At 43.6% G+C, this 53784-nt stretch overlaps 1 protein-coding gene across 2 annotated transcripts; it reads right to left on the bottom strand.

Annotated features, from left to right (window-relative positions):
• Positions 1–16044: 16044 nt before the first annotated feature.
• Positions 16045–30182, bottom strand: ERRFI1 (ERBB receptor feedback inhibitor 1). 2 transcript variants are annotated; one of them, XM_027110300.1, is made up of 4 exons: positions 30030–30182; positions 19765–19962; positions 19582–19676; positions 16045–18720 (listed from the first exon to the last, which is right to left on the bottom strand). In XM_027110300.1, exons 2-4 carry the CDS (start codon positions 19884–19886, stop codon positions 17537–17539), a joined length of 1401 nt encoding a protein of 466 aa, XP_026966101.1. In that variant the 5' UTR covers positions 19887–19962; positions 30030–30182; the 3' UTR covers positions 16045–17536. The 2 variants fall into 2 exon arrangements, with proteins under 2 accessions (XP_026966101.1, XP_026966102.1); XM_027110301.1 differs by having other exon boundaries at positions 19582–19655; positions 30030–30181.
• Between the last annotated feature and the right edge of the window lie 23602 nt (positions 30183–53784).

Below are 53784 nucleotides of genomic sequence, written 5' to 3'. Positions count from 1 at the left end.
TGCCCCGGTCCAGGAAGATCTCACATGCCGCGGAGCGGCTGGGCCCGTGAGCCACAACTACTGAGCCTGCGCGTCCGGAGCCTGTGCTCTGCAACGGGAGAGGCCACAACAGTGAGAGGCCCGAGTACCGCAAAAAAATAAAAATAAAAATAAAGTCTCTTCTTGGGAAAGAATCTGAAAAAGTATATATATATATATTCTTAATAACTTTGCTGTACACCTGAAACATTGTAAATCAACTATACTTACTTCAGTAAAAAACTCTATTCTTTAGTTGCTGGGTGCAATGTTTATATATTCATTACATCAAGTGTGTTAACTGTGCTAGTCACATCTTCTCTGTCCGTACCTATTTCTTATATGCTTGATATGTCAGTTACTGAGAGAAGTGTGTTCAACTTTCCCACCGTAATGGTGGCTTTGTCAGTTTCTTCTCATAGATGCGTACATATTTGCTTTGTATATCTTGAGGCTATATTATTAGATACATATAAGTTCAGAATTGTTATCTCCTCCTGGTAAACTGGATTTAAAAAAAATCACTGTGTAGTAGTCCTCTTTATTGCTTTTTGCTTTAATGTCTATTTTGTCTGATTTTTTGGGATAATTTTCTGTTTCTGAATTAAGTTATTTACTTTTGCTATGTTGGGTCTTCGTTTCTGTGTGAGGGCTTTCTCTAGTTGTGGCAAGCGGGGGCCACTCTTCATCGCGGTGCGCAGGCCTCTCACTATGGCGGCCTCTCTTGTTGCGGAGCACAGGCTCCAACGCGCAGGCTCAGTAGTTGTGGCTCACGGACTCAGTTGCTCCGCGGCATCTGGGATCCTCCCAGACCAGGGCTCGAACCCGTGTCCCCTGCATTAGCAGGCAGATTCTCAACCACTGCGCCACCAGGGAAGCCCTTGTCTGATGTTTAATAAGCTATTTCAGCTTTCTCTTGGCCACTACTTCGTGGTTTACCTTTTTCTATATTTTCAAATTTTTAGTGTCCTTATGTTTTGGAAGCACCTCTTGTGAATAGCATAGAGAAGAATTATTTTTAAAAAAATCTGGCCCAACAGTGGTTTTTTTTTTGGCCACACCACGCGGCATGCAGGATCTGAGTTCCCCGAACACCCGCCCCCTGCAGTGGAAGTGCGGAGCCTCAACCACTAGACCACCAGGGAGGTCCCCAACAATGTTTTCTTTTAACTAGCATTTTTCTTCTGACTCCCATTGTTGCAGCTGAGAATTTAGTCATCTAATTGTTATTCCTTTGTAGGTGATTTTTTTTTTCTCCTGCTTTGGCTGCTTCTAAAACTTTTCCTTTCCTCTGGTGTTTTGCACTGCAAATCCATGATTTGTGGATTTATTTCCTTCCTTCCTTCCTTCTTTCCTTTTAATCTGCTGGGATTTATTAGAATTTCTGGATTTGAGCCTTGGTATGTTTCAACAATTCTGGCAAATTCTCATCCATTATCTTTTCAAATATTGCTTCTTCCTCATTCCCTCTTGTCTCTCCTTCCAGATAATGTAATTTACCTCCTTTTGTTATATGTTTCATATCTCTTGACCTCTCTTTTTCCATTTTTTTGTTTTGTTTTGTTTGTTTTTTTGCTTTTTTGGGTTTTTTTTTGCGGTACGCGGGCCTCTCACTGTTGTGGCCTCTCCCGTTGCAGAGCACAGGCTCCGGACGCGCAGGGTCAGAGGCCATGGCCCACGGCCCAGCCGCTCCGCGGCATGTGGGATCTTCCCGGACCGGGGCACGAACCTGCGTCCCCTGCATCGGCAGGCGGACTCTCAACCACTGCGCCACCAGGGAAGCCCTGTTACATATTAATTTTACTTTAAAGTGTTTTATTCTTTTTCAAATCTTTTTGTTGTATGCACATGTTTATTTATTTAAATATACCAAACATATGTGTTTTTTATGTTTTTTTTTAAATTTTTATTTTATATTGGAGTATAGTTGGTTAACAATGTTGTGTTAGTTTCAGGTGTACAGCAAAGTGATTCAGTTACACATATATATGTAACTATTCTTTTTCAAATTCTTTTCCCACTTAGGTTGTTACACAGTATTGAGCAGAGTTCCCTGTGCTATACAGTAGGTCCTCACTGGTTATCTATTTTAAATATAGCAATGTGTGTCTGATAATTCTCAAATCCAAAGTCTTTGCAGTTCTGTCTCTGCTGTCTGTGGTTCCTGCTGTTTTTGTTTATGGTGCTTTGTTTCCCTGTGTGGTTTTTGCTTGGGAAGTGTTCATTTTCCTTTATTTTATTGTTAATTCTATAGGATTCTTTGAGGTTCAGACTGAGTTTGAGCTCTTCCCAGAGAGGGTTTACACTACTTCTGAAAGTCACCTGAGGGGCCCTATCATTCTAAGACCTGAGTGGTTGTGTGTGTTACCAGTTTCAGAGTTCAGTGCAGGAAATAGAAACCACTCAGTGTATTTTAAGCAGAAAGGGGTTTAAAACAGGAAATTAGGTGCTTATAAAATCACTGGAAAAACTGGAGGTGTGCTAAATCAGGAAACCTCCCCTGGAACTATTGAGTTGAAGACCACATCAATGTAGTTTTGATTCAGGCATAAGGAAGCCAGGGTTAGGAGGCCACTGCTGCTGCGGCTGTTACCATAATGACCATATCTACCCACAAAGCTGCTGATAAAACCCTGAAATGCTGAGTCTGGCCACTGCCAATCTTTTACACTCCTCGTCATGACCTTGGTTGCCAGCGGAACAACAGTCTTGGCCTCAATTCCAGCTACCAAATCTCATGCAGGTCCATGCAGTTGGGAGAACCTAATTCATGTCTAGAGTCTAGCTGCAAAAGAGCACCAGAAATTAGGCTTTTACGTTCCAGCCTCTACAATACAGGAGTTGAAAAGCGAGCTGAGTCTGTTGATCATGACCTGCTCAGAGCTACTGGGTAGCTTCTCACCGCTCTGCAGCCTCTCAGTTCTTGTTACCCTTTTGTCAGCCTGTGCCTAGTGTATCTTTTCCATCCCTGTATTTTGAACCTGTGTGAGACACTATTCACTGGCTACGGAACATTCATTTCGAAATCCCTTATCTCTTGTCTGCCTTTACTAAATAAGCTGGGGTGACCTCCCCTCTTGCCAGCTGACAACAGTTTTTTGTTTTTTGTTTTTTTTGCGGTACACGGGTCTCTCACTGTTGTGGCCTCTCCCGCTGCAGAGCACAGGCTCCGGACGCGCAGGCTCATGGCTCACGGGCCTAGCCGCTCCGCGGCATGTGGGATCTTCCTGGACCGGGGCACGAACCCATGTCCCCTGCATCGGCAGGTGGACTCTCAACCACTGCGCCACCAGGGAAGCCCTGACCACAGTTTTGATTACTGAAACACCAGCAGAAGTCTGTTGAGAACTCTGGGAAGGTTTTTGCTTTTCCTGAAAGAGGAAGCCATGGGACCAGTGTTGTTTTTTTCCCATTCCTGCTTTCAGTGTGGATGTAATGCCTAAAGCCTTGGCAGCCATCCTGTGACCATGAAGAAAAGGCCAAGAGAACTGCTGAGATACCAGCCCTACGCTGACGAACCAACACCAGCAGCCACGTGCTTCCAGACTTCTACAAGAAAAACAAACCCACTGTGTTAGCCACTGTAGTTGGTGTTTCTGTTATTTGTATTCAAAAGCAGTTCCAGCTAACATATAACTTTCTTTTCACGTGTGTCTTCTGTGAATAACATATCAATTTGGTTGTCGTTAATCTGAAAGTCTCTATTTTTAATGTCACCTTCATCTTCTTTGCTGTCGTTTACATAAATTTTATTTTATTGAAGTATGGTTGGTTTACAATGTCCTATTAGTTTCAGGTGTACAGCACAGTGATTCAGTTATACATACATATATACATATATATTATTTTTCAGATTCTTTTCTCTTATAGGTTATTACAAAATATTGGGTAGAGTTCCCTGTCCTTGTTGGCTCTCTATTTTATATATAGTAGTGTGTATATGTTAATCCCAACCTCCTAATTTATCCCTACCCCCCTTTCCCCTTTGGTAACCATACATTTGTTTTTTATGTCTGTGGGTCTATTTCTGTTTTGTAAATAAGTTCATTTGTATCTTTTTTTTTTTTTTTAGATTCCACATATAAGCAATATCATATATTTGTCTTTGTCTGGCTTACTTCATTTTGTGTGATGATCTCTACGTCTATCCATGTTGCTGCAAATGGCACTATTTCATTCTTTTTTATGGCTGAATAATATTCCATTGTGTGTATGTATGTATGTATGTATGTGTGTGTGTGTGTGTGTGTGTGTGTGTGTATCTCACATCTTCTTTATCCATTCATCTGTCATCTGTCAGTGGACATTTAAGTTGCTTCCATGTCTTGGCTATTGTAAATAGTGCTGCAATGAACTTTGGGGTGCATGCATTTTTTCTAATTATAGTTTTCTTCAGATATATGCCCAGGAGTGGGATTGCTGGGTCATATGGTAGTTCTATTTTTAGTTTTTTAAGGAACCTCCATACTGTTCTCCATAGTGGCTGTACCAATTTATATTCCCACCGGCAGTGCAAGAGGGCTCCTTTTTCTCTACACCTTCTCCAGCATTTATTATTTGTAGACTTTTTGATGATGGCCATTCTGACCAGAGTGAGGTGATACCTCATTGTAGTTTTGATTTGCATTTCTCTAATTATTAGTGATGTTGAGCATTTTTTCATGTACCTGTTGGCTATCTGTGTGATTTCTTTTTTTTTTTCTTTTCTTTTTTTTTCTTTTTTTTGTGGTACACGGGCATCTCACTGTTGTGGCCTCTCCCGTTGCAGAGCACAGGCTCCGGACACGCAGGCTCAGCGGCCATGGCTCACGGGCCCAGCCGCTCCGCGGCATGTGGGATCTTCCTGGACTGGGGCACGAACCCGTGTCCCCTGCATCGGTAGGTGGACTCTCAACCACTGTGCCACCAGGGAAGCCCTATCTGTGTGATTTCTTTGGAGAAATGTCTGTTTAGGTCTTCTGCCCATTTTTTATTGGGTTGTTTTTTTGTTATTGAGCTGTATGAGCTCCTTGTATATTTTGGAAATTAATCCCTTGTTGGTTGAATCATTTGCAAATATTTTCTCCCATTCTGTAGGTTATCTTTTTGTTTTATTTATGGTTTCCTTTGCTGTGCAAAAGCTCAAATTTCCTTAGGTCCCATTTGTTTATTTTTGTTTTTATTTCCATTTCTCTAGGAGATGGATCTAAAAAGATATTGCTGCAATTTCTGCCAAAGAGTGTAAATGGGAATTTAATTCATACCCCTTGTGATTACTGGAATGTTTTGACTTATTCTTGCTATCTTATTTTATGTTTGCTTTTTACCATGATTTTTCATATTAAATTTCTCCTCTTACCATTTCTTGGATTGATCACTCTCTTAAAGTTTCATTTTCTTTTTCTTCAAGTGTTTTAGAAGGTGTACATCCAATTTCTACCATCCCACTTGGGACAAGTTTCCAATCGATTTTCTTTTTGTGCTGTAGTTTGAATACCTTCTACTTACCTGTTTTTATGTTCACATTACGATCCTTTCTTTTGCAGTATCCAATCTGCTTTCAATCTCCTAAAATTTTTTCTTTCAGATATAGCATTTTTCAGGTCTAAGATTTCCATTTGGCTCCTTTTTAGTGTTTCTATATTGCTCCTAAAAAGTCATCCCTATACCTTCACCCATTATATCCCTCTTTTCCTGTCAAATCTTTAACATATTTATAATAATTAGTTTTGAGTCTTCGCTAATTCTAGTGTCTGGCTCTTCTGTGGGTCTGCCTTTTTCTCTTGATTATGGGATGCAGTCTCCTGCTTCTTTGCGTGTCTCATAAATTCTGATCGTACGCTGAACATTATGGGTGATACATCATGACAGACACATAGTTTCTGTCAACTTCCTCTGAAAGGTGATGAACTTTGTTCTAGAAGGCCGTTAAATTACTGGCAGATAAACTTGGTCCTGTGGCAGCTTAGCTCTAGGCTTTGTTAGGGTATGTTTATTTCAGTTTTGCCCTCAGTGCCTTCATTTTGTGTGATGATCTCTACGTCTATCCATGTTGCTGCAGATGGCACTATTTCATTCTTTTTTATGGCTGAATAATATTCCATTGTGTGTATGTATGTGTGTGTGTGTGTGTGTGTGTGTGTGTGTGTGTGTATACGGGCCTCACTTCTAAAACATGGCCTTTCTGGGGTTTTAGTATAAAGCCCAAGGGGTTTACCAAACACCTTGAACTGGGGTGGACTTGAATTCCAAATTCTGAGTCTGCAGTCGGGCAGCTGCTGAAATCTCTGCTCAGTCCTCTGCCTCTCCGCTTGGCACTTTCAGCTGGGCTCCTTGGAGGCATGACCCATACATACCTGGTTCAGCAGTCAGCCCAGGCTTGAAGGGTGATTTGTACACAGATCTGGGAGCTTCCTCCTTTCAGGATCTGCCCTCCCTCAATTCCCAGCTACTCTGGCAGCCCTTAAATCCAGCTTCTGTCTTTTCAGCCCTGTAAGATGAGGTGGACCACCCCGAGATTCCTTCCGTCTAGGGCACTGTGTCTTCACCTAGTTATTTGTTATGTTTTTCCCGAGTTTCTAACTCTCAATAGCTTCTGTGCTATTACCTGAGGTGGAACTTACCCTCTAGATTTTTTTTTCTTTTGAGACTGGAACAGCAAGCTTTATTCAGTGGGCAAAGAATGGAGAAGCGGGAACCTACTTCAGACATCGTCTCCTATCCTCTAGATTTTTTTTTTAATTCCCATGCCACTCTCTATATTTTACAGCTTAATTTTTAATGGTTTCCTAGGGAGCCTGACACTTCTTATTTATTTATTTAGGCTGTGCCGGGTCTTAGTTGCGGCACACGGGATCCTGAAACAGTCTTTTAGTTGCGGAATGCGGACTTCTTAGTTGCGGCATGCGTGCGGGACCTAGTTCCCCGACCAGGGATCAAACCTGGGCCCCCTGCATTGGGAGAGTGGAGTCTTACCCACTGGACCTCCAGGGAAGCCCCTCCTCTAGATTTTTAAGGTACACTAATAGTATTCAATAATATCCAGAATTAATCAATTCTATCCTCTCCTCCCAAAAGACCAAAACCTGAGTCTGTTTTCACTTCCCTTCTCATTCTCCTTTTCCTTGAATTAATCCGGGATCTTAGTTCTCTATTATTATTCATTTTTTAGCTATGCATAAAAACTATTTAAACTTCACTATAAGCTGTAATGGCTGCTCTGTTGGCCACTGCCCATTGGATACCATAGCTACCTCCTTCTTGGATTCTTTGTGTCTCGCTATGTGGCAATCCTTGAGAAATTCCTTCAGGGAGCAAATCTGAGAGTGACAGACTTCCTGAGGTTTATATGCCCCAAGTATTTCGCTGTGACCTTTCACGTGAATGCTAATTTGGCTGAGTAAAGGACTCTGGGTTCAAAGTCATTTTTTCTTAGAACCTTGATGACAGTGCTCCATTTTCCACCAGCATCCTATGTTGCTGGGACTCATATAATTCTTACTTCTTTGAGGGTAATTTTCTGCTTATTTTCCTTTGGAAACGGTGTTGTTTTCTGTTTTTGTTTTTCTCTTGGTATTCTGAAGTTTTGGGAAATGTGTAAGGGTGTGTCTTATTTCCAAGTAAGTCATTTTGTCACCCGAGGGCCGTTTCCATGTGAAGACCTGTATCTTTCTTCAGATCTGGGAAATTTTCTTCCATTATGTTTTAATTATTTCTTTCATGCCACTCTCTATTCCTGTCTCCTCAGATTCTAAACGCCTCTTTACTTTTCTTCTCATTTGCTGTTCCTCGGACTTTTCCCATAATACCTTGGTTTTGTGTCTTGTAATATTGTGTCTGAGGATTATTTCCACACCTGTTTACTTTGTGAAATCTTTGCATGGGTGCTGGTCTCTGCTTATAGAGTTGTGTGCTCTTCGACATTCATTGGTTTTCAAATGTTTGGTGATTTTTAATCTTAGGCTCCTATTTGTGTTTGAAAACCCCCAGTTCTGCTGTCTGTGGATCCAGGCTCTGATCACATGTGCTTGGAAGAGGAGGGTCCGTGCTTCTGACAGGGTGTGCAGTGGGGATGGGTCCTCTTCATCAGGAAGGGCTTTCCGTCCCACCTAGAGACTTTCTGCTGCCTGGGGCCTTGCCTGTCTCTTGGACACTAACGTTCTAGCCTGGAGGCAGACACTCACTGGCACGGGTTTAGTACAGGGAAGGGAGTGGGAGCCGCTAGCCAGCGGATACTCCGAAAGTGGTTCCCCAGATAATCACCCTGACTACTGCCCCAGGGCTGCTTCCTGTTCCATTTCCATAAACACAGAACTTTCTCAGAACTCTTGGACTGCTTTCACAGAAGTCACTGCCTGTGAATATTTTAGGCTTCCTTTTCCTTTGATCCTATTTCTCCATCAAGCCACACCTATCTACTCTGTATCTTTCATGAATTCCTGAAACAGTCCGGTATGCCAATAGACATTTTGGGTTTTTACTTAAAGGTTTTTTTGTGGTTTTTTTCTGGCGGGGGGGCCTCGCCGCGTGGCTTGCGGGATCTTAGTTCCCCAACCATGGACTGAACCCAGGCCCACGGCAGTGGGAGCGCGGAGTCCTCACCACTGGACCGCCAGGGAGGTCCCAGGTTTATTCTTGACTTCAGGGGACTCCAGGATATGTTTACCAGGGAGGCAGGAGGCCCACCTGCGTTGGGCCATGGATGGGTCCCCACAGCTCGCCTGCATCACATTCCTGGTTATGGACCACAGGGTAGGGGCTCTGCACCCCTCCGAATAAGACAGTGTCTCTTGTCCTGGTTGAGGTTCAAACTTAAAGGAGAAAGACCTGCTGACGTCAGGATTTGCAACCGGGAGAGGGGTTGAAAGCATATCCTCAACATTAGGCTACAGAATTTCAGAAGAAAACCTTTCCATGAAATTCCCACCTAGAACCAGTTACGGGGAAGTGAGGTGATAAATGAGTCCAGAAAAATATACGAGGGCTTCTAAGTTAGCCACAGCTTGCGTCAGGACACAGTGATGTAGAAATAACACAGCAAAGTTTTACGTGCAACTCAGGGTGTGGCATGTATGTATGATTCAGAAAGACTAATATGAGTTTGTATAGCTGGAAATGGGCATTTGGGTGGGGATTAAGCAATGACAGAATTATAATGCACGCTGGGTGGGACGGTAACACCTCTTTTTGCCTGTAAGGCTGTTCAGAGAAAACTCTGTATCCAGAAATCTGTCTTTTTAGGATTACTGAATACATAGAACCATTAAGAATATGATTTAAGAAAAAAAAAAGACATGAATAGAAGATGTCTATAGACTGATGATACTCCAGGCTTTAGAGGAAAGCATTGAAAATGAGGATTTGGGGCTTCCCTGGGGGCGCAGTGGTTAAGAATCCACCTGTCAATGCAGGGCACACGGGTTCGAGCCCTGGTCCGGGAAAAGCCCACATGCTGCAGAGCAACGAAGCCCGCACGCCACAACTACTGAGCCTGCACTCTAAAGCCTGCAAGCCACAACTACTGAAGCCCGAGTGCCACAACTACTGAAGCCCATGCACCTAGAGCCTGTATTCTGCAACAAGAGAAGCCACTGCAATGAGAAGCCCGCAACAAAGAGTAGCCCCCACTCGCCGCAACTAGAGAAAGCCCACGCGCAGCAACAAAGACCCAATGCAGCCAAAAATAAATAAATTTAAAAAAAAAAAGAAAGAAAATGAGGATTTCAAGTGTACAGCAAAGTGAATCAGTTATACGTATACATATATCCACTCTTTTTTAGATTCTTTTCCCATATAGGTCATCACAGAGTATTGAGTAGAGTTCCCTGTGCTATACTAGAGGTTCTATTAGTTGTCTATTTTATATATAGTAGTGTATATGTGTCAATCCCAATCTTCCAATTTATCCCTCCCCCCCTTACCCACCGGTAACCATAAATTTATTTTCTACATCTGTAACTCTAATTCTGTTTTGTAGATAAATTCATTGGTAGCCTTTTGTTTTTAGATTCCACATATACGTGATATCATATGATACCTGTCTTAGTCTGTCTGACTTACTTCACTCAGTATGATAATCTCTAAGTCCATCCACGTTGCTGCAAATGGCATCATCTTGTTCTTTTTAATGGCTAATATTCCATTGTATATATGTACCACATCTAAATCAACTATAAAACATGACAATTTCAGTTTGGTAAATCAATTTCTTTATGAGATACTCATCAGTAACCAAATAAGTGCCAACCTATTAGCGTTAAAGTGTGCAGATTCTTGCAAAAGGAAAAAACTGCACTGATTCAGCATCCAGTAAGCTTGGAAGAAAAAAAAAAAAAACTAGCCTCGAAAACAAAAATAAATACAGATTTCTGGCTGCTGTCCACAAAATCCTCCCACACAGCTGACTGATGACAGGTTGAACACCTGTTGTGTTACCTGCTCCCACGGCACACCTTTCTTTCCTCAATGAGCCTCTGACGTGTGCCAAATCAGGATTTTGGTCCCAGTGACAGTGACTTTCTCGCGCGGCTCCGTACAAGTGTCTTTTTTCTTTTCTTCTTTTTTTTTTGGCCATACCACGCGGCATGCAGGATCCTAGTTCCCCAACCAGGGATCGAACCCGTCGCCCCACCCCCACCCCCCGCAGTGGAAGAACGGAGTCCCAACCACTGGACCGTCAGGGAAGTCCCAAGCATCTTTTCTTTTGAACCAGGTCGCTTGGTTGTAAGGCAGATGCTGGTAGCTTCACGCAAGATCTCCGTGTGCCCAGCACCGCCGCTGGCAAAGGGCACGTTTCTGATAACTGGTGACTGTTAACACGGTCAGGGAAATGCAGGAACAGGTTCAATCAGTCAAAGTGGCATCCGCGAGCCACCTCTCAGGCCAAAGCTACCTTGAGTGGGGGGAACACGGCTGCCTGGGGCCTCGATATTGTGCTTTTTTGCACTGACTCTGCCGCGATGCCCAGCTGTTTTCTGCTGTGCCAGTTAGGGGGCAGGTGGAAAGTTGAGCTGGAAAGACCAGAAAGGTAGAGCCTGAAACCTTGATGGGAGGATAAAATTGTGGCAGTGCTTGCAGAAGAGCCACCTGGGTAAATGGACTGTTGTCTTTGGAAGGCGGTTGTCATAATTCGTATTGAAATGACACACGGGGCCCGGAGAAGCCTCCCTGATCCGGCTGCCCAGGCAGTGAGAACCGTGCCCGCGCTATCTTCACAGTTCTGGGATCTTGTGAGCCGGGCCACCTGGGCTCCTGCGAGCCCCAGACGTGTAATTAGAGCCTCCCAGGCCGGGACGATACGCAGACAAGTCTTATCATGCGTGTGGGCTGCTGTGGGTGCGCTGAGCCGGGCTCCCAGGTCTCCCTGAACCTCAGGATCCGGCCCCGGCTTCTGCTTAGCCAAGAGCTGTGATCGGTTACTAGGTAGAAAACTGTGTACAGGACACTAGTGCCTGCAAGAACCTCAGCACGGCCGAGGAGCTGGCACAGGCAAAATACAGCTTCCTGTGTGCTGAGCCCAGGGCCACTCAGAGCTCAGGCCTGACAGACAGACTCATCCTGCCTTACACAAGAGGGGTGTGCACAGAAGTCACGCGGTCCCAGGGGAGGCGCTGGGCTAATCCCTCATAACTGCGAAATGAAGAAACATGCAAGAAGCATGTGATTCAGATGTTTATTTGACACGGATCCAAAGTTATTTCCAAGGAATGAAGGTGCTGCCTTTTCCCATCGGGGCACAGAGTTCAAGATGACGAATGCGCGTACGTTCCCAAGGACCAGTCCCTTGCTTATAACCCCTCGGTTCCCCCTCTTACTTTGGCTGGGGGAGGGAGGAAGAGAAGATTTACGTGCCATCATGGATGCTGTTTTAGAGAACTTGCTACGGGTGGGCTTGCTTTGGCTTCCAAGGCCATTTGATGGGATCGCAGGGTGAAGGATGACGGCATAGTGGAGGCACGTGTAAGCCCAATGGCCCGCCAGCAGCTCTCTTTCTAGGCAGGGAAAACCTTCCCAACCATCCCCAGCCCCCTCTCCATCCCAACCCCCCGTGCGGCCCTGCCAGGTGGCCACGGGCCTGAGAAGCAAAGGGCCGTCAAGGGCTGCTCTGATGTGAAAGCATTTCTGATTTCTGCAGGTGCTGGAAAACGTAAACACTATACCTACCTTTGCCACTGAATTCTGGGCAGATCACGTGAAAGCCGAGGTGAGCCTGTCTAAACACGCTCTAGTAACACATCTGGGCTGCTTAGGTAGAAGTATCTTGAAGTTTGATACATTCAAGTGAAAAGCAAGCATGAAAATTCACACCCTCAGATCGCATTAGACATGCTTCAGTTACACTGTTTCGCTTAGTACAATCAGACTAGCTGATTTCGGATGCACTTGAACCTTCTGCCCTATCCTCTCCTCTCTCTACTTTCCAAATAAAACACCAAAACTTCTCTTAAAAGGTGTATGATTCAAATGTGGAGAGGAAAAGGGTCAGAACGTTTGTCAAATGGTCTAGTCTGCAAAGCAAACCAGTCTCTGAGTGTATCTTAGTTGGACCTAAGCTTATTTTCTTAAAAACAAGAATCCATACCACCACCATGCCCCCCATTCCCAAGCTTTAGTACTGGATTGGAAACTCACAGTTTGCCTCCTGCTTTGTTACACGATTCAGATTCAAAGGTGTGGAACCTCAGTCTGTCTATCTGAAGGCCTTTAAAGGAAAAATCATTCAAGAATCCTCAAAGTTTGAAGTCATATCTTGACGAGAGCTAATGCAAAGTAATCTTGTGGAGAATCTTGGCAGGTCAGAACCAGCCTGAGTCAGTTTTATCTTCTCAGTTGCCGTTACCGTAATGTAGACATTTTTACACGGCAACATAGTTTTAAAGTTTTATTGGCTTTTCACAAAATGCCTAACAGAATGCTGAAATGAATTTCTAAGTTAATTTTAAAAAGTAGGCCCTAAGTCCATTTTGATAGTAACTATTGCTAAGTAAAATGCTGTATATACATATATACACACACATATAGATATATACATATATACACATATATACATATATACATATATACACATATATACATATATACATATATACACATATATACATGTGTTGTGGCAATGTCAATTTCCTGGCTTTGATTATGGACCATGATTATATGTTATCATTGGGGAAATCTGAGTAATGGGTACAGGGGACCTCTCTGTACTGTTCTGAAACTTTTGAATCTATAATTAATCTCAAAACGAAAAGTCAAAAACAAAAACAAAACTATGTATGAAATAACCATGCTAGGAGCTTATTTTAAGAAAATGTCTCCCTATACCCTGATATAATAAATTATATGATGAAATTAAGAACTAAAATAGAGGGACTTCCCTGGCGGTCCAGTGGTTAAGACTCCGTGTTTCCACTGCAGGGGACACGGGTTTCGATCCCCGGTTGGGGAACTAAGATCCCGCATGCCATGCAGTACAGCCAAAAAATAAAATGAATAAAATTTTTTAAAAAAGAACTAAAATAGAGAATAGCTTAATATATATTTTGATTCTTAAACCAGTAGGTGGATGTAGTTCTCTTTTCTCCGACTATGAATTGCTCTAGAAAAATCTATGGCTCTGTTGTTTTGACAAGGGCCCCTAGCATCGAAGAAACATCCTTTTAAAAGATCTTTGCATAACACAGTTAAGACATCCCTTGAGACCTAAAGAGAAATAAGCAACGCATAAACAAGATTAAACTTCCATTAGAATGTGGAATTTGGTAAGATCGGCAAGGCATACTCGATGACTGCAGCCTAGAGAGACTTGGAATTTAATATTATCCAGATTTGGGGTTGACTTAACAAAGGAGTCCTCTTGAACTTAGCTTCTGCTTTCTGCCATGAAACGGTCCCTAATAATAAATTCCTTCTGTTTGCATAGGGCTGGGCCCTGCTCTGCTGTGGTCTCCCATTGATGGGGAAGGGAAGCTCAGGGAATCCTTCCCGGAGGACGTGGGAGGTTGAGATGAGCCTGCACTTCCTGACTTTAGGCCAGAGCCTTGTTAACTAGGTAAGGCCCGTCTTTAAGTGAGGACTCAACAGTGCATTCAGTGGCAGCTGAGAGCCGGCTGTCTCCTCGCCCGTAACGGTCTTATCAACACTAAGAGAGCAGGCCCAGGGCTGCCCTAGGCCAGGGGAGCGCTTAGAATTCCATCTGCTCTGTGTGCTGGCCAAGGACTGAGTTGGCAAGCGGTGCTGTGGATAGCGTTCTGGTCACTAGTGGCCCTGGCCAGGAAGAAACAGGAAAAGATAATAGTCGCACAAAATCAAGGAACAACATGAAGGTGAGAGGGAAGCAAGTACGCAATGAATTAAAGACGGCCTTGACCACAGTACAAAGAAAAGGCAGTGGAGTGGGCAAAACAGGCAAAAACCACGAGCTGCAGATGGTGCGGCGTCAGTGCCGTGATCAGGAGCCCCCGGGGGACAGGCACAGTGGCCCGGGCCACACACCCGGGTCTGCCTCCCACCTGAGATCGCCACCTGCTATTTCTACCTCCAAGTATCTGCAAAGCCAGCGTTTCTCCGTCTCCACCGCCGGACCCTCGGATCTCAGTTCTGACAGCCTCTGTCCTGAAGTCTCCCCCTTTCCAATCCGTTCTGCATGCAACAGCCCTTGGTCTTCTTGAAACACATCCCATCCCATCCATCCCCTGCTTAGACCTTTGAGTGGCATCCGCTACCCTTCCCCGTTGTCGCTCTCGCTGGGTAACTTCCGGCCCCTGGCGAATGCCCAGCTTCCCTCCAGCCTTGCGGTCCCCGTCCTGGGCTTCCCAGTTCACTCTGCTTCCTTCGGCTCAGATTCCATCCCTTCAGATCTCATCACCTCAGAGAGGTGGGGGCCCTTTTGTCATTCTGTCACCACCGCTGTTCATTCCTTTCCAGCGTTTATCACAAATGGTCACTAGGTACTGCCTCAAATTCCATAAGGGCCTGGGTGTGTTTTCCGAGGGTCTAGCACTTGGTAGTTATTCAACAAACATCTGTTGAAGGAACTCCTCAAACCCATTTCTTCATCTGTCAATTGCCAGAAATAACGCCCAGCTTGTGGGGTGAGGATGAAATCAATCCACAGACAGGGCCCCCACTGTGTACCAGCTACTGGTTTATACGCAGTTGTCACAGATAATTCCCGATCGTAGTTGTAACCCTCTCCCCCAGTTTTACCAATGAGAAAACGGAGGTACAGAGATTTCGAAGAATCTGCCCAACACGTCATTAGAAAGAGCTGGAGTTGGACTTTCAGCCCAGATATTCCATTTCCGAGTCCTCACTCTTTACTCTGGAAGGAACCAAGCACAGGCAGGGGTGCAGTTAAAGTCATGGAGAGCTTTGCCGTCACCCAGGAAGCTGGGGAGTGTCGAGGGCCGGGGGCGGGGGACGGCAGGCAGCTGGATTTCAGCGACACGGCAGAGGAAAGGGAGGTGAACAGGCAAAGGACCAGGCGACACCGGACGGGCACCCTGCCCGACGGCATCCCAGCCTCCTCCCGCCTCCCAAACCTGTGACTCAATGAGAAGCCAGGGCAGGCTGGCCTTCCTTTGGTGGCCTTGCATCAGGCAAGAAGCAGCGCCTCCCCAAGGGCCCAGGGCAACCCAGACCTGGTCCTCAAACTCAAAGTGCGTCACATCAGGTCCGTGTCAGAGCTGGCTGCTTCCTGTTAGAGCCCCTCGGATGGGGACGCCCCTCCCCAGAAGGAACCTGTTTCCACAGCAACCAACCAGCATCAATTCAGATGCACCTTCTTAACTGTTATAGATAAATGCAGACAGCTCGTTTTCACTTCTGTATACTACTTAAATGTACGTTGCTTAAATCGTCTGTCATTTTAGGGAATGGTGGTAAATTTCAAGCCTATGTTAGACTGCTTAAAAATCTTCCCTTGTGCTTAAAAATGGTCATGTTGTCATATTACTGGAGACACAAATTTTTTTTTTACACCTCCCCTCCCCCTCCCTCGAGACACAAAACTTTATAAGAGTGTAGGCAAGAAACATTATTAACGGTGTCATAAATAAGTATTATAACTTTATTAAAATGAAAAGACAATATTCAAAATAATGCAACAAAAATGAATAAAATCCTTTGTCCAATACTGTACACATAAATGCAGAAATCAGTGCATTTTTCTAAAGCATGTTTTAACCTTCATTTAGTTCATACTAAAATATAAGCTTTAAATAACTCAAATAACATCACTCAGCAGTTTAAACTGTAAACAGCTTGTTTAACATGAAGAACGTCGCAGTAAGGTACTTCTGTCACTAAGCACCGTCTCCTTTGTGCGGCTCTACACAAGATAAATACAGCAAAGCTTGTGAAAATGGGAACGTGAGCTCTCCGAGCGGAGCAGCCGACTGTGAGAGTTTCCAAAGCAGTGCTGAGGTGACCTCTGCTCTTAAGACATACTGGGCTGTTGGTCAGAAGTGTTTTACTTAAAAAGCAAACAATCCCCAGGAAATACTGAAGAGGAACCAGCAACACAAGGCCAGCTTGTGTTGTATTCATTTATTTATACAGTCTAAAAAAGGGGAGGGAAAAAACCCAGGACAAAAAAACAAGAAACAAACAAAACAAAAAAACCCACGACACACGTCCCCACACAGATCCTCTCAACCGCATTGCTGTCTCATTATTGCTTCAACTGACATCCTCAACACTGGCGAAGAGTTTAATTTGCTTTCCCCCCCGAGCGCCCTGTGTTTCGGGGTGGGGTGGGGGTGGGGGGTAGAATACAGCAGGAATGGTAAGGAAAAATGACTGACTAATTCTGTTACCTTCCCATTTTTCAAGATGTGAGACACGGACAGGTGAGAATACGGTACCAAATATGTGGCCATCCCTCCCCTCAACAGACCAGAAAGCAAGACCTAAAGGATTTAGGTCTTGGGATGACTTGAACGAGGCAGGTTAAATCACGGAAAGAACGAATGCCCTGCCCTCCATGGAAAAACTGCCTGCAAAGATGAATAAGACAAAACAGAACAGGCCTCCGAGCCAGAAATCCTCCAACTTAGTAAGAAGAAATAGTTGTGTTTTTTTTTAATGATTTCGATCTAAACAATACTGTATTCTGTATTCTCTTCCATGTGCTCAGTCTTCAGTCTGCCAGGAGCCATCCTCCAGCTTTAGTTTTTATCATTCTAAATATATATTACTCTAAGATAGCAACTACTTGGTTAACTTGCAACTAGGATCTACGCCTTTACCACAAGTGTAGGTACGGGTGCATAACGTGAGCACGTACAGAAATGTCCCCATCCTTCCTTCCCGCATCACATCTTTAAATCACAGACTTGAGCAGACTTTTCTCCGCCACTAACACGGTCAGGGATGCTCAGCATGGCAGCACCTCACGACCCTCTAAACCCTTCTCTTTAAGACAGACAGTTCGACTCTCTGACCCTGCGACCTGCCCCGTCTTCCTGTGAACCGCCATCAGGCTGCAGAACTGCAGGAAAACCGCTGGCTGCTGCGGCACCTCTGCTGAGCCAGGACCCAGGGTCTAAGGGGAAACCACGTAGGAGAAATGTCTGCGCTTCACGTGGCCTGCCAGATCCACTCTTGGTTTCGAATCCAGCTTTTCTGGGGCCGAAAAGACACCGCCGTCGGCAGGGAGGGGCTGGATGGGAGTGCTCCTGTGTGTCTCTTCTGCTTCCCTAAAAAACTTTTCGTATTTGTCCAGGTAGGGCGGCCTCTCAGGGAGCAGGTAATAATGCGTTGAGCTCACTTTCTTCCCGTTTTCAATGATGGGCAGGATGCAGGGGACCTTACCGGCGGCCCCCTCGCTGTGCTGTCTCTGCAGGGCTTTGCTGCTCACATACTTGGGATCGGGGGCAAAGCTCTGCGTGGGGGGCATGACCCCGTTGAGGTAAGACGGGAGACTTTTGGGGCTCGGGGTGCGGGAGTTACTCCCGGACAAGGGTTCTCTCGGCGGGACTTTGGGGGGCCTGTCCTCGTCGCTGTAGGTGCTGGAAGTGACTTCGGCCGACCACCTTCTGTAGTCTGGCTTGGCCGGCCGGGGAGGGATGGGGACCCGGGGGGGCACCTCGGGCTTGTCGTCATCGGAGTTGGGAGAAGCCCTGTGCACGTAGCTGGAGATCCTGATGGCCGGCTTGTTAAAGGACCCTGCGGGGCCTGAGTGAGACCTCCTCAGTCTCCGGTGGGCCTGGGACAGAGGGGGGTTGGCACTCGTCCCCCCAGCAGCCTGGTCGTGCGCCTGGCTGAGATCCGCGGCCGAGACGGCCGGGGTATCGAAATACGCGTAGTTGATCTGTCCGCACCCTCGGAAGCTGCGCCTGCCAGGGCCGTCAGGTCTGAACTCGGAGATCGCGCAGTCTTCTAGAAGGAAGTCCGTGTCCGAGCTGGTCAGGAACTCGACCTCGCAGTCCGTCTCGTCCAGGGAGAGGTCCTCGGAGATGGGCAGGGGTGGCAGGGGCCTAGAGCCCCGCTCGCAGGGAGTCACGCCAGGGAAGAGGGACGGGGGCGTCTTGATGGGGGTGAGCGGGGGCGTGGAGGCACAGACCCCGTTCACTGCCAGCTTCTTCAATCCACACGCCACCCGACCCTCCTCCTGCTGCCCCCAGCCTTCACTCGGGGGGATGATGAGAGGGGGCAGGCGAGACTTGGCAGAGGGGCCGTGCTCCGGAAAGTGGCTGCCGTTCATCGGAGCAGACCTGGAAGCGCGCCCTGGAAGGAACCCGAGAGGTTACCCAAGATCGACCACGCTCGCCCTCAGCTGCCCGCGCTCCTGCCACCTTCTGCCGGGTCGCTCCTGGCCAAACCCCCAGCCGCTGGAACGCCAAGCACACCCAGGCAAGCCCCACGGGCGTAATTAGGGCCCGGAGGTTGGGAACGCACCTGATCTGGTTCAAAGAACAAACGACCTCTTCTATCTGCCTTGGACGCGTGCGCGGCGCATGCCCACACGCCCCAGACAGGTTCTGTGACGTGTGCAGAATCCACAGAAGGCCAGCAGCATGTAACTTACGCGAGTGCCAGCCTGCACCAACCTGGTCCTTTGAGAGGTGGACCACACAGCACACTCAGGGCGGCCCTGAGATAGGACAGAGCCTCACCAGGCCCCTTGCAATACCGCGAGCCAGAGACTCGCCTGCGATGGGACAAGCAGCCCTTGGCAAAAATCTAAGGAACACCAGGTTCACGTTAGAAGGACTAACATACACACACTCTTCTAAGTTTTTGTCAACACTTATACCGCTTTGTCACTTTCGAACAGGCATTCGAGGCTCATCAGGAAGAAGAGAGATCCTGTCCGGGGTTCCTGAGAGTTATTATGTCTCATCGCTGGGACGCCTTTAGAAGCTCACACCCCCACGGGGAGACCCAGTGACTCAGGCTGAGGTGCAAAGGCGGCTAAGAACACGCTTAGCTTCAGAATCTGTCGCCACTAGGGGACCGGCTCCTGTCGGAAACAGCTCAGGTCGTTCCCTCATTTAGAAAATAACTCTGGAGGCCAAGCTCACGCGAGGGGCTGCCACCACCCTCCTCCCCCAGTGCCAGGGGCGCTTGGGCTTTCAGGACACATACCTATGGATGTTAGGTGCTCCGCCGTCGAGTTCAGACTGTAGGCCATGGTTATGGGGTCGATGTTCAAAAAGCCGCTGAAAGGAAAGGACAGACACCTTGGTGACAAACAGGCAGCAATCGCGTCCCCGCCCTCACTCGGACGTCACACACTCAGGCTCCAGCGGCCCCACGTCCTGCACTTACTTCTCAAACTCGCCGCGGCCCCCCCAGCAGGCCTTCAGGCTCCCCAGGGCTTGGCCATCGTGCAGAAACCCAGTTTTTAACGGGACTCTGATCTCCTGAGCAGCGACTCCGGCCATGGACATTGTGCCTTATTCTGGGAAGTCTTAAAACTCATGAAGCCCAGGGAGGGATGTGTGGTCAGCCAGTGGCTTTCATTTCCTAGAGGGGATACAGAGGAGAGAGTAAAGGGAACAATCCCGAAACACGCGCAACTCGCCACGGTGAGAGAATTTCGGGGGCTGTGGAATAGAAACGTTCCACGACCGACTTCCACTCAGTTCTTCCATTTTTTTTTTTTTTTTTGCGGTACGCGGGTCTCTCACTGCTGTGGCCTATCCCGTTGCGGAGCACAGGCTCCGGACACGCAGGCTCCGCGGCACGCGGGATCTTCCCGGACCGGGGCACGAACCCGCGTCCCCTGCATCGGCAGGCGGACTCTCAACCACTGCGCCACCAGGGAAGCCCAGTTCTTCCATTTTTATGTTACCTAGCTCTTACTTTTCACGAGGGTACGTAAATGTAGACATTATAAGTCTTTTTGGGGGGGGCGGGGCTATGTACTAATCCAGGATGTGAGATGCTTTCAGCCAGTGGGAAACAGACCGTCGCCAGCCGAGGCAGAGGTCCTGCGCGCTGACAGCTGCACAACACAGCGGCCTCACCCGCCAGAGCACACACACGGACCTTCCAGCGTGTGGTTGTGTTGAGAGTGGAGCTCATCCCACCCCGACCCCCGAGCTACACAAGTAATTTCAGAAATTACTGGGTTCCAATCTGCAACACCAATATTCTCTAAGACCCAACGCTCAGATGAAGCAGGAGAGTCTATACTCGGCCCCTGATGACCAACCCCACAAGCCCAGCATTACTTGGATTCTGTATTTCGGAGTGGGCCCCGGGAAGACAAATTCTCCAGTTACTACTTTTGCGAGAAAAAAGAACTCGTTACATGTGAAGATACTCATTTCCATTCTCCCGTGGAAATCAAGTTCTGCACGGTGGCTTCGGCAGAGGCCTGGATAGCGTTCTCCTCCCTTTTAAAGGCAAACTGAAGACTGCATTCTCCACATTCTCCCCTGTGAAGTGCCTAGTAATTTACGTCTGTCCTGCCTAGCTGCGAGGCATGGATTACAGTTTTCTTAACCCAGCAGTTCCTCACCTTCAGACCCCTCCGCCCCCTTGTCAGATGTGTCTGGAGTCCCCAGTCCCCATTTTCCGTATTCATTACCGCGGTGTATTCGTTATTAGCATCCACGTCTGCCCTGTCTTCAGATACGCATGTTTGCTTAGAATAAGGTGAGGACGTCACTTGTCAAGTCTCCGTGTCACACTGGCCCCTTGTGCGACGTGTACATACACTTTCTAACGCTTTCTCATCCTCTTGGCAAGTATTTTCGCACAAACCGAGAGCTGGGTGCCGTGCTGAGGACTGTGGGTGACACAAGACGAGTGAGATGGGTGCTATGCTGGGGGAGGGGCACACAGGTCAGAGTTTTGTTTCAGGGTCAAATCCGTCACCCCCTACAAGACTGTGAGCTCAGGAAAGAGGCTGCACCCCAATCATTAATTATCACCACCTGAACGTTAGCAGGTGCTCAGTAAGTGAACGTTCGTACAACGCCATCTATTAGTATTGTCAGCAGCAACTGAATGTAAACAATATGTAAGGCACAGGGTTTATTTTTTGTTTTTTTTAAAGCTAAGGGTCTAAAAAAATACTCTGCAAATGTTTATGATTCATTTTTTTTCACGTAAAAAGGAATGCAGACAGTTAATGTTTCAGTGACAAAGGAGGACGGGGTCCGATCAGCCCTTCTCAGCTTTTTACTCTCCCGAAGTCAGCTGTTTTCATATACTAGGCAGAGATTTCAACAGGTTTAAAATATTATTTCTAATAGTCAAGCATTATCTTTCTTTCATCGGTCTCTAAAGATATGTGATTAAGAAGGGGGGGGAAACCCCCATCATTTCAGAAATCTAAGTTATTGGGAGGTCTTTTTTTGTTGTTTCTGAGGGTTGGTTTTTAAGATCAGGAACAAAGCAAATGTGTTTTTACTTCCCCTGAATGCAGTTAAGCTCTAAGAAAAATTTAAGATAAAATCTTTAGCAAAAAATTGCTAGACACACCCTCTGTGTCCCTGCCCGGTGGTCTAGGGTGCTGTTTCTGAGCAATCTGCAAGCACTGGCAGGACGACAGGGACAGTATCTGTGGCGATAGAAAACTGAAAGGCCAGATAGGAAGAAGAATATGGTATCTGACTGGTTTGAAAGCACACGTTTGAAGATCGCCCATCCAGATTACAGGAAAGTGCTGCAGGGGACGGTGAAGGCCCAGCCCTCACCTGTCTGCAGGCCAGCAAGAACTACCAGTAATTACTGTGGGTCGGCCTCCGAATGCCATCTAAATCTTCGCTTTCAACAGGGTGATTGTGTAACCATCGCCTCTGCTGAAATGACCTCGGAATTCTGGACTTCCATTTCAGTGGTCCCTTAACATTATGTACACGTTCTAGAAAAAGTTATTTTTCGGTCATTGTTTCCATCACCTCCTTGTTAGCTTTCTTAAGAAAAAAAAATTTTTTTTTTTTTTAGTATAAAAAGAATTGTGTTCACTGAGGCAGCTCGCTTGTGACCACAATAGTGTCTTTGTGCATTCATCGAAGGTGACCTGCCTCTACATTTCAATGGGGAATTGTGAATGGGCCATGTTATGAAACTGTCCAAACTTCCCACTGGCTCGCACGGGGAGCTCCCAGGGCAGTGTCACTGTGTGCTCTCTTCTTCTGGAAAATAACTCCCAACTGTAGACTCAAAAAAGGGAACCTGCAGGGGGTCTGGAAGGAAACTTTTAAAGTGTGTTCCTCAGGTTGTAAACTCAACCACCTGGAATTCTTTTATGCCTCTTTCAAAACTCTGGAAGTGTTCAATATGTATACTCCTCTGTAAAAAAAAAAAAAAAAAAAAAAAAAAAAAAAGTCAATCAATTTGGTCAACCTCGAGTCAAAAAGAAACACGGCGCTCAAGTGAAATTTAACTGATGCTGCCGTGTTTCGAAGTTTGTTCCCTTGTAACTGTAAAACTAGCTCTACCTTACAATTCATTAGGAAAACGGCTGCAAAAAGATACCTACGTGGGAAAACCAGGACCTATAAGTCCAAGATGGCATTGTGCGATGAAATGCAAACAATACGAAAGCTAATGTGAATCCACTCAGCCTGGTATATAGACCAGGGTCTCAATAACCTTGGGCATAGTAACTTTTCTCAAATACATGAACTAATTTTTAGCCTTTGTGTCAAAAATGCTGTTAAATACCCATCCCAGGTGTGAACTACTTTTTCCTGTTAACATCACTTCTTTTTTTTTTAATTCAAGGAAAACAAAACAAAACAAAACCCCTAAAGCCATTTGTTTCTTGAGGCTGTCCCTTTACTTTCTCTCCTTACAACCCGGTGCTGCCTGGAGTTCTCATCCCCCTCTAGGGCTTCGACTCTACATTGAAAGCTTCCCGAAACCCGAGTCCAGCCCAGGCGCAAGCCTCCACTTTGCATTTCCTATTGTCTGGTGATTACCTTTCCAGTCGGATGGTCCCCTGGCATCTCCAACTTTACTAACCAAAGGCCTCCTGTCACCCACTGCACATCCCCTCCCCCTTCCCAAACCAGTTCACAGTCTAAGCAGATCACACGTCTCCGAAAGGCACCATTTTTAACCTGAGTTACAGCAGATGTACCTTCAATCGCCAAGGTCCACAGCTTATTTCTACGCTGTTTCTCAAACCTATCTTCCTTCCGTCCAGATCTGCCTCGGGTCTGAAAGTCCCCACCCACCCTGCACACCAGATCGCTGTTCCTCATCTCCCACTGCTCCAACCTCGTCAAAGTCTTCAAGGGCTGCTCAGCGCAAGCTGCTCGGTCTGGCGTTGAAGGCCTTCACAACGAGGCCCCCATCTACCTTTCTCAAGCTCTTGCTTCTCCTTTCCCCAAATCGCTGTTAGGAATCAATGTAGGCTTCAGGGCCACCCTCTCCACGAACCCGCTCCCTTGGGAGAAGCCAGAGGAGGCTGTCCAGGGCTCGGGTTGTTCTGTGCCCCTGGTGCCCTTCTATCAGCCTAACTTTCTAGGACAGCACTCCCACCGCCCCAACAGATCCTGACCGTATTCATTTCTGACACATACTTAGTAAGTGGATCTTGAGAAAATATTCATCTCATTTTTAAAAAAGTAATTACATGAAAGATTTATGGAATTTATAATACAAACCAGTGAAGAAGGGGAAAAACACAGGTGTGTAAGCGATAAACTTAACATTTGCTGACATTGCCCAATTATAATGGAACAAGTCTAGGACGGGTAGCCAGCAAGGAATTTCCACTAAATTCATTTCCAAAATCCAAACTGGACAGTTTGAGACTGGGTAAAAAATTAGAAGCTTAAATGGTTAACAGTGTAACTTTCCCAACTGGCATCTGTTACTAAATGTCTACTTAAAGCAATCGGGGGATGCTTTCTAGAAACACTGAATTTCACCTTCTCCTCTCTTCTGGATTGTAACGCACCTCCTGTGTTTTTGCTGCTAAATTTAAGGTCATTTTCCTTAAAAAAAAAAAAAAAAAAAAAAAAAAGGGTTACACCCAAAAGCACGTTGCACATCCTTTATCAAATAGGTGAAATGACATGGCTTTTGCTTGAGGATAGCCTCTTTGAGACTATTCTTTAAAAAACAGGCTACCTTGAGACAATAACCTAGATAGGCTTACCTGGCCACAGATCTCATTAATAAATCTCAGGCAATCCATGAGAGGGGGAGGGGCACATTTTTGTCCCACAACTCATCCACTTCTGCCCAGTGCTTCCTTATTTAAAAGTGTGATGTAATTTCCTTCTTTCAATCTGGTTTAAGAACCTGATTTCTGTTTATTCAGGGTGATAAATGGTCTTCTCAGCTGCATGTAACAATTACCTACCGATCTATTTCCATACCCAGGGAGATATAAGGTAACTATATTCACAGCCAAAATCTGTGAAAAGAAACTGACTTAGACCACGACAAATACCATGATTTTAGACCCTCCCCAAGTAAACCAACTCATCTTTCATTTTGAAGATGCCTAAAATAATCACCTTCGGGAAAATGAAAAAGCAAAGAAAACAAAACCACACCTCACTATTTTTACTGTGATTCGTGTCCAAAGCACTGGTGGCCAAGCGATCTGCACTGAACGCTCAGTTTAGCTCTTTTACAGGATTTTAATTTCCGTTAATAAAAGGAGAAAACTTATTTGACATTCGCCTGACACATTCAGTGTTTACGATCGCTATAGTGTTGTGCGGCCTGAGCTGATTTACTAAAAGCAGAAGATTCTTCAAAAATCACAGGCCCTAATTCAGGGTTTTTCTCGGATTTCACTTTAATAGGCATGATCTGGGGGAAGGGAGGAGGGGCAGCAAGGTAGGAGAGCGCCCCGCTACTGTGGACGCACCAACAGCCGCTGCGTTAAATGCCCAGATGATTTAAAAGTGTGTTATCTGAAGTTAGTAACACGTAACTAAACTCAGTGGTTTCAGGGAAGATGTGCGTGTGGCCCAGTGTGGTGGGGATGGACGTTTTGTCCTCCTGCAGCCCTGCACCTGGCCCGTGATGGCCCATTTGTAGGTGGGAAAAACCACGGCAACCAGGAAAATGTTTGATCTTCACACTGTCGCGGTCAAAGCTAGGTGACCTAAGCTCTGAAATAATGCAGAATATTCTCCAGCTAAGTATTTTAAGAAATGGCAAGCCAACAGAAAACGTATTCCTCCACTACCATGGTCACCGACAGCCTCTGGATTCCCTCAGTCTCCTACACGGCTCTGGTGACAGAGCAGAAACGCCCCACAGCAGGAATGGATTCTTTTGTCCTTTGTCCTTTTCCTACACAGCGCTAGCATCAGCTGAACACAAAGACACACTGGATGGAAAAATATTATTCCTTTTAGACATACACACGGTGGATTTCTAATTGTGAAAGATACGTGATTTCTATTCAAATTTTAACGACAATGAGCACAATAGTCTAATGATAGGAAGCGAGTCTAAAACTTCAAATTTAATTAATGAGCGTTTAAGTCACCCAATGGGTAACTCGAGATTGTTACAGTGAACAGAAACCCAGTAAGGATAATAACTAGTTCGCTGGACACTTATCTGACAGGCATTGTTCCAAGTGCTTTATGTGTATTAACTAATTTAATCCTCTCCACAACCCTGGGAGGTGGGTGCCTATTACCACCCTCATTTACAGCCGAGGAACCGCAAGCACAGAGCTAAGGAACTTGGGGCCCAGACTTGAGCCAGGCTCTTCCCACACACCACACGGCTCTCCAAGCTCTTAATTAAACTGGGGGAAGATCTGACCCACTACGATGCTCAAGGTTTCAGGGTGGCTCAGACAGACTGTCCTGGTAATAGTTTTTTCTTGGGCAACCTTTAGCCTATGAAAGAAAGTTCCTATTATACTTCAACTCCCTCAAATTCTCCTGTACAAGTTATTACTTGCAGGTCTGTCCTATGTATCCTCTGGAAAAGGTGGGTTAAGTTATCAGTCTGATATTCCGTGACCACTTCAAACAGTTCTTTGAAACCATCAACCTTCAGTGACACGTGGATGCCCCACCATCATATAACCCGTTACAAGATGGTATTTGATATACGCGGGTCTGTCTCCGCCCGTAAAAAGGGGTCCCTACATACACCCAAGGGGCCTCCTTTTAACCCACTCCCAGCATGGATCCCTGTGGGTCGTGATAATCAGGCTCTATTGTAAAATCCAGAATTTAATGACAAAATGTCTTGTATTTGGAAAGCGGTCCACAGACGACAAAACACTTTCTAACATGTTATCTCACTTGATCCCCAAGGCATCCCTGTAAGAGGAGGCAGGGATTATAGTCGCCATTTTACAGAGGAGGAAATGAAGTGAGGTTAAGCATCTTCCTGTTGGCAAAGGGCCATCGCGGCTCTTCTGCCCTGTAATCTAGCATTTTCCCCACTACACTTTCACCACCTCTCCTTTCTAGAGTGTCTTCATTTCAGGCGACAGCCACGTTTCTCCTCCTGACATTCCTGGTTACAGATGGAGAAACTGACACAAAGGACAGGACCCAAGCGCTGGTCAGCTGCGCAGGGAAGCCTGAACTCAGCTCATGCATTTGGCTCACTGGTTTTTAGAGGGCAGGGCTCCATTATTTTCACAAATAGTTATCGGATGCTTATTCTGGACTACATACGACGCTAGGTGGTGCTGACTAAGGTTCGGTCTAGCGAGGAGAGAGGTAAGAGGTAAGCGCACTATTTCAGATTGTGGTCACTTCCAAGGGAATGAGCGGAGAACAGGAGAGGGCAAGGAGGCAGAAGAACCTGTTCACACAGGTGACTAGGGCAGGCTTCTCTCAGGTGACTTTTCAAATTTGAATCTAAACGATGAAAAAAAAGGCAGCCATGAGAAGAGTCAGGAGAGGAGCATTCCGCGCAGAGAGGAACAGTATTTTCAAATCCCAATCTGTGACTCATCGAGTTTCATATTCTGGGGGTCTTTAACAAGAGCTTTTGGACAATGTCTTCTCATCCTGACCTTCCTACTGTTTCCTCTGTTAAACTGTAATCTTTTGTTGAATCACGGCACTTTGGAGTTGAAAAGGGCTACGTCGTATAGCCAGAGCCCCACATTTTAAAAATATATTCAATGGCCTTTCGGTAATACTGCCCAATGTTATGGTATAAAGAATTGGATTCAATTATCAACGAGGACTCCATATCGCAGAATCCTTTTTCCTTTTCTGAAATCTGAATCCCACATTAACTTCCCCCTACCTTAAAACGAACTTCTGTATTTAAGCTAGTAACGTATGTTCAGAACCCCAAAACTCACCAGTTTTACCTATCTTTACACAGCATGTTTATACCGTGCGAATAATGCCAGAATGCCACAACTGGATTTCGTTTACCTGTTGAGTTATCCCGCTCAGCTTTTATAACGCATGGCCAAACGCCAGCACCAAAGGATGCCACAGAAATCCTGATGATGAGGTACCCACACAAATGCATTTAGCTTAAGAGCAGACTCCCTCCATGGCGGGAGTCTGTGACATTCCAGTTCCTCGAATTACCCCTGGCACCACCTTTCTCCTCCTCTGGTCACCTTTTGAAAGCAACCTCACGGTATGTAGACATTCAGGTCAGTTTCAAGCATGTTAGATTGCACCCGTAATTTAGGTGACTTGATTTTTTTTCAAACTTTTTTATTTTGGCTGTGCCAGCTCTTAGCTGTGGCACATGGGATCTTTAGTTGCAACACACGGGCTTCTTAGTTGCAGCATGCACACGGGATCTAGTTCCCTGACCAGGGATAGAACCCAGGCCCCCTGCATTGGGAGTGCGGAGTCTTATCCACTGGACCACCAGGGAAGTCCCAGGTGACTTGCTTTTAAAAGCTACCATTACTATTAGCAGAAAGGAAATATTATCTGGCTCCTCTGAGGAGCAGCAGTTATTTTCACACAAAAACTCAAGTCTACAGTATAATTAAATCTCACAGAAAGAGCAACTAGAATAGACTGTGAACCGAAAGTAGGAAACCCAGTGCATCACGACAGTGGTTTTCCCTATCTGCCCAAAATATGAATAATTCAGACATTTCATAACGGTCATTAAAAAAAAACAACAGATTTGCTTCCCGAACTTTATCAGCGACTGGCCCTATCCTGCTGAGCTTTAAAATGTAAAATATGCTTTCCTGCAATTATTTATCAGTCATCAACTATGTGCAAAGCTGCATAAGACAGAAGTTGTGCAAGGCAGGGTTCCTACCCTTAAGGAGTTTACAGTCTAACATCTGTTAGATTATAAATTATTACTCCCAGACCTCTCCCACCTACCAGTGAGTGTCCACAAGAACACACAGCTGAAAAGGAAACTTCTGTATGAAGTGAAGGCAAAGATGAACAGTGTCTGAACTCCATGCTAAAACCCATATGTATTTCTCTTCAAATTTGCTAATATCTGGAAAAAAGCTTGATTGATAACATACTGATAACCAATCATAGTCGGCCTGTTAACAAGGAACCGACTTCTTTTATTTTGGTCTTAGCAAAATTTGGTCATTTTCTGAAATGAGTACCAAAATGCCTTGGTTTAAGGAAAACTTCACTTACAACTATATAATTCCAGTAAGGATTAAAAAAAAAAGAAAAAGAAAGAAATGCAGTTGAAAAAAGAAGGCAAAACCAGATATGGTGAACTTATTTAGATGCTTCAGTCTCCTGAACAAACATATCCCCGTTGCATTCTTAACAGATTTATAAAAGCCTGAAACTTTGTAGAACACTTGTTCTCCAGAAGGGGGGGAAAAAGGCATTTTAACCTCACCTTTCTTCACCCCCGACAGTTGCCTAGAAACCAGTCCTGCCCTACCTGTGTTGCAGGTGCACCTAAAGTCACCAACACATCTCTTTTAAAGCTACAGTCTCTATTCTGATTGCACTTACGTTTATGACTAACACTCTACTCATATTTTTTTATCAGGTAAGACACTGGTTTCTTTCGAGCAATGACGAAATCTTAATATAGACTTCGCAAGCACCAATCCAGTATCAATCCTGGTAAAGGAGTCATCTAATTTGTATAAGACTATGATATACATATAAACACACACGTACACACACAAGAACTGGCCAATCAATAAGTGTTGTCGTTTCGAACACAGAATTCTACAGTTCCTTCCATCTGAGGCAGCATTTAGGACCTTCACAGCAAAGAATCACGTTCCTGGGAGGAGAGGGGGGGAGGAGGGCGCGGGGCTGCTCGGATGAATTAAGAACACCGACTGGGGATGACCGTCGTCGCCGAGACCAGGCAGAAGAACCGCGGGTCAGAACCGGCGCCGATCCCGGCCCCCCGCAGCTCCCAGGACAGAGCTGGCGGGCGCGCGGTGTGGACCAGACTAGTGCAGCCCCCAGCGGGAGGAGGAAAGACCCCGAGGCCGCCGCCAGCCCGCGGACGCAGGACCCCGGCTCGCCGCTCCCGGAGCCGCGTCCCCGGCGCCCCGGGCCGGCCCCTCCCTCCGTCCCGGGAGACTCTGCACCGGGCGACCCTCTCCGCGCCCCGGGGACCCGCCCCGCGTAGTGAGCCGCCCGGAGCCCTGAGGGGCGCGGCGCCCCCCCCCCCCCCCCCGCCCGCAGGCCCCTTACCCCAGCGAAGCCGCGGCTGCCCCACGGCGCCCTCCCGCGCATGTCCGTCCCGGCTGTCTCAGCGCCGCGGGCTCAGGGGCCCGGACACCGCGCAGGCGCCTCGCCGCTCGCCGGCCACCCGCTCCCACTAGCGTTTCCCACTCGCACTCAGCCGCCGTCGCCGCCTCACTATATAGCGAGTGGGCGGGGCCGTGACGTCGCCTCTCGCCGCCCCACCTCCCCCGCGCAGCCAATTCCGGGCGCGAGCCGCTTAAAGGGGCGATATCGCGGCGGAGGCGCTCGCGTGGGGTCCGGAGGCGCTCGCGTGGGGTCCGGAGGCGCTCGCGCGGGGTCCGCCAGTGTCGCGCGGCCCCGCTGAGACGCAGTCTTTGTCTCCCGAGGGCCGTGTTTCTGGGCCGCCGCGGTCTGGGCGCCTCCCCTCTGCCGGATCCGGGTGGCCGCTGCCCAGCTCAGAGAACCCCCTCCCGGGAATCTTCCTCTGAAGTGTGCGGGCCGCCCGGCCTCGGCCGCGGTTCCTGCCCGACCCAAAGGCGGCACCGCGCCTCGCGCGGGGTTTCCACCGTTTCCAGCCCCAGGGAGGGTTTTGTCTTCCCCTGTCCGCGGGCCGCCGCCGCGTGGGTGGGCTGAGGGCACCGGGGGGAGGCAAGCGGAGCTTCTGCTGGGCCGGCCTGGGGTGGGGGACGCGTCTGCAGTTTGCAGCCACGCGCTCACCACGAGGCCCGCGGGCCGCGGCGTGGGAGGGACAGCGCGGGACAGGGTGGGACAGTGTGGGACATCAAGGACAGCTCAAGACAAGGAAGGACAGAGTGGGGCATCGGAACCTTGAGGGACAGCGTAGGGCAGAGTGGGACCGTGTGAGACAGCGAGGGGCAGCGAGGTCACATTGGTGAGGGCCTTTCCTGGCAGGGTGCCCGGCAACCTCACCTTTGACCACACGTTTGCCAACGGAGGCCAGGCCCTGGTGGCAGTTGACCCGGATAGGGCCGCCCACGGGCTTCCAGAAGCACCCCCTCACCCCAACACGGCGTCCGCTTGACTTCCGAACCTCGTGTTTACTTAATAGACCCAGGCAGACCTCAACATCTCTTGGCATCAGGGCAGCCACTGATGCCCAAGGACAAAACACCAGCAAGCCGGCAGGAGGAGGTTTCTCGAGGCGCCGGTGATGCAACTTAGGCTTATAGTTTAACCGTAAAATAAATAATACAAATGATAACAAACCAAGAGTAACTAAAGAAAAAAAGCAAACAGACAGAAACCCTCCAGTTTTAACTAGAAGAAATCCCCTGAATGGTACTCTATTGAGTAGAGGCCAGAGACCTCTTGCTGACCTCTTTGGTCTCCTCAGAGGCCCTTCTTGCATTTCAGCAGTAATGCCCAATAGTTAGACATTTAGCACTACCTAATTGGAGTAGTTTAACATATGGAATGAGATTCCGACCTCATTATCAGGTTAACTATTAACTTTACACTCCATGAAGTGATTTGCCTTTTCTCCCCTATTATTTACTTACATTCTTTTAAATTTAATTCAAAGGCTTAATTTTGAATTCAAGGCCTTAGGAACCCAAACTAAAAACAAAACAAAACTCTCTTTTATTTGCAAGATAAACAAACATTTAGCAGAGAGAGCTCTATCCCTCATTCTGATGGGCTCCTTCTGGACTTCAGGGCTTCTTGGGTCATTTTCATTGCTCTGCTACTTAAGAATTCAGTTACTCCATCTTTCTGTTAACTTTTCTTACTGCCATTCATGTAGTAGTATTTTAGGATGATGAAAATTAGTCACAACTAATCGCTAATTTTCTTACCAAATTAACTAGGTTTTTTATTCACAATCTATCCAGATTTTTTTCCCCCCATTTTGGTTTCATTTATGTTTACGGCTTACCCATACACTATCAGTATGGAAAAAAAGGATCAGCCTGAGAACTTGCCAGAGAACATCTTTTCAGACCTCACAGTCCAGCATTTACTGAATGGGGACCTAGCCAAGCTCAAGTTTCATCCAAAAGGCACCCTGGTTGCACGATTTCAAGTAACCACAATACAGCTGTAATTTGTGCTTTGGCCTTATTGGCATGTTTTACATTCTCCTATTCATTAAACAGTGATAATCACCAGAGCAACCATCAAACACACCCCTTCTTTAGAGAAAGAAGATCAACAGGATACTCAGTATAGGGTTGAGAGCTGTATGATGGGCTAACGTTTCGGTAAATTATCAAAAAAAAAATCACAAAATCACATGAGTCATTCTTGATGAATCTGATTTTTTCTTCTGATCTATTTAAAACTTGCAAAGTAAACATCTTAAAAAATTTTTATTTAAATATAGTTGATCTATAATGTATCAATTTCAGGTGGACAGCTAAGTGATTCAGTTATACATATCTATATGAATATATATATTCTTTTTCTGTTCTCTTCCATTATGGCTTGTTACAAGATATTGAGTGTAGTTCCCTGTGCTACACAGTAGGTCCTTGTTGGTTATCTATTTTATATACACTAGTGTGTATATTTTAATCCCAAACTCCTAAATTTCCGCCCCCCCGCCCCCTGGCCCTGGAAAATAAACATCTTGATGTATTCATTTTGGGGGAAAAACCAGTTAGAGCTGATGGCTTACTGAATTTTGCTTACAATAATACTCATACAATGTGGCTTTCTCAGCTGTGCATGAATTACATGAGAACACTTATACCCCACATATCTTTTATCTAAGACTCTATTAATGATAGTTTGTAATAACACTGACATGTCAATAATATTGTGGAGTATTTGCGGAACTGTTTAAAAGGAAAATGCTAAGCAACTTCAAATGAGCATTTTGTGTTTATCAAATGATCATTGCATGACTTTTAACAGATTAGAACACTAGTCTAGAGGTTTAGGGGAAAAATACCCTCTTTGTACTGAATCTAGCATGTTTTAAATTATCTCCAGTAAGGAAGAAAGTTAAAGTCAGACAATGTTTTTTTTTACATCTCCCCAATTCATCTAATTTTGAGGCCACCTCCCAAGGAATTTATATTGGCTGATTGTTATTTAATATTAAAAAACCCTAAATGTAACATTTAAAATGTTAGACTTACTTCACATTGACCCAGATTGTCACTTTGCACTTGCCCTTCTTTCAGAGTAAGAAGAGGCTGTACTTGGAGTGAGAACAGGGGGAGGTTCTGGCTCAGAAACCTTAGGATCACAGTCTCTGCTTTCCTAAGGACATTGTTTCTTTCTGTCCTCCCCCAGTATCCCTGCAAGTCATGTGTAAGCACACATGTGCTGGACAGGGCCTTATGACACTTCCAAATTTCTATTTGGATATTATGCGAATACTGTAGAAGAGGATCGCAACTTGGTGTTTATTCATCTTGATTATAGATGTTTTTGTGTTTGGGCTCTGTTTATAGAGACATATTTTAAAGTGAGACACTTTCTGCATTACTCTCTTAGTCCTAGAGCCTTTTCTATTCACAGTATATGTAGTTATGCACTTTAAAAAAAACCAATTTATAGATGTGTGCAATAAAAAAATACATGAGAATGGAAGAATTGCATTTCACAAAGATCATTTGTTTAGTTGTCACTTTATGTTTTGGAGACATCTGGGCATACACACACACACACACACACACACACACACACATATTTACACAGTATTTCCAATAAACTTTGTGGATTACTTTAAACTCTCCCACTGATATGAGCTGAGATTCACCCATGGGAATTGCCTCATCAAATCAAAGTCCCCATGGAGCTTTCAAATTTAGCAGCCATTTGAAAAGTTGCACAGAAAAAGATTTCTTTACAACTTCCATTTTCCCCAGGGATATTAATTAGGGATATTACTCCCCCTTCTTAGCTTTTTTCCTAAAAAAAAAAAAAAACCAGAAAAGAAAGAAAAAAATACATGCAGTACGCTCAGCCCGGGAAAAGACTGAAGAGGCTGGGTTTTTTTTTTTTTTTTTTTTTTTTGCGGTACGCGGGCCTCTCACTGTTGCGGACCCTCCGGTTGCGGAGCACAAGCTCCGGACGCGCAAGCTCAGCGGCCATGGCTCAGCGGCCATGGCTCAGCGGCCATGGCTCACGGGCCCAGCCGCTCCTCGGTATGTGGGATCCTCCCGGACCGGGGCACGAACCCGCATCCCCTGCATCAGCAGGCAGACTCTCAACCACTGCGCCACCAGGGAAGCCCCAAGAGGCTGGTTTTAACTTATCCATCTACTAGTTTAAATGTCAGGGCCAGGGCTTACCTGATTTTGCTTTGTATGAGTTTTGCAGGGCTATTTGTATTGTTTGTTTTTAACTGAGCCACTTTTTCATTTACTTAATGCTCCCTTAACCAACATTTGATGCTATTGGTTGTTAATATATTTCTAGTTTTATCCCATTTCTAGAACTTACAACCTTTAGAAATTTTTTAGTGTCCTATAGATACGCTAATTTAATATATAGATGTTTACGAGACAATTTTTTCAAATTTCTTGGAAACAGTAATCTGATTTTTATCTTCAGATTTTAACATGACATTTTCTTCCAAGTAAATGCTGTATTTCCCACTAGCTGGCCAGTAGGGTGTGCTCTAGTCCCTTGTCAAATTAATTAATTAATTAAAAATATTAATGTCCACTCTTCATTAAGAGATTTCAGAAATATATGTCACTCCTTCATTGCTGTTGACACAGATGAGGTATGTTTACATAGACACAAGCGAATAGTTCAGCAAACACAACACATATGGAAAGTTAAATTGTTATATTAAAACAAGAAAACAGAGATGCTTCTTTCTTTGGATTTAGTTCTAAAATAACTTGGTATCATTCTACCAAATTGGTCCCTTGGTAGCAGATATTTTCTTTTCTTCCGGATAAAAGAAGAAGAAGGAAAATGGTGTAGGGATGAAGAGCTTAGGGTCTGCACTCAGAGGATTTGGGTTTGAATCCAGTTCTATCACTAGCTGTATGACTCAGGCACGCTCCTCACCTCTCAACACCTAGTGAGCTGGGGATAACAGTACGTCCTACTCCATAGGGTAGATAAATGATATTGTGTACATAGAAGTATTTAGATCACAACCTGGCTCCAATCAGGATTCAATAAATGTTAGCTGTTTTTTAAATCAATTGTTATTCTCATTGTTAGTGTTGTTATGTATTCTTTTTCTCTCTTTTTTTTTTTTGACCAAGCGGTACGGCTTGTAGGATCTTAGTTCCCTGACTAGGGATTGAACCTGGGGCCCACAGAAGTGAAAGCATGGAGTCCTAATCCCTGGATCGCCACGGAATTACCTGTTATATATTCTTTGAGTTTTTGAACACCTTTCAGTCTAAGATTCCAAAATTCTCTATTGCTTATTAGTATACATGATTTAATTTATCCAGGAGGTTGTTTTGTTAAATTCCAGGAGCATAAATGATTCATAAGATAAAATGTTTTACTTTGTTTGCAGTATTTCCACTTAAGAGGCTATAAAACCTTAAGCCAAAGAAAGGGATCTGTCATAATGAAATTTCAGGCATCAGCCTTTCTTGGAGAGATAAGCTACAGGCAGGGAGAATCTTCCTAGTGACTCTAAAGGGAAGATAACAAGTGGTCATAAGTCTAGGAACATTTACTTGTAAGCCCATACTTATCAACATCCATAGGCATGTTTCCTTTAGAAAAAACTAGGTTTGGTTTGTCCATAAACTTCAAGTCCCTACAGAACTTTTTAATATGAACAGCTTTACCATCTTCTCTGGAATGCAAAGGTAATGGGATATACCCAGTGACTAGATGCTGTAAGAACTGAATGAATGTCAACACCTCTCGGTATTTCTTCTCCTTTTTTTAAATTGAAGTATAGTTGACTTACGGTATTGTGTTAATTCCTGGTGTACAGCAAAGTGATTCAGTTATATGTATATATTCTTTTTCATGTTCTTTTCCATTATGGTTTATTATAGTGTATTGAATATAGTTTCCTGTGCTATACAATAGGACTTTGTTGTTTATTCATTCTATATATAATAGTTTGCATCTGCTAGGCCCAAACTCCCAATCCAACCCTCCCTCACCCCGCTTTTTGTATTTCTAATTTTATTCATTCATACTTTCATTCATTCATCCATCAATAAATGTTTATTGAACTCCTATGTTCCAGGCCATACTAGGTACCCCTCAGTAAGCAAAGGACACACAATCCCTCCCCTCAGAGAACTTTCAGTTGTGAGAGTTGTAAGCAAGCACCCAGGAAGCCATAAGGTGATAGAGGCTGGCAGGGTGCTATGGGGATCATAAGAAAGGCACCCACCCAGACCCGGGGGAGTCAGGAGAGCTTTTTCGGACCATGTGAGGTCTCTACTGAGAGGTGAAGGTTGCTTCAGCTGTGGGAAGATGAAGGGAGAACAGGGCAAACAGAAAATGTTCAGAATGTTGACATTTGAGGAGGTCAAGTTCACTCTCAATGACAAGAAGGTAAGAGGTGAGGTTGGAGAGGTTAAGTAGAGGCCAGATTTTACTTGACTGTATATGTCATGTGATGTGAAGAAGTTCAGACTCGGTGCTAAAAATAGGCGGAGGGTGCTATCGGGAAGGTTTAAAGTAGACAGTGAAATGTTTGCATGTTGACATGCCACTCTTATTGCCACAGGCCTTATGTGACCAAAAGATTTATAATTTGGGGCTGAGGGTGCTAAGTTATCTTCCTAGTTCTGAATTATCATTCTGGCTAGGGTATTAGTTCTTCTAACCCTGGGACATGGAGAGCTGCACCAACGTTTGGCAGTAATTATGAAGCAGATGGGAAACAAGTTGAGGGACAGAGAGAAAGAGACAAACGCATAGATTTTTGGTCAACTCCTTGGTTTTCAGCCACTTGGGGTGACAGGAATGGCATCTGTGGCTGGTGGCCTCGCTTGGGGAAATACAGATTGGGGTTCATGGTGTTTTATAATAAATCCCTCAGTGTCTACAACATTGCAAAAGTTACAGATTTCTAGTGGAGGCACGGCTAGAACTCAGGGCTTTAGGTTCAATGACCCTTTTATAAGAGAGGGTGTGAACTTCAAATCTATTACAAAGGTTAGGTGAATGTTGGTTGATACTTCAGTTCAATTTGCCACTGTCATTTCTTCTGAGTTGTTTCTGATCTCTTCCTTAGTCAATTTAAGACTGTGGGATAAAGTCATCTTTTTTCCAGATTGTACTTTTCTTAAAATAATGATTGTGAATCACTGATATCTTAAAGGTGGCCAGTTTTTTTTTTTTAATAAAAAGGCATATTTGACTGTGTAATTAAGACAGGTGACCATTCCTTTGCTCAGTTTCTTACATTGTAAAACACATGTGATTATATAATTAACTTTAGGGTGTTGTCATTAATGAAGGCTGTTTGAGGAAAACTGCAACAAAAACTTCGTTTTCACCGATTTAGAAATATACTAAAGTCTACTCCCTATTAATTCATCCTATAATGATGCATCCATCAGGAGGTGCTTCAGGACATTAGGGAAATCATCACATTCACTCAATAAATATTTATTGCCAATCTACTATATTCTTCTGATGGTTTCTATTTTTTCAAAGTAAAATTCAGAAAATAGCCACTTATTTGAGCTTTCGGATTGTTTCTATTTTAAAATTTCTATAATACTTTATAAGCATTTATTCCATTTCATTAATTAGAGTATACGATCCTAGTAAAGACTCATTTACAGGCAGACCTCAGAGATGTCGCAGGTTCAGTTCCAGACCAGTGCCATAAAGCGAATATCCCAATAAAACAAGTCACGTGATTTTTGGTTTCCCAGTACGTATAAAAGTATGTCTACATTACACTGTAGTCTATTAAGTGTGCAATAGCATTATGTCTGTAAAAACAGTGTACATACCTTCATTAAAAATACTTTCTTGTGACAAATACCATAGATATCACTTATATGTGGAATCTAAAATATGACACAAATTAACTTATCTACGACACAGAAACAGACTCACAGACATAGAGAACAGACTTTGTGGTTGTCAAGGGGGAGGAGGGTGGGAGAGGGATGGAGTGGGAGTTTGGGGTTAGCTGATGCAAACTATTATATATAGAATGGATAAACAACAAGGTCCTACTGTATAGCACAGGGAACTATATTCAGTATCCTGTGATAAACCATAATGGAAAAGAATATGAAAAAGAATGTATATATAGGTATAACTGAATCACTTTGCTGTAAATAGAAATTGTAAATCAATTATACCTCAATAAAATAAATTAAAAAAAATACTTTCTTGCTAAAAAATGCTAACCATCATCAGGGCCTTCAGTGAGTTGTAATCTTTTTGCAAACATAGTATCAAAGATCATTAATCACAGATCACCATAACAAATATAATAATAAAGAAAATGTTTGAAATATTGTGAGAATTACCAAAATGTAACACAGAGAAGTGAAGTGAGAAAATGCTGTTGGAAAAATAGCACCGATAGACTTGCTTGTTGCAGGGTTGCCACAAGCCTTCAATTTGTGTAAAACACAGTATCTGTGAAGGGCAATAAAGTGCGGTAAAACGAGGCAATAAAGTGCGGTAAAACGAGGTCTGCCTGTATTTTATATCTCCTTTTGATCATAGGTCTAAGCTTAAATTACAGGAAGGAAGATTTGGATGAGTGCAAATAGACTAATTCGTATAAAAATGCAAAGGAAGGGCTTCCCTGGTGGCGCAGTGGTTGAGAGTCTGCCTGCCGATGCAGGGGACGCGGGTTCGTGCCTCTGTCCGGGAAGATCCCACATGCCGCGGAGCGGCTGGGCCCGTGAGCCATAGCCGCTGGGCCTGCGTGTCCGGAGCCTGTGCTCTGCAACGGGAGAGGCCACAACAGTGAGAGGCCCACGTACAGGAAAAAAAAAAAAAAAATGCAAAGGAAGTATCTTTGGAGCAAGGCTGTAGATTCTACGTCCCTAAAAATCTTTGAGAATCAAATAGACTCTTTGAACTGGTATTTTCACTAGTACTCTAAACTAAGGAAATAATCATATACAGAGTAAGCTTTGTGCTCAAAGATGTTCGATGCAGTGTTATTCACAATAGTGAAAAACTGGCCTGTTAGTAGGACGATTGGCTAAGTAAAGTATGAAGTATCCATTCATCTATTAAAATGATGCTTATGAAGATTTTGTAATTAGAAATAATGATTAATAATAGCTAACATTTTTACACCATTTGCCAAGTATTAGGCACAGTCTTAGGGCTTTGCATATGTTAACTTAACTTTCACAACCTTATAAGGTACATGCTATTCCTCAGTTTATGACTGAGGTCAAGTAATATGCCCAAGGTTGCACAGCTACTAACTGTGGACTCAGACCTAGGCAGTTAATTTACTTTTAATCACCCCAAATTCTTCCATTATCATGTTTAGTGAAAAAAGTGGACTACAAAATCCAATATGGAATAGCTATCCTCATGCTATCACTTAGAATTTTTTACTTTGCTAGTGAAAGAAAACCCAACTCAAATTGGATTAAAAGGGAAAAAAAAAACCCCAGGAATTCAGTGGTTCAGTAACAGAAAAGTCTAAGGACGTCTAGCTACATGCACAGCTGTGTTCCGGTGCTCAAATGATGTCACCCGATTAGGACTTTATTTCACTGTGGCTTTGTCCTCTTTTATACTGACTTCATCTTGAGGTTCCTCCGTGGCATGGTGGCTGCCAGCAAACCCTAGGGTCAGCCAATTAAAAAAAAAAAAAGAGTTCATTTAATGGTTTGAACAAAAACCTTGAGCCTTACTCTCACTAGTTCAAACTGAAGGCCAGGGCATGCCATGCTCTGACTGTCCAAGCCCAAACATGAGCCCACCTTTGGAACCATGGGTAGAATCAGTGCCGTCCAAATCACATCAGCTAAGAGTAGAGGGGGTGGTAGTTTCCTACAGTAAAATTAGAGAATGGACTAGGAGAAAAGAGAAATGGGTGTTGTTAGTACACATTATGTAGCCATAACCACAATTTTCTTACCTATAAATTAAGCATTTAACATTAACTTAAAATTTCTTCATGTTTTCTGTCCTTTCACCTTGGTGACACCACACGGTTACACCTTTTTGATGCCTCTCCTATGTCGCCTGTGCTTCTCTTTCCTGGATGCTTACCTGTAGGCATCCTTTGAAGCTCTCTTTACTTGTTTATAATTTAGCCATCTCATTCAATTCCTGAACTTTTTCTTATCACCGCTATAGGAATTGCCTCAAAATCTAATGGCAACCCTATCTTCCTTCCTGACCTTTAATTCCATATCTTCAATTTCTTATCAGTGCATCTCCCATAGATGTTTGTTGCAGATTGCCTTCCTTGAGAAGCAGGCTTTGAGACACAGGTTGTTTTTTAGAGTTTACTCTTGGGATCTGGGGAAGAGAGGATGAAGAAGCAGACTTGGGCAGAAGATGTTGAGCTGTGATACAGACCTCTGCTGATCCTATGGAAAGCTCTATAGCCAGATTGTCCCAACTCGGGCAAGGGAGCTGGGCCTGTATTCCTTCCAACTTCATCAGCCAGTCATGGGATGTGAGTTGCCCTTGGGAGTAGTAGTAACCTTGGGCGAGGTAGTTTTCTTCAGCTGAGGCAATCTGCAAAGAGAATTGATGGCTAAGTGCTATTTTCTGGCTGCAATTCTAGAAGTATGGGGACTAATCCTAGAAGTAAGAGTTTCAGTGCTCAAGGGAAATCTGGATAGCTCATCACAGTAGCTTTCTTTATTCTCTCTGCTCTTAGTCTATCCTTCCTCTCTATTCTCCTAGTGGTTTTGTTGACTTTTTAGTTACATATTTTGAGACTATGTTATTCGGTGCACACAAGTTTAGGATTGTTAAACCTGTCTGGTAAACTGAACATTCTGTTACTGTGGAATTAACCTCTACCTCTGGTAATAAGTTTTGCTTTCAAGTTTGTTTTGTTTGATATGACTATAGTCATACTGGCTTTCTTTTACTTAGTATGTTGGTGAATCTTTTTCCAATATTTTCTTTTTAATCTTTGAGTTCCCTTAAGTTTTATGAATGTCTTGTAAAAAGCACAGAGATAGATTTAAAAAAAAAAAACCTTTGTCTTCTAAATGGAGAGTTTAATGACTAATAATTATTGTGATTGCTGATATATTTACTGGTGATTAGAATTCATTTTTACTCTATTATTCTGAACTTCCTATTTGCCTTTTTTTAGGGAGTTTCTTTTTCTTCTTTCTTGCTTTTTTGGTCTCTCAGATGTTATTTTGAGGTTGGTTTTCTATCTCTCTACAATATATTTCTTTTGAAAGTTCCTTAGGGGGTGATATATTGGTTGAAATTCTATCAGTTTTATTTGCTTGAAGATGTCTTTTTTTCACCCTCCTTCTCAAAAGATAGTTTCATGTATATGCAGCTCTATGTTGACAATTTTTTCCTCAGAACTTTAAAAGTATTATTTCATTGTATTTTAATATTATCATAACTGATGAAAACTTAGTTGTCAGATTTTTGTGTGTGTTTTTTTTTTTTTTTTTGGCTGCTTTGTGTCTTCATTGCTGTGCGTGGGCTTTCTCTAGTTGTGTCAAGTGTGGGCTACTCTTCGTTGCAGCGTGTGGGCTTCTCATTGCAGTGGCTTCTCTTGTTGCGGAGCACAGGCTCTAGGCACGTGGGCTTCAGTAGTTGTGGCATACGGGCTCAGTAGTTGTGGCTTGTGAGCTTTAGAGCACAGGCTCAGTAGTTGTGGCACACGAGCTTAGCTGCTCTGCAGCATGTGGGATCTTCCCAGACCACGGATCGAACCCGTGTCCCCTGCATTGGCAGGCAGATTCCCAACCACTGCGCCACCAGAGAAGCCCTCTTTTTATTTTCTATTTCTGTTTCTCTGTGCTGGATTTTGTGTAATTTCTTCAAATCTATCTTCCAATCGGTTATTACTCTCTTTCATTGTATCTACTATTAACATTAATTGACTTTATGATATCATTTATTATATTTGTCATTTTTAGATGTTGTATTTGGTTCTATTTCAAATATGCTTGTTCATTTTTAATAATCTTTTTCCTTCTCTGATATTTTCTTTTATTTTTTTAATTATCGTAAACATAATGTTTTACTTTTCATTTCTAATAATTCCAATATCTGCAGTCTTTGTGAGTCTACTCTTACTGTTTGTTTTTTCTGCTTAGCTTTACTTTTAGTAACTTGTTTCCTCATGCATTTTGTGCTTTTTGATTTGAAGCTTTTATTCTTTGGCTCTTTATCTATGGGAATTCAAGGTTTGGTGTTTGTTTATGCTGGACACCTAGGGGCCCTTCTTAGCCAAGATCACTTGAATAAACTGAAGTTTTGGCTAAGAGTTTTTTTGGTCACCACATAGATAATGTGGGTTCTAACCTGTGTGAAGATGGGCTTATGGTAGAAATTCTCAGGGGAAACATTTTCCTTTCCAGCACAGCTAAGATATGAACAAGCAAGTATCTCCTCCATCTCCCTCTTCAGGGCAAACATTTTCCTAATGCATCTGTTGAAGGTGTCACTTCATTCAGTCTTTCATAAGGCATCCCACCCTATGCAGGTGCCTGGCTTTGTCTCCCAAATCCCATAAACTCAACCCATTAAAACTCAAGGCCAGGATTCAGCAGACTTTTTTTGTAAAGGGCCAGAGAGTAGATGTATTAGGCTTTGCAGACCATATGGTTTCTGTGGCATCTACTCATCCCTGCTCTTATAGCATGAAAGCAGCCATGGGCAATACATAAATGAATGGGTGGGGTTGGGTTCAAATAAAACTTTACTGACAAAAATAGGAGATAAACTAGATGTAGCCCCTGGGCCATAGTTTTCTGACCTCTGCTCTAGGCCTTCAGGAATTGGCAGATGTCCTCAGAGCAGATGCCAACTTCATCATTTTCTTACCTATTTGGAGTCATGTTTTCTTCTTTTGTCAGGTCTCTGAAGATTTCACTTACTATTTTGTGAGTTCAGCAATGTATTTATAAAGATGTTTTAGAATATTTTGTTTGCAGTTGAACTGTTCTGCACCAGGAGGGTTTCTCTGGATGGAAGTCAGCAGTGGGAGTCAAATTCATCTTATTAGTGCAGATTTTCTCAGACTTTCAAACTGCTGGGAGGTCTTTAATAACCACACTTGCTTAACGTATTAAGTCTAAACTTCTCAGATGGGCATTTAAGGCTTTTTATTCTCTGCCTTTAGCCTATCTTTCCAATTCTTAGCTCCCTCTACTCCCTTTCTTGAATAAGCTCTTTTTTTCCCCCATTTCTCTCCCATTTCATGCTGTTCCCTGTACTATCCTTGCACATTTCATCCTTAGTATTTCCCATGGCAACAGCAGTCAGTTAAAAGATGACTCTCTCTGGACTTCCCTGGCAGTCTAGTGGTTAAGACTCCATGCTCCCAATGCAGGGGACATGGGTTTGATCCCTGGTCGGGGAAGATCCCGCATGCTACATGGTACAGCCAAAAAATAAAAATAAAAATACTCTCTTTTCAGATACCCTCTCCTTTATTTTCCTTTTTTTTTTTTTTTTTGGCTTTTTTTTTTTTACATCTTTATTGGAGTATAATTGCTTTACAATGGTGTGTTGGTTTCTGCTTTATAACGAAGTGAATCAGTTATACATATACATATGTTCCCACCTCTCTTCCCTCTTGCGTCTCCCTCCCTCCCACCCTCCCTATCCCAGCCCTCCAGGCGGTCACTAAGCACCGAGCTGATCTCCCTGTGCTATGCGGCTGCTTCCCACTAGCTATCTACCTTATGTTTGGTAGTGTATATACGTCCATGCCTCTCTCTCGCTTTGTCACAGCTTACCCTTCCCCCTTCCCATATCCTCAAGTCCATTCTCTAGTAGGTCTTTGTCTTTATTCCTGTCTTACCCCAAGGTTCTTCATGACATTTTTTTTTTCTTAAATGCCATATATATGTGTTAGCATATGGTATTTGTCTTTCTCTTTCTGACTTACTTCACTCTGTATGAGAGACTCTAGGTCTATCCACCTCATTACAAATAGCTCAGTTTCGTTTCTTTTTATGGCTGAGTAATATTCTGTTGTATATATGTGCTACATCTTCTTTATCCATTCATCCGATGATGGACACTTAGGTTGCTTCCATCTCCTGGCTATTGTAAATAGAGCTGCAATGAACATTTTGGTACATGACTCTTTTTGAATTATGGTTTTCTCAGGGTATATGCCCAGTAGTGGGATTGCTGGGTCATATGGCAGTTCTATTTGTAGTTTTTTAAGGAACCTTCATACTGTTCTCCATAGTGGCTGTACCAATTCACATTCCCACCAGCAGTGCAAGAGTGTTCCCTTTTCTCCACACCTTCTCCAGCATTTATTGTTTCTAGATTTTTTGATGATGGCCATTCTGACTGGTGTGAGATGATATCTCACTGTAGTTTTGATTTGCATTTCTCTAATGATTAATGATGTTGAGCATTCTTTCATGTGTTTGTTGGCAGTCTGTATAGCTTCTTTGGAGAAATGTCTATCTAGGTCTTCTGCCCATTTTTGGATTGGGTTTTTTGTTTTTTTTGTTATTGAGCTGTATGAGCTGCTTATAAATTTTGGAGATTAATCCTTTGTCAGTTGCTTTATTTGCAAATATTTTCTCCATTCTGAGGGTTGTCTTTTGGTCTTGTTTATGGTTTCCTTTGCTGTGCAAAAGCTTTGAAGTTTCATTATGTCCCATTTGTTTATTTTTGCTTTTATTTCCATTTCTATAGGAGGTGGGTCAAAAAGAATCTTGCTGTGATTTATGTCATAGAGTGTTCTGCCTATGTTTTCCTCTAAGAGTTTGATAGTTTCTGGCCTTACATTTAGGTCTTTAATCCATTTTGAGCTTATTTTTGTGTATGATGTTAGGGAGTGATCTAATCTCATACTTTTACATGTACCTGTCCAGTTTTCCAAGCACCACTTATTGAAGAGGCTGTCCTTCCTCCACTGTACATTCCTGCCTCCTTTATCAAACATAAGGTGACCATATGTGCGGGGGTTTGTCTCTGGGCTTTCTATCCTATTCCATTGATCTATCTTTCTGTTTTTGTGCCAGTACCATACTGTCTTGATTACTGTAGCTTTGTAGTATAGTCTGAAGTCAGGGAGCCTGATTTCTCCAGCTCCGTTTTTCGTTCTCAAGATTGCTTTGGCTATTCGGGGTCTTTTGTGTTTCCATACAAATTGTGAAATTTTTTGTTCTAAAATTTGTTTTTTGTTCTAAAATTTGTTGTTTTGTTCTAAAATTTGTTGTTTTCTGTGAAAAATGCCAGTGGTAGTTTGATAGGGATTGCATTGAATCTGTAGATTGCATTGGGTAGTATTTTCCTTTTTTAAAAATGTTTATTTATTTATTTATGGCTGGGTTGGGTCTTTGTTGCTGCGCGTGGGCTTTCTCTAGTTGCGGTGAGCAGGGGCTACTCTGTTGCGGTGCGCAGACTTCTCACTGTGGAGGCTTCTCTTGTTGTGAAGCATGGGCTCTAGGTGTGTGGACTTCAGTAGTTGTGGCACATGGACTCAGTAGTAGTAGCTCACGGGCTCTAGAGCGCAGGCTCAGTAGTTGTGGCACACAGCCTTAGTTGCTCCGCAGCATGTGGGATCTTCCCGGACCAGAGCCTGAACCCATGTCCCTTGCATTGGCAGGTCTTAACCACTGTGCCACCAGGGAAGTCCCTCCTTTATTTTCATCTCAACTGGATATACTCTCTCCCTCCTCCAATGTTGTGCCTTGTATTATAGTTATTTGTAAAATTGTTTTGATCATCCCTGCTAAATTGTAGGCTCATTGAGGACAGAGAACATCCCTTATCCAACTTTGTAGACTTTTCTCCTTCTCTCACAGAGCCCCTAGCCTACTGTTTTGAGCAGGTACTTAGATATTTGCAAAATGGATGAATATATAGAATTTTAAAATTATTATTATTTTAAAATTTATTTATTTATTTATTTAGGCTGCTCCGGGTCTTAGTTGCAGCACATGGGATCTTTAGTTGTGGTATGCAGGATCTTTTAGTTGCAATGTGTGAACTCTTAGTTGCGACATGCATGCAAGATCTAGTTCCCTGACGAAGGATTGAACCCAGGCCCGCTGCATTGGGATTGCAGAGTCTTACCCACTGGACCACCAGGGAAGCCCCTAGAATTTTTTCTTTTTTTTAATCTTTAACTGCGTTGGGTCTTCGTTGCTGCGTGCAGGCTTTCTCTGGTTGCTGCGAGTGGGGGCTACACCTCATTGCGGTGCGCAGGCTTCTCATTGCAGTGGCTTCTCTTGTTGCAGAGCATGGGCTGTAGGCACGCAGGCTTCAGTAGTTGTGGCGCACGGGCTTAGTTGCTCCGTGGCATGTGGGATCTTCCCAGACCAGAGCTCGAACCCGTGTTCTCTGCATTGGCAGGTGGATTCTTAACCACTGTGCCACCAGGGAAGCCTGAATTTTTTTTTTAAGTTGGGAAAACTCAGTATTTTATTGTAAAGTCCATGCCGTTTCTCATCTTCAGCTCTTCCTAAGGCTCAGCCTCCATGACAGTCATTGCATTCCACTGGGAATAGAATCACAGCTGTGCTTATGCCCTAAGACCCATGTAGAATCTCTTTTCATGGTGTCTGAAAGTTACTGCTTGCAAAATAATAACACCACCCAAAGATAACTGCCGTTAACAGTGTACATATTGTTAACATTATAATATTATTCCCATTGTCAATAAGCACCCTTTCACGACAGGGTTTTTTCATAGCTACTTAGTAATCCATCATACGGATATAGCATGATTCATGTCTGACCTGTCCTGAGCATTAGACTTTGAACATAATATTACTATAAATAATATTATAATGAACTGCCTTGTATGTAATTTTCCGTCTCTCTGCTTATTTCCTCAGGATAAATACTACCAAGTAAAGGAAATCTTGAATCAAAGAGACAAATCATCTTTCAAAACTTTTCCAGTTGCCAAATGGCAACCAGATTGTTGGGACACCTAGTAGAAGTACACTCAATTAGTGACACACTCTCCATCTTTGGAGTTTTGGGTTAGTTTCAGATTTTTTTTTAAGTTTGTTTCTTTGTTTTCGAGTGTTGATTTATTAGGCAAAATTTTATCGTAGTTTTAAGAAAATGTGCATTTCTCTTATTGGTACTGAAGTTGAATATATATGTATGTATACATACGTACCCATATATACATACATACACACGCATACGATGATTGGCCCTTATACTTGTTCTCTTTTTTATTGTGGCATTTGTTTTTTTCTTACGATTTATATATTGAGGAATTAATTCATTGTCTATCGCATATGTTACAAATACATGTATATACATTTTAGTATATGTCTCTTTATTTACGACAATTATTTAAAATTTTGACACAATTTCAGACTTACAGAAAAGTTGTGAGAGTAGTGCAAGGAATTCTCTAGTACCTTCACCCAGAGTCCTCAAATGTTAACATTTTATTACCTTCATCTTATTCTTTTCCTTTTCGGTTTTCTCTATCTATATAATTTTTATTTGGACTGTAAGTTATGGACATGAAGCTATGGCATTTAAAAAAATAGCCATAAAGATGTTTAAAATAGACTTTATTTTTTAGGACAGTTTTATTTTTACAGAAAAACTGAGAAAGTAGGACAGAGTTCCCACTTACCCTGCACACAGGGTCCCCTATGATTAACATCATACTTAAAATGAATGAACCACTATTGATATGTTATTACCAGCCAAAGTGCATCATTTATTCAGATTTCCTTAGTTTTTACCTAATGTCCTTTTTCTGTTCCAGGAGTTCATCCAGGACACCATATAACCTTGTCTTCATGTCCCCTTAGGTTCCTCTGGGCTGTGACAGTTTTTTAGATTTTTCTTGTTTTTGATGACCTTGACAGTTTTGAGGAGGACTGGTCAGGTATTTTGTAAAATGTCCCTCTATTGGAATTTATCTAATGTTTTTCTTATGATGTTACTGGTTTGGGGGAGGAAGACCATGGGGGGAAAGTGCTATTTGCATCACTTCCTATCAAGGATACAGGCTATTAACATGATTTGTCATTGTTGACGTTGACCTTGATCTGAGGAATACAGAGCCTTATAACGTCTATATAAATATCATCAGTTACAAATGAACTTATTTACAAAACAGAAACAGACTCACAGACATGGAAATAAAACTCTTAGTTACCGAAGGGGAAAAGTGGGTGGGGAGGGATAAACTGGGAGTTTGGGATTAACAGATACACACTACTATATATAAAATAGATAAACAACAAGGACTTACTGTATAGCACAGGGAGCTCTGCTCAATATTCTGTAATAACCTAAATAGGAAAATAACTTGAAAAAGAATAGATATGTGTATATGTATAAGTGGATCACTTTGTGTACACCTGAAACTAATACAACATTGTGAATCAACTATAGTCCAATATAAAATAAAGATTAAAAAAAAACCATCCTCAGTGGCATTTAGATCAGGTCAACTATTCTGAACAAAACTTGGAGGTTCAAGTTATCTTTTTCTTTAAATTTATTTATTTTATTATTTTATTTAATTTATTTATTGTTTCTGGCTGCATTGGGTCTTTGTTGCTGCATATGGACTTTTCTCTGGTTGCTGCGAGTGGAGGCTTCATTGAGGTGCGTGAGCTTCTCATTGTGGTGGCTTCTCTTGTTGTGGACTATAGGCTCTAGGCACACAGGCTTCAGTAGTTGTGGCTCGTGGGCTCTAGAGCGCAGGCTCAGTAGTTGTGGCTCGCGGGCTTTGTTGCTCCGCGGCATGTGGGATCTGCCCGGACCAGGGCTTGAACTTGTGTCCCCTGCATTGGCAGGCAGATTCTTAACCACTGCGCCACCAGGGAAGCCCTCAAGTTATCTTTTAGTCATCATAAAAACTGTACAATAGCTAAAGAACTGTTATATTCATTGCAATTCGTGGCCTGAATAATATATTGATGGGAATTGCTTAACTGTAAGGTTAATTGTGTTTTTGGTGATACTACAAACTAGAAATTAATGTTGGAACAGAAAGTCTTAAAACTGGTTCTTCAAAACGTTTAGCAAATTATTTGAACTGCAAAACTACTTGCGTGCATCCACTGAAGGTAAGAGCATCTGTACACCTCTGTATCCCAGGTGTAGCCTTCGATTTTCAGTATTGTTTTGCAAAGGAATACATCTTATCTAGAAACCATTTAGCTGTCTTGTTTCCATTATTCTTATTTCCCTTTCACTGAATAAACCTTTCGAATGTTTGAGCAGTTAAATTCCCACACTCTACATTTGATCATTTCCAGGAGCCAATAAGAAAATTTAGTAAAGTGAATCTGAATGATTTATTTGTACAGAAAGAGTGAATTTCCTCTTAGTCGTACATCCGACACCCACACGATACCTCATCTATGATGCTGGGAAGGAACATTTTCAGGAGAAATCTGATGCCCAATTAGTGTGTTTTAATTTAGTCAGTGGAATTTCCATCTGGCTCCAGTATATATCCTGGAGGGTAGACAAGCATGGAGTGAAACAGTTGATGAGTTTGTGGGATGGGTCCATAGATACAAAAACACTTCACCCAAGCAGGATTTTAGAGATTCTGAGTTTCCCCCCTTTTTTTGTTAGTTACAGGATGAATGGGGACAGAGAAAGCACATGCTACATATTTTGCAAATAAACACCTTAATATATAATTCAGTTTATATATAAATATAAATTAACTGCCACAGGAAAGTCTGAGATAAAACAAGCCTATTATAAAAGTAAAGTTTTGGGACTTCCATGGTGGTCCAGTGGTAAGGAATCTGCCTTGCAATGCAGGGGATGCGGGTTTGATCCCTGGTGGGGGAACTAAGATCCCACATGCTGCGGGATAACTAAGCCCGCACACCACAACTACTGAACCCTCGTGCCACAACTAGAGAGAAGCCCGCTCATCACAATGAAAGACCCACACGTGCTACAACGAAGACCCGACGCAGCCAAATAAATAAATAAATATATACTTTAAAAAATAAAGTTTTCACAGAAGGTTTTTGTTCCCATTTTGTCTGAAAATAAAGGGGATTCCAGAAGTCTATGATCCTGGTCCAAAAATCCTGTTTTCCATTTTGTGGAAGATATCTTTTCAGTCCACTTCAAAGAGGGACATGTTGTGTTTTCTGGTCTTCAGTTGTTCTGTTTGCATACACTTGAGCTTGAGCTTAGACAGCTGACGTTGGTCATCTCTTTACTTTCCTAAGAATCACACTCCCTTCCTGGGCACCTTCATCTCGAGAAGTTGTGTCACACTGTTAGGTAATGTCCAGATTTGGCTAACTCCTAATGTTTCCCCCATTCTGTGTAACAAATGAGCACTTCTTATTCAGATTTTCTGGGTTTTGTTTGTTTGTTTGTTTATGTCTTGAGGGTATAACAACATAATCTCAAATGATTGTGGAATGTTAAGTTTGAATGCAAAGATTTTACTGTGCTTCTTTTGACACTTCTTCTTGATTTCAGAGGATTAGGAATTCATTATTTTTAGGAGGGAAAGGTGATCATGTACCTAAAAAACTTTCAAACGTTGACCTTTGCTAACGCAGTTCTGATTGTGTTTAATCATGACTGTTAGGACATCACTGAGCAAGCCTCAGGCAGAGATGATCATGACAGAAACACCCCGTCCTTCCAGGAACAGGACCAGAAATGTCTGCATATGTCGGTAGACTCCGAACCTCAGAGTCTGTGAACACTTTATGGGGTTCTACTGTATCCTCAAGTTTGTTTCCCAGCCATGGAAAATGCCCGTGAGAAACAATTGTGCAACTATGAACTGTTAGTCACTTTATATTTCCTGAATATTCCCTGCTTAATTTCCCTGGTAGCTGGCAATCACATCGAGGATTTAAGTTGCTGAAGGGAATTCGGGAAAACCCACATAAATGTCCTGGATGAGGTTTGGCAAGCTACGCGTCTTAGTGACATAACAATGTCATAACTAGAGATTTCATCAAACACAGGAGGCAGGAAATCCCTCCCGCTGCCAGACACCCACTTACACTCACTGGAGTCTGAGAATCATTGTTGGTTAAAACGGATTCTACACCATTTTTAATCTGATTATCAGGCTGCTGGAATAAAAATTTGGACCCGGTGTTTAGATACAATGAGATTTCATTAAAAATGAGCATCTTCAGGGACTTTTTAGAAAAGGAAAAAAGAAAACTTAGTAAAGGTTCTGTAAAGGGAACAAGAGCTTCTCCAGGAAAAGCTTAGCCTGCTCCCTCCAGATGGGGCCTGAGCTCTGGGGAGGGATGCATAGGGCCTGACCAATCAGCGGAGCCGACCACGGCAGTCTGAGGGATGGATGACAGTGTTCCCAGGCAGACTTTTCTCACCCCCAAGAGCTTAATGAACAAGACTTACACCTTAAGACAGCATTTTATTAATTGAGGTATTATATGTATCTTAGTCACTGTGAAAATAGTCTGACATGTTCTGAATTTTACCCCATTCTAGATGTTGTTTCATAGTGTGTAGGTTTAGATTACTTCAAGGTCCTTTTTATTTTTGCTCATTTTTTTGTTTTTATTTGGATCTAAGAATATAACCAAATTCTGTTCTAGAGTTTGGAAACTTTTTAGGAGCGAGATCTGTATACTGGTAAAGGAAGTTGAGTGTTGACTTGCCAATATTCTCCATTTATACCTGCTCATTCTATCTCACTTACTGTATGATCTTGGGCTACTTTGTTTGTCTAATTCTTTGATATTTAATTCTGTTGCTTGGGTAAGTATTGAGATCTTGGTTACCATTATATATGTTTATTGGCTGCATTTCCACCACTTAAGACATTTTTATTATATTCATAGGAACATGAATTTAGCGTTATGTTTTTATTGCCTAGTGGTTTACCATTATATGGTGATTTTATCTGCTGATGCTTCTTGCTCTGGCATTGACTTAATCTGATACTATGGTGATTGCTCTGCTCTTCTTAAATTTGTGCAGGTGTCTTAGAATGTAGATCATCTTGTTACTTCAGAGGTTGGCCTCTGCTCACGTTTATGTTACGTAACTCCTGTGGTCTGTGTGTAGCAGACTGTTGGATTTCGCGCTATGGTGAAGTCCAGTGTATTTGCTCAGGGTGTTAAAATTATATCTCCAAATTGACATTTTTAGCCCCAAACTCTCCTCTCAACTCCAGACCTTGGATGTCTAATAGGCATCTGTATTTGTTTCCTGGGGTTGCCATAGCAATGTACCACAAACTGGGTGGTTTAAAACGACAAATGTATTGGTGCACAGCTCTGGTGTCCAGAAGTCCAAAATCAATGTGTCGCCAGGGCCATCCTCCCTGGGACTCTAGGTAGGATTCTTCCTTGCCTCTTCCAGCTTCTGGTGGTGGCCACCAATCCTTGGCACTCCTTGACCTGCAGCTGCATCCCTCCAATCTCTGCCCCCATCGTCACATGGTCTTCTTGTAGGGACACTGGTCATGTTGTTAATCCAATATGGATTAACAATAAGGTCCCAGCTAACTCTACTATGATCTCATCTTAACTAGTTACTTCTGTAAGACACCTTTTCCAAACAAGAGTACATTGTAAGGTTCTGAGGGCTGGGACTTCAACCCATCTTTATTGGGGGACACAGCATTTTTTAAAAATATATATATATTTTTTAAATTAATTAATTTAATGATTTTTGGCTGTGTTGGGTCTTCATTTCTGTGCGAGGGCTTTCTCTAGTTGCTGTGAGCGGGAGCCACTCTTCATCGCGGTGCGCGGGCCTCTCACTGTCGCGGCCTCTCTTGTTGCGGAGCACAGGCTCTAGAGCGCAGGTTCAGTAGTTGTGGCTCACGGGCCTAGTTGCTCCGCAGCATGTGGGATCTTCCCAGACGAGGGCTCGAACCTGTGTCCCCTGCATTGGCAGGCAGACTCTCAACCACTGCGCCACCAGGGAAGCCCAGACACAGCATTTTTATGTAATTTTTATATAACAGCTCTGTTTAGATATCTTCTTGTGGTTTTTCGAAAGATAGCTTCTGCCTTACTTGCATTTGCTGCGTCTCTGCTTCCATTTTCTCTCCCCCTCAGTCTTCTCATGGCTTACTTAGATTGTTTGCCTGCTCTTGTCAAAGAGACCTCTTCTGACCACCCTATCTAAAATAGAAACTCTCATCCTCTGACACATATCACTATCTGACATTTTATGTTTGTTTACTGTCCACTTCCCCAACTAGGAAGCAGTATCTGTGAGAGCAGGAAATTAATATTGCATCTGATCATTATATCCCCAGGTCCTGAGGCCGTACTTGGCACATAATAAGTGTTCAATCCATATGTGTTGAATTAATGCAGGAAGGGATATCATTGTAGCATCATCTGTTTCCCTATTACTTTATTGAGCAGAGATCTGAATCAGAGTGAATAACAGGAAGGTGCAGGGGAAGAGTGTTTAAGTAGAGTGTGGCAGGATAGTATGTGCAAAGGGTCTGAGGCAAGAGCATGCATGGCATGTTCAAGTACCAGCAGGGTTGGCCAGTGAGTCAATGTGAGTGGTAAGAGATGCCATCAGAGAAATGGACCATATCAAGCTCTCACCTTGCCCGTGATGTTCTGGCCACCTGGCGTTCTTTCCCTGGCTGTTTCAATGGTTGCCTTCTCATTCTCGGGTGGTGGCTGCAATGTCACCTCCCTCTCATTACCCTATGCACAGTACCTCATAGCATTTATGACCAGCAGTAAATCTGTTTACTTTTTTTTTTTTTTTTTTTTGTGGT

Source organism: Aethalodelphis obliquidens, unplaced genomic scaffold (genome assembly GCF_003676395.1).
Source record: "Aethalodelphis obliquidens isolate GAN/ISIS:26980383/991018 unplaced genomic scaffold, ASM367639v1 scaffold9, whole genome shotgun sequence".
In the NCBI taxonomy this organism is placed as follows: Eukaryota; Metazoa; Chordata; class Mammalia; order Artiodactyla; family Delphinidae; genus Aethalodelphis; species Aethalodelphis obliquidens.
Note: the sequence above shows the minus strand (reverse complement) of the source record. Positions and strands in the feature narration are given on the sequence as shown.

Bases quoted from the DNA above. Each gene is read 5' to 3' on its own strand.
- ERRFI1 (XM_027110300.1), bottom strand. From the start codon at position 19,886: ATGTCCATGGCCGGAGTCGCTGCTCAGGAGATCAGAGTCCCGTTAAAA. The intron at 19,677-19,764 runs GTAAGTGCAGGA...TTTGTCACCAAG, and splicing joins GGCCGCGGCGAGTTTGAGAA to GTGTCTGTCCTTTCCTTTCA. The intron at 18,721-19,581 runs GTATGTGTCCTG...GGTTCCTTCCAG, and splicing joins GGAGCACCTAACATCCATAG to GGCGCGCTTCCAGGTCTGCT.